The sequence below is a fragment of the Quercus suber genome, unplaced genomic scaffold, assembly GCF_002906115.3.
Source record: "Quercus suber isolate HL8 unplaced genomic scaffold, Cork oak 2.0 scaffold_436, whole genome shotgun sequence".
NCBI classification, from domain to species: Eukaryota; Viridiplantae; Streptophyta; class Magnoliopsida; order Fagales; family Fagaceae; genus Quercus; species Quercus suber.
Genome location: NW_027069887.1, coordinates 564,320 through 636,408, shown reverse-complemented (window position 1 = coordinate 636,408; position 72,089 = coordinate 564,320). Strand labels below are relative to the sequence as shown.

The following is a 72,089-nucleotide window of genomic DNA, read 5'->3' as shown; positions in this document are numbered from 1 at the left end:
AATAACTACAAAAAAGCCCAAATAACAACAAAAATAACCCAAACATAAGAAAGACTAGACCAAACAACAACGAGTGAACAAATTATTAAAAAAAATCCTATTCAAGAAGAAAAATAAAATAATCATTCAAATTTGTAACTCTTTCAACTTACTACATATAAATAATCTCTAATTTCATTTTTTTTTTTTAAAAAGGACACCAGAAAAATATTGTAGTCATAAGTTCTCATTGGCAGTGTTAGCAGTTATGTTCTTTTTGGCTTTGTAGTAGCAATAATTTTTTTTAGCCACTTAATTTGTAGTTTTAGCAAATATTATTTGTTTTTATTTTTCTTTTCTATTATCATTTCAATTCTCTTATTTTATTACTCTTATTTACTATTCTCAATTCCCACTTTATTTCTTATCAATTAAAAAAAAAAAAAATTCCCTTTGTTAGTAGAAAAAAAATGATAACACTTTTTTGTATTTTTGTGTTTTTTTTTTCTCTGTGACATTGATATATTCATGTTATTTCTTTATTAAATTTTGTATAATTTAAGTTTTTTAGTGACTCTCTTAAAGAAGTGTGACATTAAGCTCATGAGACACCATTTCTACACCTCACAAACACTCTTTAAATTACAAATTGCATCCTCTAACTTTGCCTAAAACTCAAATTAGGTCTCTAAGTTCACTTTCATTCAATTTAGTCTTCTAGCTTTCAATTTGTTCAATTCAATCTTTCTATTAGTCGTAGTTTTGTATTGAATAAAATTGAAAGTTAATGGCGCAATTCTAATAGAGACTAACAAAAAGACTGAATTGAACAAAATTAAATTTTAAGCAAAGTTAGAATATACGACGTATAATTTAGCCAAATAAATATTAAGGTGGCGTTTGGTACGGGGGAATCCACATTACTCTTGGCATCCAGATTCCTAGGAAATCACATTCCTAAGAATGTAGCTATTCCTATGTTTGGTTTATTCCTAAGAATCTTAAATAAATTATTTATTTTTCCCATTCTATCCTTAGATTTGAATGTGAACTACCAAGTCATTTAAAAAAAGGGGTTAAAATTGTCAATTTATAAAAAATACAATTTCCTTTAAGCTTGGGAATCTAGATTCCCACTTGTTTTAAAGGGAATCCACATTCCTACTGAGAGGGGTTTAAGGATTCTCCTGGCATCTGATTCCCTAGCATGATTTGCAACCAAACATGGGAATCTTTAAACATTCCCAGGAATCCTATAACATTACCCTGTACCAAACGCCACATAATAGTGGTCTATATGATCTGAGCTCACGTCTTATAACACAAGAATCTTGAGTTTTTCATTATTAATGGACCATAAATGTTATCCTTTTAACATTGGATTTATTGAAGATGATCCAACCACTTAGATGCGCGCGCGCCTCTTGGTAGGTGAATGGTGAGTACTCCTTCATAGAGAGAATTACTGCTATTGATTGTCCTGTCCATTTTAGTTGTTGGAAGATTTCACTTTGATGCATAGTCATAATCTAGTTTTGAAAAATAAGCCTAATTGGTGAATTTGTTAAATTTTATATCTAATAATAAAATATTGAGTGATACAACATGGTTTAGAGTTATACAAATATAACTTGAACCCATATATATTTATTTATGATTTTTAATTGACAAATGTGGAAGAAAATGATGGTTGACAACATTCAGAGCTCTATTAACTTTTTAGCATAAAAGCTTTGCCCACATTTCATGTAATTTTTTGCCCGAAAATTGGGTCTTAATTATGTATCTTGATTTTTTCTGTCATTTTTGGCTTCAAATATTATGTTTTTCTTGATGTGTGATGGTTTACCTTTTTCTCTTGTAGTATGTGGAACTAGAGGGGTATGGCAACTAAATGAGTTTTGTGTAGATGTGATTAAGCCATTAAACATGAAGCTCTTTATTTGCAATTCCATTGGAGGTGACCAACCTTTAGAATCAACTGAGAAAATATTAATCCAGTAGTCTCGTCACCATAGTAACCTGGTCTCTCTCCATATGGCCTTTATATTTATCTAAGAGTGGTTCTCTTGCTCCTAGTGAGTTTTAGTGAAATGCATTATTAATCCATCAAAGTATTTGAATACTGCTATAGAAGAAAACAAGAAGATTACATTACTTTCCACTGTCTTAGCTGATAATATATTTGGAGAAATCAGAAATCAAGTTATCTTTTCAGGTCTCAAACCAGATCCAAGGAAAGCTGTTGAACACTTAGATGCTTATACTACTATTAGATTTCCATTGACCTTAAATTGTTTTCCACCTCAATTATGATGGTTCAAAATTAACTTTTATGTAGCTATAAGACCCCAGCACTCTTTCCTTGTTGGGAATTCAACCGAAATTCTAACCTGTGAGAAACAAAAAAAATTAATTTTCTGGGTTTCTAGTTTTTGGACATGAGGAGTAGGAGATTTTATTTGATTTGATTCATTTGAACTTTGTTGAGATTAGATTAGGAGTTTTAATTTTTATCTAATTTTTCTCATACGGCTTTATCATGCTTTCAGATGTATAATTAGTTTATTTGTGGTTGAGATGAAAGTTCAAATACAAGTTGAAGTTCTAAGAAATTGCATAATATTTTTTACCAATAGCACATTTTGATCTTGTTTTTCTTGAATTTTTATCTGTTTTATGTTTGGGAGGAGAGAGACATAAAAATTGTGCAAAATTACATATTTAACCTTCTTTTAATGGAGGTGGTAACATAGCCTTAACGGAAAATCACGAGTGAGTAAAGTGTCAAAATTGAAACCACGGGTAGGCAAATCAAATTAGAGACAAACCACGGGGGGTAAAGTGTAATTATCCCTATATATATATATATATTTTTATTTTTAAAAGGCCCTAAAAATAGCGAAAGAATCAAAGAGATGTCAATGGAGACAAAATTGACAAAAATATGCCTATTGACAAAAACAAATCCCTAACAATGAGCTAAGATTTGATTTTTAATAAAATGAGGAAAAAAAAAAAAAACTCTGGGGTTAAGAAGAGAAGACTTGCAAAGCTTCACAAACTGACTTGGAATCTCCTCAAAAGCAACAAATTTTTGCTTGAGAATTATGGCTAATTTTAAAGCTAACAATATTGCAGCTTGAACTTCCTCTGCAAGAGATCCAATGGAGCAAGAGTGAAGATTAAGCCAAATTAACTCTCCATATTCGCCCTTGCACACAGCAGTTGGTGTTGGGCTTTGTGGAGCCTAGTTTATGTTGGATCCAGTTGACGACCCGACCCCCCAAATAATGTTGCATGGTTTTTAATGGGAGATTTTTTTAGGCTTAGTCCATGGAGAGAGGCTTGGGATTTTTTGGCCTGTTTTGTAGCCCATTGTATTCCTGTGTACAGGATATAAAAGCCACTTTTATGGTTAGGTTTCGGGACTGTTGTCGTGTTTTTAAGAGAGAGAAAAAAAAAATACTATAACCACACTTTGTATTTTTTCCTAATAATAGTGAAATCCCTGCAACTCCGTGGACGTAGGCAAATTGTCGAATCATGTAAATACTGTCTTGTGCGTGTGATTGTTTACTTTGACATGTGTTTTCTCTTTCTTTCTTTTTTTTCTTTTTTTTTTTTGTTTCTCACAGATTGGAATTTCGGTTGAATTCCAACAACTGGTATCAGACCTAGGGTTAAGTTTGAGTGGAGCAATGGCAGAGGAAGCAAGAAAGACGTATGAAATAGAAAGTTTGATGCACAGACTTCGCGTATTAGAGGATGCAGATTGAAGATTATCTCTATGGGAGGAACTTGCACCTGCCTCTTTTGGGACAAAACCTGAGGCGATGAAGGCTGATGAATGGGCTCTTCTTGACAGACAGGTATTAGGAGTTATCAGGTTAACTCTGTCTAGGTTTATTGCACACAATGTTGTAAAGGAGAAGACCACAACAGATCTGATGAAGGTTTTGTCTGGTATGTATGAAAAGCTGTCAGCAAACAACAAGGTGCATCTGATGAAGAAACTGTTCAATTTCAAGATGGCAGAGAATGCGTCAGTAGCACAAAATTTGAACAAATTTAACACTATCACAAATCAATTGTCGTCTATAGAAATTGATTTTGATGATGAGATTCGTGCTCTGATCGTCTTGGCTTCTTTGCCAAACAGTTAGGAGGCAATGAGTATGGCAATAAGTAATTCTACAGGAAAGGAAAAGCTCAAGTACAATGATATTCGAGGTTTAATTTTGGCTGAGAAGATTCGTAGAAGAGATGCAGGTGAAATCTCAGTATCTGGTTCTGCCCTAAACCTTGAGACAAGAGGCAAAGGTAATAACAGAAATTCGTAGAAGAGATGCAGAAGATTTTGGTAAGGTGTATTTAGCTAATGGTTTAGCCTTGGATGTTGTGGGTATGGGAGATGTCCGGATATTATTGCCCAATGGATCTGTTTGGATACTGGAGAAAGTTCGACATATTCCTGACCTTAGGAGGAATCTGATTTCTGTTGGACAACTTAATAATGAAGGACATGCAATACTATTTGTTGGTGGTACTTAGAAGGTTACAAAGGGAGCTAGGGTATTGGCTTGTGGAAAGAAGACTGATACTCTATATATGACCTCAAATCCAAGAGACACAATTGCAGTTGCTGATGCAAGTACTGATACAAGCCTATGGCACCGCAGACTTGGTCACATGAGTGAGAAATGGATGAAGATACTGCTGTCAAAAGGAAAACTACCAGAATTGAAGTCCATTAATTTTGACATGTGTGAAAGCTGCATCTTAGGAAAGCAGAGAAAGGTGAGCTTCTTGAAAACTGGAAGGACACTGAAGGCTGAAAAATTGGAGTTAGTACACACTAATTTGTGGGGACCTTCTCCGGTTGCATCCCTTGGAGGTTCAAGGTACTACATCACTTTTATTGATGACTCAAGCAGAAAGGTATGGGTTTATTTTCTGAAAAATAAATCTGATGTATTTAAAACTTTTAAGAAGTGGAAGGTCATAGTTGAGATAGAAACAGGTTTGAAAGTAAAATGTTTGAGGTCAAATAATGGAGGAGAGTATATATATGGAGGGTTCAGTGAGTATTGTGCCGCACAGGGAATTAGGATGGAGAAGTCTATTCCTAGGACATCACAGTAGAATGGTGTGGCCGAGCGCAAGAACAGAACTCTCATTGAGCGTGCTAGGAGTATGAGGTTGCATGCTGGACTACTAAAAACTTTTTAGACTGATGCTGTTAGCACTGCAGCTTACCTAATAAACTGAGGACCATCAGCTTTTATGGAGTTCAGACTTCCTAAGGAGGTTTGGAGCAGTAAAGAGGTAAAATTTTCGCATTTAAAAGTTTTTGGTTGTGTTTTTATGTTCATATTGATTCTAATGCTCGTAATAAACTTGATGCAAAGTCTAAAATATGTTTTTTCATTGGTTATGGTGATGAGAAATTTGGCTATAGGTTTTGGGATGAACAAAACAGGAAAATCATCAGAAGTAGAAATGTGATATTTAATGAACAGGTTATGTATAAGACAAGTCAACTGTAGTACCAGATGTTACAGAGATAGATCAAAAGAAATCTGAGTTTGTCAACTTAGATGAATTGACTGAAAGTACTATCCAAAAAAGGGGTGAAGAAGATAAGGAGAATGTAAATTCACAGGTAGATCAGAGTACACCTGTAACTGAAATCCACAGATCTTCCAGGAACATTAGACCTCCACAGTGTTATTCACCCGCTTTAAATTATCTCATGTTGACTGATGGTGGTGAGCCAGAGTGTTATGATAAAGTCTTGCAAGATGAGAATTCAAGCAAGTGGGAGTTAGCCATGAAGGATGAGATAGATTCCTTGTTAGGGAATTAAACATGGGAACTAACTGAATTGCCAGTAGGAAAGAAGGCTTTGCACAACAAGTGGATATACAGAATAAAGAATGAGCATGATGGTAGTGTTAGGATTAGTGCCCTTAAATCCTATTATATGATACTATGTATGATATTAAGTTTGACATTGTGTATGACATTATGTATGACTTAATATTGTGTTCAATGAATTTTGTTTTATTATTATCTGAACTAATGGTAACATGAATATTCGGACATTATCATATAGTCCATGAGATGCATAGTATGTGATTTATGTGAAGAGTTACAGAAGATATAAATCACAAGTTCTTTGTAAACTCAGAATTATAGTTCATAGTCAGTGATGAAATTGGGCATTTCATCTGCGAAGACTATAACATATCAATCATGATGATTTGTCTTGATCATGGAAGTGATGACTTCTGGTTGATGTGTTAATATGTTTTAAGAGTTAAGACATATTGAACTGGACCGCTGTGAGATTTATTATTCTCCTAAAGACTGTTAAAGGAATAAGAAATCTCACGACTTGTATTTGCATGAACTCTTAATCCTGAGAGAATAATGGACATGCTCATGAGGTATAGGTCGCTTTGATATATCAGGAGTGAGATCTAAAGTTATAGTCAAAACCTCAGTATGTTGGGCAGCCACATTTAGTGTTGATGGAACATGTATTCTCAAGATGGAATTCATAGTCTCTTAATGAAGATATAAAATATTCCCTTGAGATAAGTTTAATGAGTTTGTTATTCAGAGAGTTAGGCCTAACCACTTTAGTAAGACTAAAGTATATATTTATGGAATTGGATTTCATAAATATATAATGAATAATATTAAATGATTAAACCGGGTACTCAAGGATTAAGATGTAGTAATTTACAAAGTGGCAGTCTACATTAATGACTTTGTATTACTACGAATATTTTATGAAGGGGTTGCATGTATAATAAAGTCTTGGGATATAATTTATAGATAAGACCTAGAGTGCAACTATATTTATATAGTGGTATTAAATATAGTTAATGGTAATTTTGGACTTGTCAAGAGTTGACAGAAAAGCCCAAGGCCCATTGGAGCTAGTGTCTTATTGGTCCCTTTTGGTCCCACTCCAAGCCACACACTTAAGCCCAATTGGTAAGACCCAAAAGGCTAGCCCAATTAGATAAATTGGTTAGATACAAAGGGAAAAACGTTCAGATTTTTCAGAGGGGGTGAAAAGCAACATTGAAATGGTGTGCATGTGAGTTTTTGTCACTCACTAGTCATCCCTTTTGTTACCAATTGAGAGACCACACATCTTGGGCGTTAGTGGAATTGGAGTGAAGATTAAAAGTATTCCCGAGTACTTCAATCTTTGATTTTGAAATTCACCGCTTCAAGGTACGATCTCTTGTTCTCAAAATTCTGAAATTTACTTAGTACGTGTTATCAATATCGAATGAAGTAGATCCGTTTAAAACTTAATTTCCGCTGCATTCATCTCTAATTTCCATCAGGTAGCAAACGTTACAAGGCCAGATTAGTTGTTAAAGGGTTCCAGTAGAAAGAAGGCATTGACTACATAGAGATATTTTCTCCAGTTGTGAAGATGTCAACAATTAGACTAGTGCTGGGAATGGTGGCTGCAGAAAACTTACATTTTGAGCAGTTAGATGTGAAGACGGCACTCCTTCATGGTGACTTGGAGGAAGACCTTTACATGATTCAGCCAAAAGGATTCATTGTTCGTGGACAAGAGAATCTAGTTTGCAAACTAAGAAAAAGCTTGTATGGCCTAAAACAAGCTCCTAGACAGTTGTACAAGAAATTTGACAGTATTATGCACAAATTTGGGTTCAAGAAATGCGAAGCTAATCACTGTTGCTATGTTAAGTTTTTTGACAATTCTTACATTATATTACTATTGTATGTAGATGATATGCTTATTGCAGGATCTTGCATTGAGGAGATTAATAATCTGAATAAGCAATTGTCAAAACAGTTTGCAATGAAGGTTTTGGGAGTTGCAAAGCAAATCCTTAATATGAGAATCATTAGAGACAAGGCTAATGATACATTGAAGCTTTCACAATCAGAGTATGTGAAGAAAGTTCTCAGCAGGTTCAACATGAATGAAGCTAAACCAGTGAGCACACCCTTAGGTAGTCATTTCAAAATAAGCAAAGAACAGTCACCTAAGACAAAAGAAGAAATGGACCATATGAGCAAGGTGCCCTATGTCTCAGCTATTAGCAGCTTGATGTATGCTATGGTGTGTACAAGGCCAGACATTGCACATGCAGTGGGAGTTGTGAGCAGATTCATGAATAGGCCTGGAAAGCAACATTGGGAGGCAGTCAAGTGGATTTTGAGATATCTGAAGGGTTCATCAGATACATGTCTTTGCTTCACAGGTGCAAGTTTGAAACTGCAAGGTTATGTAGATGTTGATTTTGCTGGCGATATTGATAGTAGAAAGAGTACTATTAGGTTTGTATTTACTCTGGGTGGTACAGCTATATCATGGACTTCAAATCTGTAAAAGATTGTTACTTTGTCTACTACAGAAGCTGAGTATGTTGCAGCAACTGATGCTGGAAATGAGATGATTTGACTACATGGTTTCTTAGATGAATTGGGTAAGAAACATGAGATGGGCATTCAACACAGTGACAGTCAGAGTGCAATTTTTCTTGCTAAAAATTTGGCTTTTCATTCAAAGTCGAAACATATACAGACAAAATACCACTTTATCCGGTACCTTGTTGAAGATAAGCTGGTAATACTTGAGAAGATATGTGGATCTAAGAACCCAGCAGACATGTTGACTAAGGGTGTCACTATTAAAAAGCTGAAGCTGTATGCAGCTTCAGTTGGCCTTCTAGCTTAAGGATAGGAGGATGAGTTATAGGGATGAGGGATTATTTTTTGGAGGATAACAGCTAATGTTGGTGATTGATCTAGTCTCCAAGTGGGAGATTTGTTGAGCTTTGTGGAGCCTAATTTATGTTTGATCTGGTTGACGACCCGACCTGACCCGAATAATGTTGTATGGTTTTTAATGGGAGATTTTTTTGAGGTTTAGTCCATGGAGCGGAGGCTTGGGATTTTTTGGCCCGTTTTGTAGCCCATTATAATCCTGTGCGCAAGATATAAAAGCCGTTTTGTGGTTAGGGTTTCGGGACTATTGTCGTGTTTTTAGAAAGAGAGAAAAAAAAAACATTGTAGCCGCACTTTGTATTTTTCCTTGATAATAGTGAAATCCCTGCAATTCCGTGGATGTAGGCAAATTGTCAAACCACGTAAATACTGTCTTGTGTGAGTGATTGTTTTCTTTTACGTGTGTTTTCTCTTCTTTTTTCTCNAAACCCCCCCCCCCCCCCCCCCCCCCTAACTTTTATTTAAAATTGTACCCCTTTTTCTCAAATGGGTCTCTCTATATCTCTCTAAAATTCAAAAAATTTACTACTTTCATGACTTTTTATATGCATTCATCCATGTGCCGAACTTAATTAATTATTTTAGGATCTATAGTCGACCTAAGAAATTTTTTTGAAATTAAGACTTTATTGTTGTCATAGGCACGTTTGCATTTATGTGGCCTTGAGTCTAACTAACATTGTCTAATCTGTTGAGGGTTCATAAAAAGATTTTGGGACCAGGATTTATTTTATTGTGAGATGGGGACGCGTGTATTTATGTGCATCTGAACCCAGACTACCCAGTAGTAAGTATGTGAATTTGAATATGAGATTTTCGGGCATGAAAGGAAAATGGATGGATTCTAGAAACAATTCATTGTGCCAATTCTATTATGCATGAAAATTGCTGTGCTTGCCTACATAAATACACATCATACATATGCGATTCGAATGTTCTTAAATGTAGTTGTTATCTGTAAGGAGGGTAATCTGGAACTTAATCAGTTTTTTTTTTTTTTGGGGGGTGGGGGGGATTTTCTTATTTTCTTATTTTTAGATGTGGATGAGAATTTGTAGGGATTAATAACAATGTTACCTAATAAGTTTGTGCAATTATACCATCGCATACTTAAACTTTGGTCAAAGGATGATTTTGCTCAGTTTGAAAATTTTGTGTAAACATATGAATTATTTTTTCAAGATTGTTTTCCATTAAATTTTTTTTTTTATAAAAAACAACACTATCTTATGTTAAGCTAAATAAATGAAGTTAAAAGATCATTTTCCAACTCATTTAACGTTGCTACAAAATATAGAAAATGTTATATTTAAAAAAAAAATTTAGAAAATTACTTATTTTTTAGAAAATATTATTGCCGAATCAAATAGAGGGCAACAAAATTTTTCTTTCTTTAGAATTTTAATATATAGATTATTTAAGAAATTTTTTTATGAGACTATATTATCTTCACTCTTCAGTATTCAATACACGCAAATTGTTACTAGATTAACGAATTATTAAAAAAAAAAATATCGTTACTAGATTAAATATGATGAAATTTTGAAGATTGATAGTTTCCCTTTGATCAGAGCTTTTTCTTTTAGTTGTTTAACTTATTTGTTTAATCTTTACAAGTTTGTCTCTCTCCCTTCAACCCACATTTCCTCTCCTTTCACTGCACTTCACTACAACCCACTCCCTCTCCCTCCATTGCTACTGCAAAACCCAAGATTCTCAACCCAAAGATGTGAAACACGATTCCAAATCAACCACCCCCAACAAAACCCTCGTATAACCATCACCCACTCTAATCTTGACTAATATGTGCAATGGTTGACGAAAACCAACTTAGAAAACTTATAACTATATCCTTTAAGAGTCGAGAGAATAGTTGTTCAAGCTTGATTTTAGTAATAGAGGGAGAAAAGCTAAGCAGAGAAGAAGGAAGAAGTAGAGAGAAAGATCAAATGTAAAATATAAAATAAATAAATAACGGGGAGGTGATAAAGATGATCGTCAACGGCTGCGTTGGCAATGGCCCTTAGCAATTGCAAAGAGAGACTGACCATGAGTGACTTGATCATGGTGGGTTGAGACTTGAGAGAGAGAGAGAGAGAGAGAGAGAGCAATATTGGGAACCAAGGGTAAAACGAATAAAATAATCAGTTGTCTAAGCTGTTTTTCTAAATAATTTTGCCTAAGTATTATAATTACATGCATTTTGGCTAGTGTCTTGCTTCTCCAATGTGGTTTTTTTTTTTTTTGGGGGGGGGGGGTGTGGGGAGGGTGGGGGTGTTAATGAATATCTTATAGGACTATTTGTTTTGCTAATTCAATACTAATGCCCTTAATGTGGCGTTTGGTACAAGGTAATGTTATAGGATTCCTGGGAATGTTTAAAGATTCCCATGTTTGGTTGCAAATCATGCTAGGGAATCAGATGCCTCAGGGAGGGGGGGGGGGGGGGGGTGGTTTTGCCTTTGTTTTTGATATGGGTAGGCAAATTCAATGATTTCAATTTGGCCACCACGCATTACAAATTTTACAAATTACAACAAGTTTGGTTTTTTTTTTTTTCGAAATTTTTATAAATTATAAACCAATAGGAAAATCACATCTTCTTGTTGTGTAAGAAGTGGGTGAGCTGGGTGGGGTTTACGATGCCAGCCAAGTGGACCCCTCCAGTTTTGAGCAAATTTGCTAATTCCACGTACCTTTCTTTTTCTTGTTGTCGTTGTTGATCGTCACCTCCTTCTTCTTCCACCTGTCCTTCGGCTTCACCACTTGGCTGCTTCACTTCCTCAGCTTTCTTTGAAACGGCCTCGTTTTGATTAGTTGAAGTTGGATCCCACTGTTGACCAAAGAGGGTGCCTCTAGTGAGAAACTCGTGGGCTAAGTAACCCGCTAATATTTTATTGGACGAAAATACCAGCTCGGCTAAGCCTATCCCACCGGCTCGAGCTGTAGTTGTAGCTGTCTTGGGTATTTTGGTAATTGTCGCACCATTGAAACCCTCTTTTTCTTTTTCTCTCTCTTTGCGCTTGTTGTTGTTGATTGTTGTGGCTGAGGATGTGGTTGTAGTTGTAGCATTGGGCGTCAATACTCGCCGAGGTGGAAGGCGCATCGTTTTGGTGGTATTCATATCTCTGTTTTGGGTGCATGCCACGTCAGCCACACCACCACTTCCACCACCACCAGAAAAAAAAAAAAAAAAAAAGGAAAAACAAAAGGAGGAATTAGTAATTTCACTTTATTGGGTAAAATAAAATTACCCAATTTGTTTTTTTTTTTTTTACCCAAAAAAAAAGTAAAAAAAGTTGGTAACAAATGAATTGTGGCCGGAAACTGGCTTTTTTAGAGAGAGAAAGGGAGAGACAGAGAGACAGAGACTTGACGAGAGAGAAAAGTAGAGAGGGAGAGAGAGAGAGAGAATGAATTGAAGTGAGAGACTGGGGAGTGGTAGGGCGTGTTTGTATTTATAGTACTAGAGTTAAATGTTTAACCCCAGAATCTGTACATTATTACAGGAATACCATGGAGGGACAAAATTACCCTTACTGAACCGCGTCTGTTACAAACCGGAGGAAATATCGTATTTCGGCCGAAAAACTCATACCGGTCCGGAACATAAAAATCACTAGTTAATCCCATTTCGCTGACTTGTTCTTCCTCTTCTTTTTCATTTAAGATTCGGCCGATATAAAGTATCGAGCGTTGCCTCGAAAGTGAAGGTATTAAACCCAGTCAGTGCAGTCACCAACTTCATGGAATCTCCACAGTGCAGAGACCTCAAATTACTCAGATATGGTTTTTTTTCGTTCTTTTTGGAGAGATTTGGACCTTGATTACTCTCAAACTTAGGTGGGTTTTTTTTATTATTAAAAAATAGAAATGTTACTTAAATAACAATTTTTTTTAATAAATTTTAAATGGTAACTTCTTAATCAGTTAAAAAACTAATTTTAATAATATGTTTAAATTAAAAATAATAACAATTTATCATTTAAGATTTATTATAAAAGTGTTGGAAAAATGATACGAATGTAGCAATTTTAGATATGAAAAATGCTAGAACCACAACAAAGTTTATAATTTTTTGCCATAAATGATCACTTGATGAGTAATGAGTGGTGAAGAAAAAGTTGTGAATTCATGTGAGTTCACACTTTAAACATTTACAAGTTGCCATAAAAGTTATATAAATAATTGTGGTCCTAGCAGAAATATACTTGGATTTTGTTTAATTTTTAGTTATTTAGTTTTGTGGATGGAGGGGTAATTGTGACTTTTTTTGGGAGAAGAAGTCATAATTAATTTGAATTTTTTAAGTAAAGTTGTAGTGTGTTTTTGTATTATAACTCCTTTCTTTTTCCCGTTAGGATGTTTCTAAAAAAAAAACTGGAATTTTTGTATCACCAGATTTTATGTACACCGCTATGTATTGGTAACAAAATACTCCGTTATAATGAACAAACTAAAACGATATTAAGGACTTTGCCCAACCGAATAGCTCTTTCTTCTGTTTCTATTTTGTTTACCTTTTCAGTTTCTTTTTATTTTATTTTATGTGCAAACCCATGTTTAATAAGACGATTTTTTTTAATTTACTTTTATTGTTTTGTGTGTCTGACCCACGTGAACATTAATTCAAACTTAACAATAACTCTCTTTCTTTTTCTTTTTTTTCGGTCCTTTCTTTTTTCTTTTCTTTTTTTCCTAAGTCCAACAATTAATGAACTTTTTTTCAAAAAAAAAAAAAAACTATTAATGAACTTCTCTCTTTCTTTTTCTTTTTTTTCGGTCCTTTCTTTTTTCTTTTCTTTTTTTCCTAAGTCCAACAATTAATGAACTTTTTTTCAAAAAAAAAAAAAAACTATTAATGAACTGTATACACCAGCTACTGTCGTGCCATTTTGAAAATGAAAAAAGAGATTATATAATTATCTTCAAATTATATCATTTTAAATAAATGGTATAAACTTTGACTTATAAATATATAAATAGATATAATTATTTATATAAATAATATAATTAGCAGTAATCTCAAAATGGTACACATGTATTAATTAGTACCGAAATATATTATTCCATTGACCAAACTAAAATAGCTTATAGTACTGAATTGACTTTTGACTCCCTGAATTGAGTAATGCTTGGGACACATAATTTTCCATAACTTTGTACAACAACTCACCACGTGGTAAGTTGTGATTGGCAAAAGTGTGTCCCCACATGACCCATTATCACACATTTACAATCACAACTCGCCACGTGACAAGTTATGGTACAACATTATGAAAAATTATGTGGTCCTATCATTACTCCCCTTAATTTGTTACTCTTTTTCTTTCCCATTTTAAGATTTTGGAATGCTAAACAAGTTATCGGTTTTTTAAAAGTCTTTAAATTCCACTATGATTGGATTGCTTCCACACTAATAATGGATGATGAGGTTTAGGTGCAATTTCAATTTGTAACACCCAAGTTTTTTCTAAAGTCTATGATTTGGACGACACCACAAAAAAGGCTAAAATCATCACATCAACTTATTGATCAAGATCTTCTAAAAAAAAAAAACTTGTTGATCAAGAGCCTCATTCGTATTGCTTAATTGGTCATGACACTTGAACTTCTTCTTCTTCTTCTTCTTTTTCTTTTTTCTTTTTTTTTTTTCCTTTTTCATAACTTTGATTTTACAAACTTTTCACATACCTATATTTATTTTTAAATAAAATTAGTGATTCATCCAATTTTACAGTATGTTATAGTGGTCAATTGTGAGTAGTGAATACTTTTTATCCACCACTTTTCTTTTCATCACCACTCACTCACTTCAACAAGTTGTGATATTTGATATGAAATTGGATGAGTCAATAATTTTTTATTTATTTATTTTTCAGTTAGACGAATACGAAGGTTTATGATAAATTTGTTTATCAGTTTGAGATAACATTCTTGATTTCCTTGTCCATCAATTGTCCAATTAAGGTAATGTGTAGATATGGATTATCCTTATTTGGCAAGTAAAACAAGATAAATTTATAATTTGGAATAATTTCCCTTTCTCAATAATGTTGAATTATTAGGTTGGTCTAATTATTGAGCAACGTTCAATTTGATTCTTCTGACAATGAATTGTGTCAATTTTGTTGTTCAACTTTCAAAATCAAGTCATATTTTAATTTTTTGTTTACTCTCCATTAAAATCTTAAAAGGATTATCTGACTTAAAATTAACTTGATTTTAGAAATTGTGAGGCAAATTTGTCACAATAAAAAGTTTTTTTAATTTATTTTTAATTTTTATTTTAAGTAGAGTGGGAGAATGGGAGATGGGGTTCAAACTATATATATGGGACACTGCAAGGGATGCCATTTGTGGTGGGCCTTTCTGCACTTCTTGGCTGGACTGCTTCCTGCCGCGTTATGGCCCAATAGTTCTGGGGTAGGAGAGTCGGGGCTAACCTGATTGAAACTCACCACAAGCTAAGACCCCTTTGCTGAGATATTGGTCACGTGCCCATGGCAAAAGACGCTGTCACAAAAACGTTATAGCAAGAGGGCATAATATAACAAAACAAGAAGAATATATTTGCTGACAGTGATTAAACCACTTTCCTAGTAAAGAAAACACAGTAATATGAGTACGGCAGAAATATGTTAGTGACAATAATAAAAGGAAAAGAAATAATGTTAATACTTGATCAACTTAAAGAAATGAGTCTTAAAAAAAAAAAAAAAAAAAAAAAACTTAAAGAAATGAGTGGTTAGCCTGCCATGCTTGGTTCATTAGAAGATTTAAGTCCAGGAAGGGAACCACTCTTCAATGTAGGTAATCTCACAAGAAAATCTTGCCATGGAAATTATCCACTTTTAGAGAATAGGCCTAAATGGCTTATCCTCAGATCCTTTTAATCTTACTAGAGAGTAGGCTGTTGAGAGGGAGAGAAGGGGGTAGCCTATTGGTGCATACCCCTATCATACTCTTGTTTCCTCACTTCTCTATTTTTCTCCATTTTCTCTCTTATTCCTTCATTCCCTCTTTTCTTCCTTATTTTTCGTTTCTTTTCTTTCTTACTATTTTTCTCACTTGTTTTTTCTTACTCTTTTTGATTGCCTTTTCCTTTTCCTCCCTCTTTTTGTGTCGTTTTCCCCTCACTGTGCATAGCTAAGGCCTTTTTATAATGCCTGTCGTGATAAGTTTTACTGTTTTACCCCTCAACTAGTTTTGGCCTGGTGTGGGTGTCTTTCCTAGACTAACCATTGGTTTGTTAGCTGCCCAGCCATCACCACTATCCTTGCTAGCTGTGCCACATTCTATTTCTAGAAAAAAAGAGTTTTGTTTTGTTTTCTTACTCTCTGTGGCATTCCCATTCGGATAAGGGTTGGGTATTCTCTCTTACTAACTCTTATGGCATGTACCTAGTGATTCCAACTCATCTTTCCCTTTTTTTGGGTGGTATGTTATCCCAGTAAGACATTTCCCCCAAAAGAACTTGAGTGGGAACCCAAGAATAAGCTTCCCCCTTCTCCCCACCGCTAGACCATATCCTCTCTTACCTCTGACTCATGGCCCACCGCTCCTGAATTGGCTGGGTACAAGTTGGTGGCGTCTGAGCCTTATGCGTGCTCCACTTTCATGTGAGTCGATGGTCTATTTGTTGTTCATGCATTTGCCATGACCCAGGGGCTTGTTTGATCTTTGCTACACATTCTGTTACTTATTCTTAACCTCTTGTGACGTGAATGAATCAATGGGTCTTCATTCTTTGCACCTCATTGCATTCTTTGGGCTGGGTCTTGTTTAGGTATGGGCCATTCTTTCTTCAGTTCAGCCCCCATCTTTCTTTACTTTTGGTTTGTGGGTCAACTAGTGTTCCTGCCACGTCATTCCGTTGCTTCTGCCATGTTACCACTTGACTTGTGCTTGCTGGGCCTCTTTTGGGCCTGCCATGCACTTTTCTTTTATTCAATCCACATTGCCCAATGTTTCTGCTAGGTTAATCCTCATACCATCTTGGGCTTCCTTGGCCCATTTTATTTATTTGGGCATCCCCGACCCTTTTTATTCATTTGGGCATCATTGGCCCAATCCATTCTTACATTCTCGTGGGCTTTTGCTACGTCTTTTGAGCTTCCCTAGCCTAATTATCATATCCTTTACTTTCGAGGCTTGTTGGCTTTTGTATCAACCCAATTTACTAATTCCTTTCTTTAGGCTCCTCCAGCCTATTTTTGCTTACTTTCCATTTCTTATAATTCCCATGGGCTTACGACTTCCTTCTTTGGGCTCCCTTGAACTCGTTTGCTTCATTTAGGGCCTTTCTACTATTTTACAGGCCCGTGGACCATTATCCCTACCATTCGGGTTTAACGGTTTTCTTCTCACTTTGCTAATTCTTCTTTCTTACTCTCTTCTATATTGTTGGGCTTCTTTTTGTTATTGGGCTTTCTTGCAAAAGTAGGCATCAACACCATTATTATTGGACTACCACTTCAAACCTAATCAATAGCTTAGGAATGGAATTGACACAATTAATAAATGATGGCCACAACTGACATAATTAATAATTTAAATGACTTAATTAAACTTTGCCCCAACCGTTCAAAGAACAAAATTAATAAGTTTTGTGAATTAATATATGTGCGAAGTGAAATAGATTTTTTAGCACCAAAATATGAAACAAGGGTGTGGGATCTAGGCATGGCCACATTGGCCCCACTTAGGGGCGAACGACTTTATGTTCACCTCAGGTTGTTCACTCCAAGTCACTGATTTGCCACAAATAAAATGAATCAATGTTACCATCACTTCAAATCATAACCAAAGCCACAACTATACCCAACCATCATCTTTAGGTCACACCAGTGACCAAATTGCAATTAAAAAGTGATGATGTTCAAAAAGTTCAAGAGAGAGAAGAGTGGAGTCTTTTAGAGAGAGAATTGGTCAAGTGTGAAAAAGAGGAGAAAACTAAATTTTAACCTAAAATGATTTTATTTATTTATTTAAATACTATCTCATGCATTGCATGCAACAACATTTTCCATCCACTTGACTCATGAAAATATAATTGGAGGATTAATATGGCCATTTATAATTTTACACTCCATTTAGGAGGAGAGAGATGAATAGAATGAAAGGACTTATTTTGGAATATTCCTTCCATTTCCTTATTTAGAAGTTTTAATACAGAGAATTGAATGGATATGATGGAATACTTGTTCTTCTCTATTCTCGTAGAACTTCAAATTTTCGTTATATATTCAATCATTTATTTTAAAATAGGGATCTAATAGTAATATTGTTATAAAAAGATCTCATTCATTTCTCTTTATGTTACTCTCATACAAAGTAACTTACCTTTAATTCTTTTTCATTCCTTTATTTTTTTTAAAACCAAATAAGATTACTTAATTATATTTCATTCATTTATTTTCCATTACTTAAATATATTTTGTTTCGTTCCTTTTTTATTTACTTTCTTTATTTCATTTCATTCCTTTATGAACTTCCAAATGATGGGTTAAATTAGAAGAACAAATATCCCGAATATATTTGACTAAAGTTTAGAAATGTTGTTGGAGTTATTTTTTAGAATTTATTTTGTAATTATGCATTTTTCCCGTAGCTTCTATTATCATTGAAATACAACCAAGATTGAATGGGTGAAAGTGGAACTCACTAGATCAAATTTAATTGCTCTAAATTTCATCTACGAGATGAAGTCTAAGCATTAAATCATATTTTGGTGCATCTGATTTTAGATCAAGGATAGTCATATTGTGCATTTGAAATTTGGCTCTTTTGGAGTCTTAAATAAAGATCACTTTTGAAGACTGATGACGAGGATTAGTTCCAAAAAAGGAGAGGAAAGTTTGTAGGGTATAGGAACCACTTGTCTTCCTCAACTAGAGTAATAATCTGAACAGCTTAAACGGAAAAGAACTGGTAAGCTTTTCAGTTAGGTCTGGGGATCTCAACTATTGAACATGGATTTTTATAGCTTCCAACAATGAACTTGAGCCTAGGTCGAGCTACAACGATTTTATTTATTTTTTAATAATTCAATTATTATAAGTTATAACAAGTGAGTGGAAGAGATTTGAATCTCAATTCTCTTTATAATTTTTTTTTTAAGAATTATTAAATTATAAGACTTTTGACCACGCAATATGAGATTTTAGTAAATTTCTTGTTGCCTAAAATTTCTTGGGCAATGATAATGGCCTCTCAAATGGTCATATTTTGTATCAATATTTAATTTTTTTTTTTCGTAGCTCCAACGACGTATTCCACCGTCAAGAAAAGGGGTCCACATTAAGCATAATTTTATTTGAAGACTTGCAAGAACTCACGCACTTAATTAATGCAGTTAGGTCATGCCCAATTGCCCATCATCTCTGTTGTAATCCATGCCTGAATAAACAATAGCCACAAAAGGAAGCAAAAATAACAAGAAAACTGCAATAATAAAAGTCAACTCCATTGTTTATATTTGTGTACGAGTGTTAATTTTTCATTCAATCTAAAAACTGCTGTAATAGGATTCTTTAATATCCAATTTTTCTATACTTAGTTATTAACTTGTAGGTTTCAATTAGTTCAATTGATAAAATTTCTAATAATTAAATAAGATATTTTAGATTCAATCCCCACCTATACCAAAAATTAATTGATGTCTTAGTCTGATGATAAATAATAAAGAGCTATCATAAAAAATGAACGCTATAAGTTAAAACTTTCTCTCCAAAAAAAAGAAAAAAAAAAAAAAAAACCTCTTTATTACCTTATTAAAAATAATTTAACAATAAGGCAAATTAAAGACATAAAGATAAATTAAAAAAATTAAAATTATCCATCAAATTCTTCCACTAACAATTCCACAAACACTCACATAAAGTTCTATTCTTAACGATTCCCCAAACCAATCTAATTGGAAATGGCTTTGGAAAATTCCCATCATCCCAAAAATCACCACCTTCCTCTGGCTTGCTTGGCATAAATGCCTCCCCACAAAAGAGCTCCTAAAAAAAAAAAAAAAAAAAAAAATTCTTGAATGAAGGCACATGCCCCCTTTGTAAAACCTCCACAGAAACAATTCTCCACATTCTTCTGGATTGACCTATGGTTCATACCATTTGGACAAACATTGGCCCCCTCCTCTTCTTCCCCCATTACCACCTTCCACCCTAACATACCCTGGAGCTTTGTTTTTCCCTTTTCAATGGGGGCTATTTGGAAAACTAGAAACAAGCTTGTCATGAAGAACCTTCCCGTTTAACCTGCGTGAAATTTTGAAAAAGATCTCCTCCCTTTCTATTGACTTCTTCTTCTCTCCTTCCCCAAAGAGAGGTATGCAAGGCTAGTGATGGAGGCCTCATTAGGAATTGTATGGGAACTTGGATCAAAGATTTCTCTAGGAGTATTGGAATCACCCACTCCATGGCAGCTGAGCTTTGGGGCCTTCGTGATGGCCTTGTCTTAGCAAGAAATCTCAGTATCCGGAAGCTTATTATTGAGATTGATGCAAAAGCTGTGGTTACTATTTTGAAATCCCATGATGATGAAGCCATTTATGTCTTATCCATGTAGTGCTTTGATTTTTGATTGCAAGTCTCTCCTCCAGTCTTTTGAGGAAGCTCACATTCACCATACCTACTGTGAAGGGAATCAATGAATCTTTTGGTAAAGGAAGGACATTTTGGTAGTGATAAATTTAATTTGTATTTGCAGCCTCCTTGTATTTTGTACCAGTTATTAGCTGATACTTGGGGTGTAGCTTGCCCTCAACTTTGTATTCCTTAGTTGTTTCTAATTTAAGATCCTGTTCACCAAAAAAAAAAAAAAATGGTTAAGAAAGTAAATGTCAAAGTACATATTTGGTCCTTAATTTTTGTTTCTTTTTTAAAATGTTTCCTATAATTTGAAATATTTAATTTTAATCTCTATACTTTCAAGATTTTTTTTTTTTTAAATCATTATTATAACTAATGGATGAAAATGTTAATGTGACTAACAAAATTCATCTAACCCAAAAAAAAAGTAACTTTGCTGACATGGAGCTTATGTCTCCATTAATTTGAATAAATAAATAAATAAGCCAATTTTTTTTTCTATATATGGCCACATTAGATTTATTATAAAAAATAATACATAAGTAAAAAAAAATTAAAATGTTTCTAAAAAAAAGGAAAAAAAAAAAGTAAAATGATAAAAAAAAAAAAGAAAAAAAATGGTTTAAGTTGCCTGACTTGCTAAGAAAAGGTGACACTCTAATAAAATCTTAAATTACTTTTAAAATTTATAGTTTTGGGCATGTTTTATTTAAATCTTAAATTTAAAAAGTTTCATTGAAAAATTAAAGTTTAAATAAAAAGTAAAAACATTCTAGTTAACATTCTATCACAAACCTGTTAAAACCCCGTTAAACCTCATGTGCCATGCTGGTTTAAAATGAATTTATTTTCAAACTTTGAGGTTTAAATATAATGAAAGTTTAAGGTTTAAATGAAACATACTCAAAATTCTAAGATTTAAATGAAACATTTTGAAAGTTTAAAGTTTAAACAAAACATACCCAAAATTCTAAAATTTAATTCAAACTATTATAAACGATGAGGTTTAAATAAAAGAATTTAAAAACTATAAGGTTTAAATGAAACTTAGCCAAACACATGAGGTTTAAATGAAAATTGCCTAAATATACCTAATAAAAAATGACAAAACTTAGATACAGTACTTAGGTCTTGTTCCTTAGGTTTCCCTCTTAAGATCCTACCATGTGACCACTTAACTAAGAAATATACTTCTATTCTATAAGAAAAAATCTACATAGCAAAATATTATGAAAAGAACCTAAGGAACAACACGTAAATACTATACCTAAGTCTTGCTCATTAAAAATAGCTGGATTGTTACGGTGTGATTTTACAACCTTACGTTTTTTTCTTTCACAAATTCTTTTATGTGAACTATTTTTCTTTTACATTATTTGGGAAAAACATAAAAATAAAATAAAAAGACTAGGGAGGAAAAAATGAAAGGAAAATCCCATTTAATCTAATTTAAGGACAAGATAGTGGCATTAAAGCATAAAGTATTCTCTTTGTAACAAACCATAAAGTATATTCCATGAACATATCCAACACTCCATTTAACAAAATAATCTATTTGAATGTTAAAAATTTTCTAACATTCGCATATTTGGTTGCAAATTACATAGAGGAATCGAATGCTTCTAGTTGTCCTAGATTCCCTCTCAATCCTATCTTTATAGGTATGTAAATTTCTTTTTTTTCTTTTTTTTTAAATGTAGGTTTTCAAATTCTCATTCTGGGAAAAAGTCAACATTGTTTTTTGAAAACTTACTATTTTACCCATTCTTCTTTACCCTTTAACCAATAGAAATAAAAACTAACAAAATTATCTTTTATCTTTTCACTGTACACAGCAATCTAAGAATTAGTCTTTATGTATGTGTGTATGTATATATCAAATTTGGAATTGAATGAGATATTAAAAAAAAATATATATATTTTTATTAACAAGACATGATGGTGTAATTTCCATGAAGAACAAGAATTTAATCATTATTTTTATATTATACATGTCATTCAAAAATGTTAAACTATAGTTATAGTGAATTTGCCATGATTTATAGTTTTTTTTTTATCTCATTATTTATTTGGAGGAAGATTAATTAAAAAAAAAAAAAAAACCTCAATACTTTGTTTAAAAATCGAAAGATATTTTAGAAAAAATAAACAATTTCTATAAAATTCCTAAGAATAAACCAACCATAAGAATTTTACATTCCTTAAAATCTTATTAGATCCCTAATCAAACTAAACATAGAGTAGTTACATTCCTAAGCAAAATTGTCACGCATCACCTTATGGATGTTGGGGGTGACATTGATTCCCCAAAACGAAATGCCCTATGTTACAAGGAGATATTTTATGGATTGTTACAACAAGATTATTTTGTCTGTCAATTAGGTTAAATGGGATTTTCCTCTCATTTTCTCCCCTAGTTTTTACTAAAAAAAATGTTCATGCAAAAGAAATTATGAAAAAAAAAATGCTTAAAAATGATAGGTGGCAGAACTTTAATAGAATTGTGATAGAAGGTTTAAATGAAAGTTTTAAACTTTAAAGCTTAAACAAAATCTTTTATATCTATATCTATATAAAAAGGGAGAACTGAGCTGGTTTTTTGTTTGACAAAACGACATTCAAAATGGTAAAACGGCAGAAGTGGGTGCTGACTTGGGTGTGCAAACGAAATATTTTGGGTACGAAGTGTGTGTTTGGGACTAGTTTATAAGCTAGCTTATATGTACAAATCTTTTAAGGAAAAAAAAAAAAAAAAAAAGCTTACTTTTTCTAATTTAAAGCACAAATATATTTTTGCACACTCTCAGCAAAAAGTGAAATAAGTTTTTAAACAAAGTTGTATCCTTAAAAAAATTTAATTTGGTGAACCAAAGAGCGTGAGACAGTTTGATCTTTTGAATCCTATTTTTGTTTTTTTTGTTTGCTTTAGTTGTCTTTTTGTTTTTTTTTTTTTGTTTTGATAGGAAATTGTAAACTTCATTAAATTTTTTTAAAAAAAAATCATATCATGGACAAGAGTTTGCACAAGAAAACAATAATTCTTTTCCATCTAAAAAGAAAAATACATCAATACCAAAAACATATTTTGCTAAAAATGAGCAGACATGCTGCCTTGTTTGCGTAGGAAAACTAAGCAATTGACTTGTCTGAAACTCTGAATACATATTTTCTTTCAAACTTTGTTTGAATGGGCAAATGCTTTAGGCATTGTTACTTTTTTGTCTCTGCCTGACATGCTTGATTTTTGTACTTCTATTGTTGTTTAGTAGTTTCTTTTTCTTTGTTGCCTCTTAGCACACTACCTATGTGCCTTGTTTTTACATTTTTGTCCATATTTCTATTTTCAATAAAGTTTATTACTTATCAAAAAATGATTTTGCTTTTAGCAATTGCTTAATAAAATAGTTCTATTGAAACAATGTCTAATATTTACTTTCCTTTTCTCAATGTCTCCAAATAACTCTAGTATCTTCTATTAATTAAAGTCAGCTGTGATAGAATTGTAATATTTTTTATTATAAATATTTTTTTTATAATTTTATTCACGTTTAAGGCTTCAAAATTAGTATTTAAAAATTTTAAGGTTTATACGAAGCATGTAATAAAAAAAAATCAAAAAGTCTAAAAAGTAAATACCCTCTTCTAAAAAAATAAATAAATAAGTAAATTACTTTAAATATTACTAATAGTTTCTTTAGAAGGGTAAATAGGTCATTATACACGCTAACCGTTTATGACCCGACCCAAACCCCCGTCCACCCGTTCCTTTGCTATCCATTCACTGCCCCAAAAGCTTACTCACTGTTAACTGTTAAACATTGCACCCAATTTCCCTTCGCCATTTCTAACTGTCTCAACTGTTAAACCCTTTTCCCTGTAATCACAGGTATTTATAATTTGGGTTCCTTTACTTTCTCTTCTTCTTTCTCAGCTACCAAACAGAATTTCGTTTTATTTTGTATATTTCAAGTTTTCTTTGTGTGTGTGTGTTAAAGCGGTTTGGGAAAGCACTGCAGAAACCAGAAAGATAGATAAATGATAAATCACACTTCTTATGCATTTAGCGTGTGTGTGTGTGTGTGTGTGTTTTTTTAGTTAATTTTTTTTTATAATTTTTATGATTATTGTTTTCTGCTTTTTATTGTCACTTTGTTTAAGTGTGTTTTAGCAGTTCTAGTTGAAATTAATAAGGTTGCAATGTTTGATACTTTGATTATGTTTTTTGTGTTATTCAATTTGACACAAATTGTCAAGACATTATGGGATGGCTTTCCTATTCTAGATGATAACTTTATACTTGCAATAGGTAGGCTTAAAATTGCTCATGAGCTAAATTATAGGGATCAATAGTGTATTTTGGCTTTAATGTTTCTTGGTATGTATCAACTACCGTTTTTGGTGTTCATTGGGTTAACTTGGTACCACCTCAAAACCCTACACTTGGTCTTCCCCAGAATTGCTGTGATGTTGCAAACATCATATGAGAAAGAAAGCAATCAATAATAATATGTAGAAAAGCAAACTCAATTTAAGTAATGAACTAAAAGTAATGGTGAATATAGTGCTGCCCTTTTGAAATCATGAGGTGATGTTCATTTTTGTAGTGTGAATTTGGAAAATCAATGGTGAGAAAAGGAAATTGTGGTTTCAGATAAATCCACTGATTGGTTCTTTATCACTGTTTTACATATGGAATATGAGTTATCGTTACAATGGCTTGGACCAACCTGTGTTAGTGTTGGTTCTTACATCCTTTTATTGCCATTTTCGTTTAATAATTGCAGATTTAATTGGTTCTTGTTTGTTTTTTGTGTATGTGCATTCTCATGTGATGTTATAGAAGTGTAACTTCTTTGGATATTAAGACTGCTATTTGCTACCCAGCATATTCCTGGCCTTACTACTTTCACTTCCGGTGAAGTTTAATGCTGGTAGTGCCATAAATTCGATAATGTTTGGGTTTGTTCTTAATTTATATCATCTAGTAACCTTGTATACATGCCAAATTCTCCTTAATTTAGAAATGGCTGACGGAATAATTGTCACATTGAGTTTATAAATCTATTGGAAGGTGCCAGAAATGAGTTGCTATTTTGTTGATGAATTTGGAGATTAAAATATATGAACATGCTCGGGAAAAAAAAATATAAAAGAAACAGCTTGAAGATTATTCTAGTTAGTATTTGTCTGATTATTTAAATTTTTAATAGGCAACGGCTGAAGTGGGTAAGTGTCAAGCTGAGGTGGATAAATTGAATGGGTTTTATTTCTTTAGACTGATTTTATTGGGCAACCTTGGTTTCCAGCAGTCGAATAGTAAACCCTAAAAGACAAATGTCAAAGTGGATAAGTTCTACAGGTTTTTCTTACTTCTAAACATAGACCCTTCCATCTTTTTCCATTCATTGCTACAAAGGTATAAGTCTATTGCCGAACCTAACTTTGCTTTTGATTGCCAATACTGAATTCTGACCTATATCCTAGTGGGAGTGAAGAAAATGATGTTCCTTCAAATTTCTAGCATGGCAAAATCCTTCTTGCCTTTCTCTATGGAAAATCTTGATCCTATTTTACACCCTTTTATGTCATTTTCTTTTCAAAATCCTACATCTAAGCCTACCTGTAGTGTTAGTTCCCATTCATGTTTGATCTTGTCCTCCCTGTACAGAGCAGCCGTGATTTAAAATCTCTTCATTGCTCTGCTGTTTCAAGGAATCCCTCTTAAACCCCTCTAATATACTCATGATCCCAATTGGTACACAATTCGAGTAATTATAACAAAATTTGGACCGTTCAATTTAATTATACTTCAATTTGGTGACTCAGATTTACGCAAAAAGTTTTCTTTTAAAAGTCTTGTTCCGTGAGATATATGGAGGTCCCACGGCTCTCAAATTGCATAAACCAGCTTTGTTGCAGTCGCCAAGCCCAAGCTAGCAGCTTTGGCATGCTCCAAATCTTTATTATTAATGTGTCTTTATTTAAACTAGTTGATGTACTGTAATGCATAAATATACTATAAATTTATTTTAAAATATTTTGTAAAAAATTATCCATGTACATTACTTATTGTGTGCTACTGTGGTTTAGTTTTTGAGGAATTAATTTTAATTATATTAAATATAATTAAAAATATTTTTTCAATAAATAAGAATATAGACATTAATTATTTATTTAAGTTCATATTATGAATTATTGAGATTATACCATATTGAAGTTTTTTGTGTTAATTATTTATTTAAATTCATATTGAATTATTGGCATTGGACTTGCCCTTAGGCTTGTATCCAGCAGGATAGCCATGCAATTTAAAGCATTTCTCCACTGTATGCCCAAGCATATTATAATGAGTGCAAAAAGGCCTCTCTTTCTTGTTGTTGCCCTTATTCCAATTGGAATTACCAGAATTTCCCTTAGAATTGGCATACGTTGCCACTGTGTCCAATTGTGAAGAGAAAGAACCTCTATGACCAATGCTCTTGTGTGACTCCTCTTAAAGAACAAGAGAATAAACCTTGCTAATTGAGGGAAAGGGCTTTGTCATGAAAATTTGACTTCGAAGAGTGTCAAAATTCTCATTCAATCCCATCAGAAACCTCATGACATAGGCTTTATCATGACTTGCACTCAAAATCTTCATAGCTCCACAAGAGCATTCTAGCAGAGGCTCAAAGTTGAGTAATTGATCCCACAAACGCTTAAACTTAATGACGTAATCAGTCACTGACATCTGATTTTGAGAGATATGAGAAATCTCCCTTTGCAAATTGTAAATCTTGGGACCATTACCTTGAAAAAACAGATTCTTCAATTCAATCCACATTTCCCTCGTAGTTTCACAATACATGATGCTGCTAGAAACATCTATATGCATGGAATTGATCACCCATGAGAGAACCATAGTGTTGTAGTTCTGCCAATCCTCATACAGTGGTGAATCAAGATCTGGCATAGGTATTTTTCCATTCACAAATCCAATTTTCTTCTTGGCAGTGAGAGCCAACACCATAACTCTAGCCCAAGAATGGTAATTCTTCAACCTTAGCAGTGGTTGAGTGACCAAAATGCTTCCTGGATTCTCATTGAAGCTAAGAAAATAAGGATTGGAAGGAATTGGATTGTTGCTGGAATCAGAAATGGTTTGTGCAGATTGATCATTCGAAGAATCAAAGGGATTTGTTGCTTCAGTGGTCGCCTTTGATGAAGCTTTGAAGCTTCGAAGCTTTAGAGCTCTGATACCATGTAAATTTCTAGAACACTCTCTAATTTAAAACTTAGATTTTATTGAATGGAAGAGAAAAATACAAGCAACTGAGTTTTGATACATAACATTACACTTATATATACAAGCTCTAAGAAGGAAAAACAGAATAACAACCTCCTTGATTTAATGGGAATTTGGAGGGAAAAACAATTGTACCTCCCTGATTTAATGGGGATTTGGAGGGAAAAATAGTTGTAACTAACTTCTATGTACACGTGTAGCTTGGTGATCCTAATCACTTAACTAACTACTCTAGCCATCTGATATCATCACCAGGGATGTATGAACTATTCATGAAATGGCACAGCTTCAATCAAATCCATTAAGTCTTTGCTAGCCCAAGCTTCCTATGAGGCTTGACCTGTGCATCCACCTTCTGCATTAAGCTTAGGTCTGCTCTGCTGTACAAGTGTTTTAGCTTGAAGCTTGCTCTAATGAGCAAACCTTCTTCTTTATTCTCAACAGTAACTTAGTCTACTTAGACAAAAAAAACCAAAAAGAAAAAGACACAAATTACTAAATTAACAATTTACTTTGATCCAACTTAAACAAAAAAATAAAAAATAAAAAATAAAAATTCATTAACCACTAAGAAGCTCTATGCGCATATCAAGAGTGACATAACAACCCCATACTACAATTAAATTTTATATATCCGCTTTAGCAATAAGCTAAGAAAAGGAAGAAATATCATGGGAGCGAATTTCAAGAAAAGCAATGACTTAGGAAAAAAAAGTTCATGTTGGAGTTTTGGCTTTTAATGACAACTATGGTTGATTGAAGATAAATATATAAATAAGGCAAATGTGTGGAGACAAATAGCCAGATTATCCAATTCATTGAAGATGACTTGTGTAGTTTTGCTTTAATTAGTTAGTTCTTATTTAGAAAGTTGAACAGTTTACCTACCCATCCAAATGATTCATATTAATTTAAAGCACTCAAAATAATAAAGGCCCTATTTAAAATAAAATGCTCAAGTAAAGCTAAATGGAATGCTAAGATAAGAGCATTTTAAATCTCTTTCAAAAGAAGAAGCCAAGTGAAATAACCTTTGGTCACTAAAGATTGTTGTGTATTTTGTAGTTTCCTCCAATATTTTAATAATTTTCTTTATAAAAAATGTAATTCTTAATATTCTATTTATAGGTAAAATAGCATAACAATAAAAGTAGTATAGTGATTTGGTCATATAAAAGTTGTTTACAAATTTGAAAATTGCATGATATAGTGATTGATAGAAATTGTATGCTATTATGCCTATGCCTACCAAAGAACGCAAATACCGTTTTGATAAAATAAAAATGCAAATATCCTTCAATTTTTTAACTCCTGATTGTGTGTTATTAATTTTTTTTTCTTTTTTTTGGGACTTTGTTTCAAAAGTTGCAATAGTAACTAAATTTGAGCAAGAATATTATATTTCAAATAAATTTTTTCTCATATAAATCTTTAAAAAATTAATGACATCAAAATTTCATTATACTTTTTTTACTGAAAAAATTCATTATACTTAAATAATTAATATAACAAAATAAATGTATCTATCCTATTATTAGTAATCTTTTTTAAAATACATAGAATATATATATATATATATTACATGTCACTAAAAATATTTAAGAAATCTAAATGGTTAAAACTAATTTTAGTGAATTCACAAATATTTAATTTTTGATGGTTTTTTTATCAATTGTTGTTAAAACAACTAAACATGAGGACTAATGTTAAATTCTAAATCATTATTATTGTTGTTGTTGTTTTTTAAAATAATTTCTTACATAAAACTTATAAAAATAATCATATAAATTCCTCTAATATAAATAATCAATACACAAATATAGATAATTAATATATGCATTTACTCCATTGGCTAATTCAATAAACTAATATTTTGATTTAAATGCAGACTTAATTAAGGTGTAAGTCTAAATAAATAAAATCTCAAGAAATGTATCACATGACCGAACCTAGCTAATNATTGGTTGGTTTATTAGGGTTGTGGTCATTTTGACAATCCTAATATAAAAAAATTCATCTAACCATTTAAGCTCATTCTTCAATATAAACGATTACAATTTGCACAATTAAACTTTAATTAATCAAAATTTTGTCTCAAATACCGAACTAAATCAAGATAACAAATTTAAATAACTCCCAAATTTTAAATTAATAAAACTAGTAAATTTGAAATACATATATGTTTTAAACTATTAATAACATGAATCAGATCAGAACAGGTTTACTAAGTTAGTGTGGGTTGAATACGCACCATTACTATCAATAATTAATCTCGAAGGTTCCAATTCCCCAAGAATCATCAATCTTGTAGACGATCTTGAAGAACCACCATATCGTGGTCACCCTCATCACTTTAAACCCACATCCCCCCCCCCCCCCCCCCCCCCCCAACACACACACAAACTCAAAAGGAAAACCAAACAAACCTAAACCCAACCACACAGCACCACAACCATGACACCACCATTAGAAATCCAACAAAATCCACGTCAGAAACCCCCATCACAACCACAAAACTCATATAATTAAGAAAACTCACATCAATTTCCATTTGACGTCGAAAGCCCCAACACCATCGCTCTTTGATCTCAGACCACCGCTGATAGCTGTAACCTAGCGGATTTGCTTTGATATGCTCCGACCTTATGGGTTGCTATGAGATGGAGAGGATAAAAGACTAGAAGTGAGAGAGAAAAAGAGAGAATTGAGTGAAAAAGAATTAAAATATGATTTTTTTTTTTTTTTTATCACTGATGAGAAGTAGTACCATGCTACTTGTGGCGTGGTACTATTCATTGTTAAGATTTTTGGACTAGTTTGATGAGATTGATGTGTGTATTTTTTTGTGGGTCTTTAGCTATATATTTGTTAAAATATTAAAATAGCTACACTAATGCAAATGCTGCTAATAAAAATGTCATTAAGAGTGATTTATGTGAAAATGATGTGACTCCAATTAACATTTTTTTATTTTTTTACAAATTATAAAATTAAAAAAAAAAAGTAATAATAGTCATATACTTGGTTTTATACACTCATCATACACACACTCCTATATGGACTAATATAGTATTTTAAAAACACAATTTCAAAAAAGAGTGTATACGGAATGTACAATATAGAGTGCATAATAAGATTTTTTGTTATAAAACTTGTTGATGATCTAATTCTATTCTGTTGGGGAATTTACAAAATTAAGAAGTAACAATGAGAGAACAAATGAACACATCAAGTATATAGAATTTAGTGATTGACTTGGAGGCACAATTGAATGTTATCCTTAGACAATATTTGTCCTCATACACAAGTTGCTAAAGGGTTTCTACAAACTTGTCCTCCAGGATACAACCAAGTTTATTGAGTTCTACAAATAGCAATTTTAAAGAACACCCACAAGATTTCTTATGTTTCTTTGTAACTTACTATTTTCAAGTGAACACAAACCTCTACTTATACCCATAGAGTCATAACCCTTCAAAAGGTACGTATGGAGAGTTAAAATTTTCATTAAAACCGTTCACAAGGCTTGAAATGTTCTCAAACTTTCAGAATAGTCACTTTATAATTCTGCAGAAAATTTTGTTCTACGATTTTCGATTGATCGAGAGTTACTTTCGATTGATCGAATGCTCTTTTTCGATCAATCGACCAGGAATCGAATACCGATCGAATCTTGTAGAAATTCCAGCATTATTTCCTTCAACATTTCGATCGATCGAACAAAAGTCTCGACCGATCGAAATTCCTGGAACTTGAATTTTCACAAAGAAAATTCTAGAATTTGAATTTTCACTTTATTCATTTTACAAATGAATACTCTCCAACCTTATATCATTATTACAACTTATCCATGTATATACTTATATATACAACATATTCTGTAGAGGCATGAACTAGGAAATTGAAGCAATGATGGGTTGTTTGAGAAAATACTGTTCCTAGTTTGGTCAATTGGTTAATGAGAATAAGTATGGATTCTTTGTCTCAAAATTGGCTCATCCCAACTCTATCTCCGAGATTAAAAGTAGAATGGGGCTTAGGAGAATGCATGCCAATTGATGCTAAATACCTTGGCAACCCTATGTTCCTATCTCTAGAAGAAAATGGATGACTTTCTCATGGAAAAACTGGAAAAAATTGCCAAATGCCATTTTCAGGCAAAATAGCAACTCTTTGCTCAATTTTCCAAACTAATTAGGGAAATGCCCCTCTTTTGTAACTCGATTTGTGATAAATTGAGTTTAAAAAAAAAAAAGAAATCTGGAGCCTTATAGCTATGTTTTTAAGGACCTATACTAACATTTTAAGGACCTATAGTGGCGTTTTGTAACTCGACCTCCATGAAATTGAGTTATAGGCATTTTTTTTTTTTTTTTTTTTTTTTTTACTTCGCCAACCTACTGTAAAACGACCACTTAGAACAATCACCTGGTGCGCCGGCCAGTACCCTAAACCTCCCCACAGACGGCGCCAATTGTAGGGACTCAGTTTGGATTTGACCCTGAATATGGATGGGTTTTCAGCCCAACAAGCCCAAACAATAAATTTATAGAGAGTGGGTTAAAGGTTTAGGCACTGGCCGTCGTTCATCAAGCATCAACTCTTTTTTATAAAAGAAAATACTTAGAGTTTACTTACGACTGGGGGAATGCTCTTCGGCCCGTGGCCGAGGAGCCTCTTTTCTTCTCTCTCTTTCCCCCCCCCCTTTCTTTACTTTACTTGCTTTTCTTATATAGTCTTCATCTTCCTATCTCCTTCTTCCATCTGTTGATCATCCATTTGCCTCCCTTCTGGCCATCCGTCCCATCAGAAGCCTTATCGGTACTCAAGTGGTTCACTCTGATCAACGTTGCCCTGCTAAGGGGTTATATCCCCATTAATACGGCCAGAAGGGTTAGGTGAATGCATTAAGTGTGAATGTGACAGCTTGCTCTGGACTTGTCCCTTCCCAAAAATTATCCTTAGTATGCCGAGGACGGAGAGGTCCTCGGCGTGGGTCAAAAAAAGAAGCTTCCCCCAACTTAGCCTTGGCTGGTCAGTCTTCCTCGGCGCTGGCCTTGGGCCTACTACGCGATGGGCTGTGGCTGTCAGGCCCACGGGCCCCACACAACATATTCTATAAAGGCATGAACTAGGAAATTGAAGCAATGATGGGATGTTTGAGAAAATACTGTTCCTAGTCTGGTCAATTGGTTAATAAGAATAAGTATGGATTCTTTGTCTCAAAATTAGCTCATCCCAACTCTATCTCCGAGATTAAAAGTAGAATGGGGCTTAGGAGAATGCATGCCAATTGATGCTAAATACCTTGGCAACCCTATGTTCCTATCTCTAGAAGAAAATGGATGACTTTCTCATGGAAAAACTAGACAAAATTGCCAAATGCCCTTTTTGGGCAAAATAGCAACTCTTTGCTTTATTTTCCAAACTAATTAGGGAAATGCTCTTTTTTTGGAACTCGATTTGTAATAAATTGAGTTTTAAAAAAAAAAAATTTGGAGCCTTATAGCAGTGTTTTTAAGGACCTATAGTGACGTTTTGTAACTCGACCTCCATGAAATCGAGTTATAGGCAATTTTTTTTTTACCTATAACTCGATTTCATAGAGGTCGAGTTACAAAACGCCACTATAGGTCATGAAAACATCACTATAGGCTCTTTAAAAACGCCGCTATATGGCCTAACTCAATTTATCACAAATCGAGTTTCAAAAGAGGAGCATTTCCCTAATTAGTTTGGAAAAATGAGCAAAGAGTTGTTATTTTTTCCCGAAAAGGGCATTTGGCAATTTTTTCCTAGAAAAACTAGAAGCTAAATTAACTGGATGGAAAGCAAAAAGCTTCTCTTGGGCTAGCAGATCCGCAATTATAAAACCAGTTGCAATGGTGATGCCTACATATACGGCGTCCACTTTTTATGATCCCACAACAATTATGTGTTAATAAGGCGATTTTGGTGGTGCCCAATGAAGAAGGAAGGTAGATAGATTCAGGGCTTGGAAAGCTTGGGAATTCCTCTATATCAACCAAAGCTGAATGGGGGTTTGGTTTCCGGCGGTTCAATTTTGCTATGTAAACCAAGCGTGGGGGGGAATAGCTTCAAACTAGTGATCCTTATGCATGGATTTATTAAAAGGAAAGTATGGGAGAACAAGTGGCTGGCTTAAGGGAGATAAAGCCAAGAAAGCATAAGAGGTTTAAAGGGATATTGTAAAAACAGACATGAGATTTTTAGATTTTTAGTATTTTAAATGAGAAATAGAGTGAAAACAGATCAAACTCAGTATTAATTTTCTTCTCTGATAGTATATTAAATATGGATTCTTTCAAAAGCTCTATATTAAAGAGAGGGATTTAAAAATATATAAGAAAGAAGTAAAAAAAGAGTATTTTCACTCTCAAAAGGGTGCCATTTCCCCAACACACCCCTAAAAACCATGTACAAGCTGTGTCCAACCATGTTTGAAGCCTTGATATTTTGATTTTGAAAAATGGCTTTTAGGGTTTTCACCACTAGTTGCGTATTCACCATCGGTCATGCATACATACTTACCACCTTCTTCTTCTTCTTTTTTTCTAATTTTTAAATTTAGTTCTCTTGAGTCATGGTTATTCTAGTTTCACCAAGAATGATTTTTCCATTCCAAAAAATAGGTTACCATTATTTCATTAGGGTCAAGGACATAACTGGTATAGCTTGTTACAGAATAGAATTAATGTCTACAATGTGTGATTAGAAATATGTAAACAATAGTAGAATCAACTTCTATAATAATATATGAATATCCCAAATAGCAAGCAAGTTGTAGGCCCTCTGACAATCCATAACTCTGCCATGCAACTGGATGTGTAAACAATTTTCATAGAATAGTAAACTAACCAGTTGCTTAAATGGTCTCTACGATCTCTAGAGATACCTCTTATCCTTGATGCCAGTATTAACATTAGGGTTTTGTATTAGCTAGTACAACCCAACAAGGATGGAATCCATGAGATCCATCATAGGGTTTTAACTGGACATAAATTATTACAATATGCATAACAAAAGAATTCAAAAGCACGCTGAATAGAAGAGTTTACAATTTGTATGGCTATACGCATGACATTTTGTTGGAAAATAAACTTATTTTGAGCCAAGCAAATATTCCAGATGGTAAAAATGAATATCAGTGGGATGCATGGGATGCCCTGATAAAGGGATTTGGAATGCATATTAAGGTGACATCAATCAAAAATGGAATGAGACTATGAAAATTAATGGGCCGGGATTGGATGGTTGCAATTGATGATGGAAATTTCTTAATAAATGAAGTGGTGATTCTATTAAGGTGCAACGGGTGCAGACTTACGAATGAGAAGGTGAATAGAAAATGATAGATTTGGTTGGTATACTATCGTACGTACTTCACTAACATTTTTTCTTTTTTAAAAGGATTTATTTATTAACTAAGGAGTTCTATTACAGGTATTATTCATTGGGCACTCACGAGGAGTGTCCAGTTACAAATTATCACAGACATATTTTACATAAACAAAATTTGGACATTCATTATATTCTCTGACACTGCATTAGTGCTCCCGTTCTCTCTTTGCTAATTCATCTACCGCACCATTTGCTTCACGAAAGACATGACGTGGAAGGACAATGCATTCTTAACCAAACTACATCCTATAATCCAAAATCAAAACAAAAAATTCTGGTTCCCTAACATTATTTTGCACCCGTATTAGTAAGGTATCTGCACATTGATTTGCCCCACAATAGACATTATCCACCTTGCAAACAATGTTCTCGTAATAAGAAAGATAGGGTTCCATCAACAAAGTTGTACTAATGTCTCTATGCTGCAAATTTACGACAATCTTAGGATCCATCTCAATATGCAAATTTGCAGCAGCACACTCCATAGTAAGGGCAAGTTCATACAAAGCCTATAATTAAGCAATAACACTTGATTAAACCAAGAAAAAAGATTAACAGATATTCTAAGCAAGAGCATCATTTTATTAACTTTTTGACATTTTTTTTTATTATTATAATTTTCATAAAAATAGTATTAAAACTTTCTTAAAATTGTTTATTAACGATTGTCTTATAAAGATAGCTGCTAACATAACTGTTAAGTTCTATATATTTAGGAATAAATATTTAAGTTCTAATTTAATATATGTTGGCAAACCGAGTACAATAACATGTCTAGTACCAGATATTTATGTCTTAGGATATTGTTAGACATTGCTTAAGTTGATATAAGTCAAGATTCAAGAACATTCAAGCTACATAAAGAAGAATTGTGAATTTGTCTGGCTCAACCGATCGAGAGAAGACCTTCGACCTATCAAACTGCAATTTCTGTAGAATTTAAATCAAGCCCAAAAGCCTACGAAATGTTTAGGGTTTGAGTCTAACACTGCTAGGTATAAAAGAAAATTCCTAATACACATTTTTCAAGTCTTGTGAGTTACTCCAATGAGATCTATGAAATTTTGTAACCTTCTAACTCAACAAGCATCTACCAAAAAGAAAATCCAAACACAAGTACCCGTGGAGATAAGTTGTTGCAATAAGATCAACTACTACTGATGAGTTGCTTATGGTCACGTGAGCGTTTGTGTGCAACAAATTCATAATAGAAGAGTTTGTGGATTCAGAGTTGCTTATGGTTATGTGAGTAAATACTATAAAATGTAGCATTAGATTTAGGGTTAAATCTATTGTAAACACTTCTGTGGGGGGAGAAAAACCCAGCCCAACTTATTGGGCCCGAGGCCCTGAATGAGGAACACTCTTCATCCGAGGAGATAAGGCCTTCAGTCGGAAGCCCACGCCAATGGGGGACGCTCTGGGGATGAGCACGTATACCATCCGAGGAGATACTCATATGTCCGAGTAGTCATGCGTCCTCGGATCCGAAGAGGTTTGATCAAACACGAGTATGGGAGGTTCAAGTGATCTATTTGACAAGTGTCAAGGGGGAGAAGGACCTCGGACACACATAGAGATAACGACAACAGAGAAATATCAAGGAGGCATACTTCAACCACCGCATTTAATGCACTGCACCTACCTTCCTGGCCGCATTTATGTGGATAGGACCCCTGAACAGTGCTTTCTCAGCTACCGCCACTCGCATAAGGCTAAAAGTGGGGTGATGGGACATGTACTCAAGTGGGTGCCTGGATGGCGAACAAATGGACGGAGGAGATGTAAGAAGGCAATGCTATATAGGGAAGGGTACCTCTGATAGAGGGGAAAGGAAAGACAGGAGAGAGAAAGGGTACCTTACATGGTTGTAGCTCCAGCAATTGTAACCCTTGATTATCAATGAACAACTTCTCTTCGGACAGAGTACTCATTAGTCCGAGAGCACATTAATTCAACTTCTCTCATTGGTGTTGCTGTTTAATACTGTAATTTTCATTATTTGCCTAGCCCTTTCGCCCACTCTCTACAAAATTTATTGTTTTGGGCTCAGAGGGTTCCAAATCCATACCTCCTTGGGCTTGGGCCGCAAAAACTGACCCTACAACTTCTATTCTATTTAGTGAATTTATTCATTGTGGATTGTTTACGTCAAATCCTCCTTAAGTTTTTTACCTTGATACTAGATAATTTCATTTGTTTTCTTGGGTTATCATATCACTTGTGTTCTTTACTTTTTCGCTTTTAGTGATATGATTAATTGTTAACTGTTTAACCTAGATCTGATTAATTGAACGAAGTAACAACTTGACTTTAATTAGGTTAAACAATTTGGTTTCCATGGGTCTAAATAATTAACAATAACCCTTAAACTAATTAATCTCGAGAAACCCCTCCACCAATTATAGAAATGTTGCTCACGAGTCCTTCTCCTAATAATATTACTACAAACACACCTAATTTCACAATAAATTGAAGTAATAAAATAGTAGAACCATCTAAAAAAATAGTGAGCAAAAAATATCAATTAGTAACACTAACCTTTAATTCTGGTCCCCCATCGGTGAAAGCTTGTCAATAGAGAGACAAATATGCTTGGCCCTTGGGAAGAGCAATTGTTTAGCAATGGACAGCATGGTTCTTTGAGATGGACTTCACGTGTATACGTAACACTTTATGGAATAAATATTATTAATTTATTATCCGGGGGATGAATCTCACGTGATAGGTTTGTCTGATCTGATCTGACATGGATCATTATGTGGGCCCCACCGACATATAAATACACCAATAACATACCGCCAATGCATAAGAAATATCAATAAACTAATGAGATGAAGAGATTTATAAGAATTTGTTTATTTATTTTTGTTGAATAGTGGAGTTAAAAGTAAAAAATTAAAAAAAAAAAAGGCTAGTTTATTAAATTCTTTTTGAAAAATTATAGGATCACAAAATTTTTTATATAATTTTTTGCCAAATTGTGATGAGATTGAGTGTGATGGGTGAGGAAAAAATAATAGTTCATGTGTAAATGATGGTTAACCACTCAAAGTTTATTACATCAGATTTGTGATAAAAATGTTGTAGAATAATTTATAATCCTATAAATACTTATTATTTTTTTAATAGATACACAAACAGACCTGTTAATAAATGCCTTTAATGTTTTTTATTTTTTGTGAATTAATATTATTAAAAATTTATATTCTATTTTTTGTGTTTCACTTTATAACAAGTTTCAATTTTTTTGTATAAATTAATTATTTTTAACAATTCGATTATTAGTAGAGATAAATGTTTATTTTTTATATTTTGAGGTTAAGCTCTATCAACTTTGTTTTTTCTTTTTTTGAGAAATAAACACACACAAGGGAGAGGAGAGGGAGAGAGGTTCTAGTATAAAGGCATACTATAACTCCACTCAAAAATCATGGTAATTTTTAAGGGAGAGTGAATAAGTTATACTACACAATACACACAACATACTCTCTTAAGCAATGTGGGATAATTATCCTTTTTTTTTTTTTGAGAAACAAACACACACGTACAAGAAAGAGAGAAAGAGGTTCTAACACAAAGGCACATCACAACTTCACTCAAAAGTTATAGTAACTTTTAAAGGATAGTATGACAAGTTATACTATATACAACACACTTCCTTAAATAATATAGGATAATTATCTTTTTTTTTAATTTATTTATTACGAAACAAATATACTAGCAAAAGAAAGGAAAAGGGTAAGCTCTATCAACTTGGTCAGCAAAACAAATTTAGTAGGTAAAATCTGACTAATTTATTTCCATTTAGAACTTTGGGTTACTCTTTTATAAAGCCAACTAATGAGCCACGCGAAAAAACAATACGCATTTGTCTATTTTACACCATGCCACACCACCTTTCAATCACTACTGCTAACGTGCGCCTCCCCCCTCCATTATTCTTATTTTTAAGCTCTATCATCTTCGTAGCTATTAATCTCCACTACAAATGCTATAAAGGTTCTCTCTTTCTCTCTGTCTTTCTTCATAATGCTAGTATCATTTTCCTGTGATGATTTGTGCTCAAGTTTTCTGCTTCTACTTCTGTTGCAATTGATTTCTTAAATACTTCTAATCTTAATTTTTTTTCATTTGGACATGTTGTTTTGATGTTAATTAGATAGCCTGTATTGGAGAAACTATGAGTTGAGTCCCATGATTTGGTTTAACATGTGTAGAAGTCTGAAATAGTTTTTAAGAGGAGTGTTAGTTATTTGTTGGTATCACATGATCAAAGATTTTATTTTGATTGAATTTGAAGCTTAAGAATTGTGCTTGGGAACAATATGAATGTTTTTTCACGTGCTGTTTCATTAAAATAATGATGGGTTTTACTTAAATTATCTGGAATTTTTTGTTTCGTGTTATGTGAATAAATGGGTGTTGGTCATGTTTATGTGGTTTCGTTTTGATTGGACTATGCAGTTCTGGGACTGAGCTTTGACTTTGAGAGGGTTTGAGATGGAAATGGATTTAGCTATTATTGTAAAACCAATCTGGGTCATAGGAAGTGCAGTTACGGTGGGACATCTGGGTTGAAGTCTCGGAAAGGGAAAGTACAAATCTTAATGAGAGCTGGTGCAAATTAATAATCTGAACTTGCTTGTTAATCTCCCCTTAATGCCAATGAGGAATCTTCTATCTTTTTAGATTAATTATTATTTGTACTTGGATGTTGATCTTTTTTACAATGCTTTTTTTTTTTTTTTGGATAAGTTTAAAATGCTTTTTATATTTACTATTTAGCACTTAAAAAGTGTATCACAAAGAGGCACTCTTTGTTGGGCAAGGTTTGGAGTTTGAACCAAAACAAACGTATAAAAAATAAGAAATTATATTAATTTGTTGGTCATTTACTTATCGCTTAAATGGGTAAATTTGCTCATGATGCAGTTGATTATACTTTTGTCGGGTGATTGATCAACAATCATGCCAGAGTTTGCTAGGCCACAGTCCTTGTTACTCCAACTCGCTTTAACTTCCTTTGTCTTTTTGAGCTTTGTGAATACTGGGAATGCAGGGATCACTAGCACTTTCATTCGTTCAGAATGGCCATCTGTTGACATTCCTCTAGATAATGAAGCATTTGTAGTTCCAAAGGGTTATAATGCACCACAACAGGTAAGCATTCATACTTTTTAATTATTGCAATAGAAAGCTCTGTTAATTCCTGGAAATAGGAAAGATCGAAACTTGCATTTTGCATTTTTTTTTGTGAATCCACGTGGCCATTTAATGACATATGGAAGAACCATATGCTTCTGCTAGAAAATGAAAAATAATAAAAAGAGAGAACTGTGTATTTGATTCTTCATGTTTTTCATCTCATTCTCTAATTCATGAGTTACACTACACCCATGGATATAGAATGTTCTCCCACTGGGCAAGGACTTCTGTTGCAATTGAGTATATGGCACTATCAGGATTCCTTTCCCAGAGCAAATCAGAGGTGCCATTAATCAAGTGGGTTCAAATCCCTCCCCCCCCCCCCTTCCCTCCCATTGTTGTAACTTTTTACTATCAAAAAAAAAAAAATTCAAGTGGGAAACAATTTATGAACTAACAAAATTGTAGCATTTTGAACATAAAGGCTTGTATTCTACTGATTGATGATTAATCCTATGATATTTCAGTTCTCTTAGAGATTGGCCTTGGTGCAAGGAGAATCCCTTCCACCGAAAAGGACATGTCACGGGTTTGAGGTTGGGAATCAGCCTCTTAAAAAAAAAAAAAAAAAAAAAAAAAAAAAAAAAGAGGGCTAAGGCTACCTACCAATCGCCTCTTCCAAACCCTGCAAAAATTCAGACTTTTGTGCACTTTGTACAACCATTTATTACCAAACTAAAATGAAGAAATTTGTTTAAAGATAGGACTGACTTCTATCGATGAAAAAATGAGGAAAAGTTGCTTGAGATGGTTTGATCATGTGGATGCACCAGTGAAAAACAGTAGTTTGATTCAAAAGTTGTGGAACAAAGAGAGGTTGAGGTAAACCTAAAATAACACTTATCGAAGTAGCAAACAAAGACATGTTAATTAATGAGGTAACAAAGAGTATGATTTTGGACGGGATTGAATAGCGAAGAAGAATATATGTGGTCAACTTCAATTAGTGTGTTGAGTATTAATAGCTGAACCCAGTAGGTCTTAAACTAATGACCCCACCAGCCATCACATTATTATAGGAGGAAATGCCATTTGAAGTCGACTCAATGGCAAAGAATGCCTTTTATTTTAAGATGGTTGAAGTACTTGTAATGAGATGGCTTACAATTTTTCTATGATTATATTGTGTTCCCTTTTGTTCAAAAAAACTTCATAATCCACTGTATCCTATTTTATTTTTTTTAAATGGTTCATAATGTCCGTGTCTACTTCTATTATTCAATTTTAGGTGCGTATCACCCAAGGTGACTATGATGGAAAGGCTGTAATCATCTCATGGGTGACAACTGATGAACCAGGGCCCAGTAAAGTACAATATGGTACATCACAAAATAGATATGATTTAACTGCCGAGGGGTCGACAACAAACTACACCTTTTACAAATATAGGTCAGGCTACATCCATCATTGTCTCATTGATGGACTCCAGGTAAATACTATTATTGTGGAAATAGTATTATCGCCAATGGCGTAATTTCTCTTTAGGATGAATTACATCAGTTTCTGCAGGTCCCAGATAAAAAATAACTATATGGTTGCATTACTGCATGATCACATATTACACAAATGTACATTTGTGTTATGTAATATACTGGACTTCTTGATAGTAATGAAAATTGTATAGTTCTGGGTCCAATCATGCCTAACTTAAAGGAATTAATAATTGGCGTGTAATGCCTGAAACACACTGTGCTGGGTATCCCAAAGAATTCCACCACTTGTGTGCTTTCTAGCTGCGTATTTAGACTTTTCTCACCTTTTGTTTTGTTACCTATTTCCTTTACTGGTTTAATGGTTTCTTGTTTTCAGTATGACACCAAGTACTATTACAAGATAGGGCAGGGTGATTCTTCTCGTGAATTTTGGTTTCAAACACCTCCAAAGATTCATCCAGATGCTTCTTACAAATTTGGGATCATTGGTGAGTTGTTTTCTTTCTATACAGGGTATCTTAGCAGAATTTTGGTTTCATGAAAATCCTTCATAATGATGAATTCCTTGGTCTTTGTTGCACATGATCAACCATTTATCCTCAATTGTTGCCACCTCTAGCTTCTATAAATTCATTTTCTTTCATTCTGCTTTTGCTGGATACAGTTGTTTCTGAGAGTTGTCACTGGCATGTTTATCAAGCATTCTTAATTCTATGATTTTATTAATGCACTTTTATTTTTTATGTTGCAGGCGATTTGGGACAGACATACAATTCTCTTTCTACTCTTGAGCATTACATGCAGAGTGGAGGGCAGACTGTCTTATTTGTTGGAGATCTTTCTTATGCTGATAGATATGAGTACAATGATGTTGGTTTACGGTGGGACACATGGGGTCAATTTGTTGAAAGAAGCACAGCATATCAGCCATGGATTTGGTCTGCTGGAAATCACGAAATAGAGTACATGCCTTTTATGGTAAAGTGAAACACATACAGTCATTGTTGAGTTACTTTGATACCCTGATCCTCTTTCAATAATGCATACTGTTAGTCCATTGCATAAAATCATCTACAGAATGAAATAGTGAATAACCTCAGGAACATTAACAAACCATTGTGTTGCATTGGATAGTGCCCTGTCTCCTCTTTTTCAAAGCCTAGAATAGTCTTCAGGAAGTATATGTTTCTTATACTCTTTGTTTCCACATATTTAGATTGCTGTTTTATTATAATCTTTTAGTTTTTCATCTTGAACAACTTTTTTTTGTTGACTCATTGAATTAAAGTCAGGCAAAAGCATAGTCTGGCTAAATTGCAAGGCAGACGGGTATCATCCTGATGTGTGTTCCTACCTATGGGAATGTTTTAGCCAATTATCAGACTCAACAAATAGACTTCCATTGATCAGTTATATTGAATTCATTTCCATTTGATGAGCCCTTATAGCCAATGGTCTTTAAAGCAAATGGAATTTACTCTCATTTTAGCAGCAGCCCCTTGACATGGCTAGATCTCAGTTCATGGCAGGTCACTGCTCGTTCTTTATGAGCACATTTGCCCAAGTGAGCTCTGTAATAATAATTTTAATAAATATGTATATCTAGATTACCAGGCACATATAGAGACTTGTAGTGATGTCCATAGCTTGACAATTGCTTGGCATATCCGGTTCAAATGGTACCTCCCCTCCTTGTAAGAGAAAGGTAGAGGTTGAAGTTGTGAGTTCAAGATCGACTAGGTGCATGTAACATACCTATGTATATATATATAGTTGTGATCATATGTATGGTTTTGAAATTGCTCCAACATTTTAACCTATGATTCTTTTTTCTTTTTAAATTCATTTTGTTTCTACTATATAATCGAGTTATACATGGTCATTTATGTGGAAAATTTTCATATTCTTAGCAGCATAACCTACAAATTCTTTTTGTATGATATTTGAACTTTTCTTTTCTTTATTAAATACTTATGCTTAGGGAGAAGTTCTTCCTTTCAAATCCTATCTCCATCGATATACTACACCTTATTTGGCCTCTAAAAGCAGCAATCCTCTTTGGTATGCCATCAGACGTGCATCTGCTCATATAATCGTGCTATCCAGCTATTCACCATTTGGTAATCTTTCATTTCCTTGTCTATTGTTAATTTTATAAATTGATACTAGTCAATTACTTCTGTAATAATAAACCCAATCAAGGAAAATCTTCTCTAGACTATTAACGACTTCATGAGATTTTTTTTTTGTCTTTAATATGAAGTAATTTGAGTGTAGAACATGAATTTACTTGTCCCTCTGCTTTCGTCTCAATTTAATATTCTACATTCTTAATGTTATAGTTCCAATAATACTGATATCATATAAACCCAACCAGTGTGATTAAAGACCTTGCTTTAAAAGAAAATGGAAAAAGAAAAATTTAGGCACTGGTAAGATAAGTGAGAGTCATGATATAGTGGATTATAACTTTATATGAAGTTATAACAAACTTGTTGCCTAGAATTCAAGTATAAATGCCACGCTGTATTTTCAGGCCAGTTACCCTAGAATTACTAGGGAAATCTTTAAGCAACATTGTAGTTTCCCAGCCAGATCTAGTTACCATTTCACTTGTGCTTCTTTCAAGAGGGAAGAATTTTGCTCCATTTCCACTTGAGTACCATACCTATTCTTATTTTATGGCCGGAATAAGCATTTCCTTAAAAGTGTGTTGTGTAGTATAGTCTGTTCCACCCTCCCTTAAAAGTTACCATTGAACGGATTGGGTTCAAGTCAACCCATAAAGCCGAATACTCATGGCTCGACACGACACGAACCCGACCCCAAACACGAATTGCCACCCCTATATGCAGATGCTGACACCATTAATGCAGGAGAAAAAGATAACCAGCTCAAAGTCTTCTTAGCATTAAGTTTTACACTCTTTCCTGCTTGAATCATCTGGTTTTTTACATGACAGAGCATTAAAGGACCACTCTGTAATGCAGAAAAAGAGAGATAGACCTGCTATTGGTTTAGATTTTTAATCCCACTTGAAAACAAAATTATGTGTAATCTGGTTGTCTTGCAACGCAGTACCAATGTATTATATTGCCCTAATTGTAAATATTTGGTCTCCATTTATAGTGAAAGCTTCACATACTGGTTATCAGGCATTGCTTGTACTAAATGTATTATGCTGGAATGCTAGATTTCACACAGAATATAGATTATTACTGAAATGGAATGTTAAATAACTGAAGCAATTATAAGTTCTATCGACTCTAGTTGTTGCATTAAAATGATCTGGACCCGTGATGAAAAATATCTTCACAAAAGAGAGATGGATTCTCAGATGGATTCTGCAGCATGACGTCCAAAATAGCTGAACAAAGAATGCCTTCTGGGACCCATACAGTTGTCTGTGATTACTTCAAACTTTTGGTTATCATTTAAAGAGTATATGTTATCTCTTTTTTGTCTTTAAAAGGCAGAGACTACCTTTCTTGTGTCTGTATACTGTATACTTTACATCAAGATTGATGGATATTTTTTACACAGTGAAGTACACACCTCAATGGGTGTGGCTTTATCAAGAATTTAAAAAGGTTGACAGGGAGGAGACCCCTTGGCTCATTGTTCTCATGCACGTCCCCATCTACAATAGCAATGAAGCGCACTACATGGAGGGTGAAAGTATGCGAGCAGAATTTGAGAGTTGGTTTGTCCATTACAAAGTCGATGTAGTCTTCGCTGGCCATGTCCATGCTTATGAAAGATCTGTATGGTTCTCACCTCTATATTATCATGTTGTGTTGCACTATATGAAGTGATGTGGTTTATTTAATTTTATGGTTTTCAGATTTCAGTTGTTTTTTGGGGTCCGTCCATCTCTTTAAATGCATATTATTATCATTGCTGTATCTAGATTTCATTGAGTCTATGATACTTTAAACATCTAAGACTTTTGGTGCTAGTATATAAGAACTTGTAATATTGGTGCATTCATTTACATATTAAGGCTTTAGACTCCGGGTTGAGATCATAATGCATTGCCCAAAATTTTACGTTGAATTTTGACTTAAATATGCAGTAGTTAATTTTAATTTCTGTTTCAAAGGAATTGCAGTATTGGAAGGTTATTGACGCAGGATATTTCTTTTTTATTCAGTATCGAATCTCAAATATACACTACAATGTAACAAGTGGTGAGCGGTACCCTGTACCAGACAAATCAGCGCCTGTCTACATTACAGTTGGAGATGGAGGAAATCAGGAAGGTCTTGCTGGAAGGTGAGTTGAGCTGCATGATTTAGTATACTTATTTTCCTTAATTAATTTCTTAAAATATTCACGATGAATAAAAGAGTCAAGTTCCACTTCTATGAGAAATTTCAAATCTTTTCCTGTTGTGCATAACAATTGTTGGTCATGCAGGTTTATAGATCCACAACCAAATTATTCTGCATTCCGGGAAGCCAGTTACGGACATTCTACATTGGAGATTAAAAATAGGACACATGCATTCTACCATTGGAACCGTAATGATGATGGGAAAAAAGTGGCAACTGACTCATTCATATTACACAATCAATACTGGTGAGTAAAGCATTCCTTGCTTTCATCTGCTGGTGAAAATCATCACTTCCACTTTGGGACCACCAAGACTTAAACCAAGTACCTCACAGATAACCAATTCTGATACCATGTTAAAAAACATCACTTCCATAGGCTTTAGCTATTAGGAAGTGAGCCGAAGATGCATGTTGAGTTCACGCACCCGGAAAGTATAGGAGTCAACAAGAACTTCCTATGCACCCATATTGAATAGTTTTAATCAACTATGTAGCAAGAAATGCCAGCTTCCCAATACATGACCTGTCTGCCTTGTTGAACCACAAAGGTCCAATAATTTAGTTGTCCATTGCTTCTCTTCAGTTGGTGAGAGCCATGAATGGTTCTGAGATCAAACATTCATGCTCTGCTTTAAATGAGACATAGTTGAAAAAAGCACAACCCAAAAAGTTGTCATACTTGATTTGGTGAACCAGAGTTATGGGCTATGACGACATCATAACTATTTAATGGTAAAAATAGTCAAGATGAAGAGTATTAATTGCCCTCAGCTTTGTTTGTTTTGTATCATATTATTACATGAAGAGATGTAGCTAGCTTTTAGTTCCCATTAGGCACAGCATAGTGATGCATATACTAAACAAGTGTGGGGGTATCTCACTTTTTGTTGGTCTCGGCAATAATAGCCTGCACTAATGTGCTACAACTTTGCCTACTGTTAAACTCAACTTTTTTTTTCCCCGTCTTTTTTGTTTTTGTTTTTTTAAAACATGCTTGATTTCTGGTAATACAGGGGAAGCAATATGAGAAGGAGAAAACTGAAGAAGCATTACCTAAGGAGTGTTGTTGACCCAATTACCAATTATTAATAAGAGTCCAACCACCTCAAATAAGATGCCTTTATATAGTTTCAGAGGGAAATGAATTTGCTGAGAAAGATTTATTTGACTGAGGATGTATTATTTGCTTTCTGTAGAAAGATAATCTGGCATTTCTTAGCTAATGATTGCATCCCTCCTGAAAGGGAAAACCGTGCATCTTCATTGTGGAACTTCCAATTCTAATTGTTGAATAAGATACCATTATTCCATATGATCAATGTTTCTGATAGAACGAAATTATGCAGGTTATATATATATATATAGACAAATTTACATGTATCCAGGTGAAAACGTGCAATTTATACATGCATTATTTAAATAGAACCAGCAAGCCTATTTATAGAACTGTTATATGATAGGGTTTGCATCATACGGTTCTCATCTGGAAATATGTAACCCTTTCTTTTCTAGGTGACAAGAATAAATTAAGTGGTGAAAAGGGCTCATTGGGGCCTAATTTCTATTTGCTACGCAGTTTACTTTCCACCTGGAAATCTAGCATTCTTGCACCCCAAAGTAATGTATAATTTGAGGAAAGCAGGACCAGGGCTACAAAGATCAATTATCTTTACTAGTATTTTAAATAAATAAATAATATATATATATATATATATATAAAGCATGATAGAAATATTAAAGAGGAATATGAAATATTATAGTGAACTAAGAAAATACGTAAACTTAAAAGTAAAGTGCAAATATCTTTACTGAACTGAAAGATTTTATTGAAGAAATTGAAAGTAATTACAAATGTAGTTAGACTAGTTACACTTGAAATACTTGTAATGAAATCACTTGAAATGAAAACTTATAACTAAATTACATTTTCTTGGATGAGATGGATTTCAGAAATGTATGTTGGAAAAGATACAAGTTTATAGAAGAAAGCTCTGGGTTTTTCATGTCTAAAAATTTGCTCTGCAATTGGATCTGACTGTCTTAAAGGCTTCACCTTCTATTTATAATGTTGGAGATTTTCTCGGATATGGTGAGAATGGGGACTCTTCTTTTTGAATAATGGATGTCTTTTGTCTAATACTGGGGTGTCCTTGATAATGGAATGTAATGAGATTTATTTTTGCCCTCATAGGATGGAGTGATGTCTTGTCTTCTTTTTCTTGGTGGAATGGGTGAACCGGTGGAATATTGCATAGTTGCATGATACACTACATTGGATGATGAAATGTGCATGGTGGGATATACTATTTTGCAGGATGCATAATTTCTAGAATGATGTACTATTATTGTCGTGTTGTGTCAGCAAACACTGTTCAGGGTTACTGTTGTTGATGATGTTCCCAGATATTCCCAAGTTTTACAGAGGAACTGGTGAGTTTTGACTGGGGTTGCTCCCTCTAATGCTCTACAAGATCTGCAAAGGAATTTTGGGAATCTTGGAAGAGAGAACTGGCGTAGGGATTCGTCGTTTGACTGGAAGTGGATGCTTCAAATGATGTGGGTGAAGCACGTTCTAGTTGCCCCATTTGGGAAGCCTGGGCAAATAATTGTCTTGCCATCTCTGAGTTAAGTAGGTGTCTTTCCTTCAACTGATAGAGGGGTGGAAGGTGACTGTGTGAGTGGCCTTGTGACTGAGATTCTTTGGCGTGGAAATTCTTTATAGACTTGATCAATAAATCCGTGTTGTTGAGATTATCCCACCATTTCACAAAGATCTGTCTGGTAACTAATATTGGATCCCATATTGCCATTAAGAAATCCATGGAACTTTATATTTACTGGAGAAGAGTAATATGAGTGGGAACTCAGGGCTGTAAATGATCCAAGCCAATTATGAACAATTCAAGCTCGGTTCAATAAAAAGCTTGTTCATGTTTGTTTGTTTATAAATAAGACAAGTTTGAGCCTTAGTTTTAGGCTCGTTTAATAAACAATCAGAGCCAAAGCAAAAAAATTTGTTCACGAACAAGCTCATGAACTATTAGGCTTGATACACAACAATTCAAGTATAAACTCATTTAAAAGTTTATATGTGTTAGCTAAATATACTCGTTACACATATCTTTATAATGACATGGCCAACATGAAATCACTACCTATATTACCTTAATTTTTTCCTTCCCTTTAAACTGATCAAGAACCACTTTTTTTATAATAAAAAATTAAAAAATTTAAATAAAAAAAAAACGATCAAGAACCACTTTAGACTATAGTTATATTTAAAAATAAATAAATAATTAAGTAGGCCACATATGATACTTCCTTATCAATCATCTAAAGTAAAGTTATGAAACATGTTAGTATTTTTTCATACATAATAGTTACAAACAGGTATTTTTCTAGTCCCTCACCATCTAACGTGAATGTAAAAGTTGTATTTTGAACAATTGTTGAAGCTGTAGACATTGAATGATGAATGAATGAATTTAATTATGTAAATTATTAATTTGAATAATAGCTAATCATAAGTAAAACTAGATGCATGATATAATGAGTATACTATTTTCTTTTTCTTTTTTCTTAATTTTAGAGATTTAAGCATTTAATAATGTAATTTTTTTAGATCTCAAGCTCAAAAACTTAACTTGAGCTCGAGTTTGAACTTGCTATTAAGCTTGAGTTTGACTTGACTAATTAATCAAGCCAAGCTCAAGATTTTTTGGCTTTCTCACGAGCTCAAGCTCAAATACTATTTTTAGGCTTGTCACAAGCTTAAGCCAAACTCGAGCTTTTGATTTTTCCTGACAAGCCAAGCTTGAACATGCACTACTCGACAAAACTCGACTCGTTTACAGCTCTAGGAAACTGTGACTGGTGCTCGATTACCTTATAAACTGTTGAGAAATACCTAATGGCTTTAGAAGATTTTAAGGAAAAATCTCTAAAATATATCTATATATATATATATATAAAAATACAAAATTCAGCACAAAATTCAAATATCAACACAAAATGGATTACAACGGTAGATCAAGTTATCAAACAATGCATCCAAAATAGTATTTCAGCTAAATAGGTCATTCCTATTGAACTAGAAACATAACGATACCACTGGGAAATTATTCATAAAATCAGATGGCTAAGCCAGTCACCTCGAGGCCTGTCATGATATTGTAAAGGGATTTCAAAGAAAAAAAGATGTACACCATTTTTTGTAGCTTTTAAACCTATCCACAACATCCAACTGAGGTTCAGCCTTTAACAGGATGAAAATTTCAGGTGCCAAATACCAACGTCAATGAACGCATCAGCAAATATCAGATGTGAGTGAAACAAAAGGTACCGCTATGTAACAATCTCATGCAACAATTTTAGCTCTTTTCTTTCAACCCACACGGTGTATTTTCTTCAAAACTTCACTACTTACATTCAGCCTTAAGTTATGAAACAATTATGTACAATGCTCTACTTTTTACTTGAAAATACATGGTGCAAGGTTTATTAATTAATTAATTTGTGTCAGTGTCAGCAATGTTCTTGTATAAATTTCGCAGGCTGCAATGTTCTTGACTTAAGGAGTTACTGTCAGCAGCAGAACAAAAAACACTCAAGTGTCACGGTAAATTGGCTGTGGCATCCACTTGAGGTGCAAATTCAATTTTCCTGATTTTGCTTCATCTAGCTGGAAGCATTCTTTGTATTCCCCTTCCAAAATAACCCTTGTTAGGGTCAAGATGCATCTCCCCATATAATCCTGCATGATTTAAAAATAAGTGTTAGTACACTTATTATAAACGCATCCAGATTAAAACATTGTAAGCTGCAAATTTTAACACTAGCTATGTTTGAACGCATTCACGTTTTCACAACTTCAAAACCAGAAATCAATGGGAAGTTCTAATTTTAAACAACTTCATACATAATAGTTACAAACAGGTATTTTTCTAGTCCCTCACCATCTAACGTGAATGTAAAAGTTGTATTTTGAACAATTGTTGAAGCTGTAGACATTGAATGATGAATGAATGAATTTAATTATGTAAATTATTAATTTGAATAATAGCTAATCATAAGTAAAACTAGATGCATGATATAATGAGTATACTATTTTCTTTTTCTTTTTTCTTAATTTTAGAGATTTAAGCATTTAATAATGTAATTTTTTTAGATCTCAAGCTCAAAAACTTAACTTGAGGTCGAGTTTGAACTTGCTATTAAACTTGAGTTTGACTTGACTAATTAATCAAGCCAAGCTCAAGATTTTTTGGCTTTCTCACGAGCTCAAGCTCAAATACTATTTTTAGGCTTGTCACAAGCTTAAGCCAAACTCGAGCTTTTGATTTTTCCTGACAAGCCAAGCTTGAACATGCACTACTCGACAAAACTCGACTCGTTTACAGCTCTAGGAAACTGTGACTGGTGCTCGATTACCTTATAAACTGTTGAGAAATACCTAATGGCTTTAGAAGATTTTAAGGAAAAATCTCTAAAATATATCTATATATATATATATATATAAATACAAAATTCAGCACAAAATTCAAATATCAACACAAAATGGATTACAACGGTAGATCAAGTTATCAAACAATGCATCCAAAATAGTATTTCAGCTAAATAGGTCATTCCTATTGAACTAGAAACATAACGATACCACTGGGAAATTATTCATAAAATCAGATGGCTAAGCCAGTCACCTCGAGGCCTGTCATGATATTGTAAAGGGATTTCAAAGAAAAAAAGATGTACACCATTTTTTGTAGCTTTTAAACCTATCCACAACATCCAACTGAGGTTCAGCCTTTAACAGGATGAAAATTTCAGGTGCCAAATACCAACGTCAATGAACGCATCAGCAAATATCAGATGTGAGTGAAACAAAAGGTACCGCTATGTAACAATCTCATGCAACAATTTTAGCTCTTTTCTTTCAACCCACACGGTGTATTTTCTTCAAAACTTCACTACTTACATTCAGCCTTAAGTTATGAAACAATTATGTACAATGCTCTACTTTTTACTTGAAAATACATGGTGCAAGGTTTATTAATTAATTAATTTGTGTCAGTGTCAGCAATGTTCTTGTATAAATTTCGCAGGCTGCAATGTTCTTGACTTAAGGAGTTACTGTCAGCAGCAGAACAAAAAACACTCAAGTGTCACGGTAAATTGGCTGTGGCATCCACTTGAGGTGCAAATTCAATTTTCCTGATTTTGCTTCATCTAGCTGGAAGCATTCTTTGTATTCCCCTTCCAAAATAACCCTTGTTAGGGTCAAGATGCATCTCCCCATATAATCCTGCATGATTTAAAAATAAGTGTTAGTACACTTATTATAAACGCATCCAGATTAAAACATTGTAAGCTGCAAATTTTAACACTAGCTATGTTTGAACGCATTCACGTTTTCACAACTTCAAAACCAGAAATCAATGGGAAGTTCTAATTTTAAACAACCGTTTTAATGGTTTATATAGCCTAGAAATATATCCAAGCAATCCAATTATATAAATACACAAAGACATGCATACATGGAAACTTTTTTCTTTTCTTTTCTTTTTTTTTTTGGTAGGATACTGAAACATACACATGCATATGTGCAGTTGTCAAATGATTTCTATTCTTCCTAATATTCAAATAGGTACCATTAAACTACAGTACTTGACACAAAACTCATCAATCAGCATAATTAGGTCTACTGATCCAGTTTAGATGCTGCCAACGTTTAAGAAAGATCAAATCACATGATCCTAAATAAACAAGTATAGACAGTTACTTCAATACATTGTTTAAATCCAAATCTCACTCTGATGGAATGTTCAACATCAGAAAGATAGCCCCTTCAAAAGCTGCCAACATGTTTAGGTAGAATTTCCAATCCACAGGCCCCATACAAGGGCCAGAGTCAAAAAGCATGCTTTGCACTTACAGTAATCAGAAGAACATCCATATGAAACATACAAAAATTATTGAAGAAATAAATTGCAAAACATTTTATACCTTTCCAAATGTGTCGTGGTCCCAGACTTCAAGGATTAACATATCATGTAATCCATCCTCAACAACAAAGTCGAAAGTTTGATTCCAAACAGGATTTAAGCACTCATTCACAACCTGCGTGACAAAATAAAAATAAATCATTTAAGGATCAAGTGAATTTATAAACTGTCTAATTAGAGATGACTGCACTCCACCCACAAGAATCTAAGAGTAACTACTGGACATGCAAGGGGCAAGGTGTCTCCCCAACCCCCACACACAATAGACAACAAATGAAGGGAGAAAGAAGAAAGAAGGCATGAAATGCCATGCAGTTTGATCTACAAACAGGGCTTCCTAAGGATTTCCAATCTGTGAGAAAAATTTAAGCAACCAAGACGTTACCCTAGTTTTGTTTCTAATATCTGATTTCTTCATGGTGAGTACAACATAGGGATCAGCCTTCCCCATGAGATCCACAGCAGGCAAGTCTTCAGCAGATATCACAGTAACAGAAAGTACTCCTCTAATAATAACCTCCCTTTTCTTCTGTATGGCAGCTTTCTCATTTTCATGAAATTCTATTCCATTCACCCCACTTTTGAAAACCTTCTCCAAGGAGGTCATTGAAAAATCCTGGGTAAAAGGGTTGGTAAATCCATTCTCCATGCCAGAAGGACAGTACAAAAGCTCCAATTGCACCTAAAGTACAAAGAAGAAATAAAGTTAATATGCTTAATATCCATATTGCAGAAGAAAAAAGAATGCCAAGTTAACAATGGGAAAACTTACAAAATAGTGCTAGTTTCAATCTAGTTTGAGATCTACTGTTCTAAATTCATATCCCATAAAAATCATTCTCAAAAAATTATTTAAGCATTATGAGCTCTGTATATTCTTAATTAATAATGCTCCAGCAAAAGTGCCCAACTCACTCAACTACAGACCAAAAGTTGTCCACATGATAGTCAAATGTATGGGGTTGTGAAGGTCAGTTTCTATGATTTCTAACTGGGGCTCTCTTTAAGGGAGAGAGACAGAGAGAGTATACAAATATCCTCTTCAGATAAGAAACCTGTTCTTTAAAACTTCACCGGTGTGGCTTGTTGGTCAATCTATAATTCGCTTCTTTTCTTTCAAAATAAATTTTTTCCAGAAATTATACCTCTCAATTGAATATAGATTTAAGTTTAAATAAATACTTCTTTGCAACACTAATTGATAAGAAACCTTATATCTTAAGCTTTAAATAAATGATTCACCAAAACATTTTGAAGGCAAAAAACTTTAAATTATTATCGGCAGATAGTTCACTACCAGATAAAAGAGGTAGAGAAAGGGTTGGGGAGAAAATGGCTGTTTTGACAATGTAGCTATTAATATGGATAAGACAATATTGGGCCTTATAAATCTCATCAGTGCCAACTCATATAAACCAGTAGCCCTGGTAGCATTGGGGTAACACTGTCATCCAAGTTGTGGATCCAATTCCACAAGCACCATTAAAAAAGCTCTTGAAACTATAAAGCAGCTCCAAATATTTTCTAGATATTAAGTCAGTCATTGTCAATTCATAGAGTACCCCAGTTCTTAATAGAGGCAAAGAAATCAACATAAGATTCAATCAAAAGACATGACTTTCCAATTGTATAAGAGCATAATATAAAAAGGACTTGAGCGATAGAAGAGATCCCAACAAGTTCATTTTAGAATTCACACCCTCAAGGCAATTCCACAACTCCGCCTGTATCTATGCTTAGTGTCATATATTTTGTTCACAGTCGGTCCCAAGCCCGATAAAGGAGTGTTAGTCACTCTCTTATGAATGGATCCACTTTCAAGGCAACCAAGCAGGTGTCCTTTCAGCTGTGTTACAACATTGACAAGTCATGGGTTCTTCAAGCAGGTACAGCTAGAACTAGAATAAGTAAAGTTAAGATTGTAGAGGTTAGGTATTATAGCACGTTTCAGTTTGGTACAGGTTGCAATCTCTCAAAAATAAGTAAAGTTAAGATTTTCCAACTGAAAAAAAAAAGGGTAGAATTACCCACAATCAATCACAATAATAAATAATCCAAAGGAAGGACTTTGTGCTTTCACCTGCCCCCTATTTTTATTATCTCTCTGGACTTCCAAATCTTTAACAAGCTTCAACCACACATCCTTAACTTTACCAGGCTGAAGATCACGCAGCAGCACTTGAGCACACCCTATGAGTTCAGATCCCTGTAACCCCTCATCATCGTAAACTTTTACCACCAAATGTTGAGTGGATGCATCTTCAACAACAAATTCGAAGTGTTCATTCCAGATTGGATTTAGATCATTGTTCTGAAGAAACAATGTAGGATTTCTGTCAAACCCAAGTGAAAAACAAAAACAAAAACAAAAACAAAAACAAATAAAAAAAAAAAAAAAAACCCAGAAATAAGGAAAAAGCAGAACTTACAATTGTTTTGCTGGTTTTCATTCTGTCAGGTAAAGGCCGTACATATAACACAGCGAAGGGATCTGACTTTCCAATGATATCTTTATTTGTTAGCTCCTTTGCTTGCACAAGCTTCACCTCTAATATCCCGACAGGCTTTAATTCCAGGTCACTAAACGACAATAAACACCAATAATTAAACCAAATGAAATCACAATACAAATCAATTAGCAAAGAACACTACATCTCTCTCTCGCTCTCTCTCAACACCTTCATTTAGTCACTCAGGGCACATATGAAATGCCGCTGATTAATTATGATAATGATCATCAATGAGCAAAGACCACCACCAGCATCCCATGTGTGTGCGCGCACGTGTGTGTAAAGATTAAGCCATTGGGAGGCACCAGCAATCAGCATGCCTTTTCATGCATTTGGTATGCACAATGATGCCAATGGTAACAACAAGAATGATAGCATTTTTTTTGGATCGAGTTACAAAAATAATAGCAATTTTCTAAAGTTTAGTTCATATCGTTCTCTATATGCAGTTTTACCTATAATCCCCAGGCAAAATAGGTATAACTTTCCGTGCAGGCCACATAATAGAATCTTCTATAGCATCTCGTATTGTACCCTGTATAGACATTTATACCTCAGAGTTATACAGGGGATTTATAATAATGCAAATCGTGACAACATTTAAAATAGGATACACCTCCTCATAGTGCAGAAAGACTAAAACTGAGCGTGTTGCATTAATTTTGCAAAAAGAATGTACCATGCCGACCATGATTTCTTTTTCTTTTTATAATTCAACTGTTACAACAAGTGGGGGAGGGGGGATTTGAACCTTGGTTCTCATTATAAAGGAGGCCAAGCAATGCCATTGACACAGGCAAACATTAATTGGCACCAGTAAACATTTAAATGCATACATATACTAAACAAATAAAATATGATATTCATTTCATCAACTAATTCCTCCAATGGAACAAACAAAGTTCAAATATTCGTAAATTTGACACTTCAATATAAACCCAATAAACAAGAGCTGATCTTTTGCTCACCAGTCATCAGACATACAAAACTCAGCCCAGACTTTTAAAACATAACGCTAGGAGAGCCCACCTAAATATCTTTCTGATTTTTCTGTAAACAACTGAATAAATCCCAAACCACATTAAGCTTGAGTACATATAGTCAAGTAGAGTATGAAATATGCTATCATTTTTATGAATCACCAATTTGAGACCATACACGTTTTCTTATTGCATGACTCTACTTGCAAGGATGTATTGAACAAAGCCTAATATCCACATGTCAAACCACAAGAATTGGTGGAGACTGAGGTTGTGGGTTCAAAACTCATAAGGTGTGTGTTTTATGTGTAACATCAAGAAGAACAAAACTGTCCCAAAACTTTAGGGCTAGCTATGGATCCTCAACAAATCAATCAACGTCTACAACTTGTACTCTTATCCACCATTTTGTCCTATACAAAACCATACTTTTTGTTATCTCATTAACTAAAATGTCATTTTTATCACTTCTGCTAATGTTATTTTAGGTCTTCCTCTGCCCATTTGCATTCTCTCAACCTGAATCAAATCACTCTTCTCATTGGTGCGCTAATTACCCTTCTTTGCACATGGCCAAACCATCTTAAGCAACTCCTACATCTTTTAATCAAAATTAGCCACCCTCATTTTTTTTTTTTTTTAAATTCTTCACTTCATATCCTATATTTCCATTTATTCATCTTAACATTCTCATTTTAACTATTCTTATTCTATGAACAATGTGCTTCTTAATAACCCAAAATTCAGTACCATATAACATTGTTGGTCAGTTGGTCTTACAAAATTCTTGTAAAACTTTTCCTTTAACTTAATATGTATTCTACAATCACAAAGTTACTACAAAATACTCTCAATGCGCCTTTCCAATTCATCCACCCCACCCTTATCCTATAATTTACATCTCTTCAGTCTCTCCATCCTTATGAATTATTGATCCAAGATATCAAAAGCACAAACTCGTTGGTATCTTTTGAAAATCAAGTTTTAAAACCCTTCATCTTTATTTCTCTTTATACTAAACTAAAACTCCATATATTCTGTTTCAGACCTACTTAATCTAAAGCATCCCTTTAGATTTCTATCTTGGCTTTAACTTGAAGTCTAGTTTCATCCACTAAAACTATCCACGTAGCAAAAGCATACACGAAGTGACTTAATCTTGAATTAATCTAGTGAGTTCATCCATAACCAGTGCAAAGAGATATAGACTTAAAAATTGATCCTTAATGCAAACCTGTTGTAATAAAAAACTCACTTATGATGCCTCCACTTGTTCTTATATTAGTTACAACTCTATCACACATATCATTACTAAACTCCTTTCTTTTCTAAAACCCATCACATAACCTAAGGTATTCTATCATATGTTATTCTAAATCAACAAAAACCTTGCATAGATCTTTACAGACTTCTCTATATTTCCCCATTAGATATCTAAGTAAGAAAATTGCTTCCATGGTAGACCTTTTTGGCATAAAACCAAATTGATTATCCAATGTTGTTGTTTCGTATCTAAACCTATATCCAATCACCTTCTCTCAAAGTTTCATAGTGCGACTCGGCATGTCATGTACAAATTAACATTATCAAAATTTCAAAAACCTCATTTTGAGATCAAGGCACCTCAATTTTTAAGTCACCGTAACAGCATTTTTTTTTCTTTAAAAAAAATGCTTACAAATTTTGGTGTCTAACTGGACCAACCAGACTTAAATATGACAGGCCTAAAAGTAAGGTTCAAAACTCATACCACTCAGATAAGATCTTAGTGTCCAATAACAAAAATACAATAAAGAAAAATTGAAAGAGCAGTGACGTGATGGAATTTGCTCAAACCTCTATTGCACCATAGAGCCCAGGAATTGTTGATATGTCGCCCCCAATAAGTTTAAGTGTAAAATCCATATTTTTCTGCACAAGAAAAATTAAATGTTTACAAATCATGTGTTGCTTGTGGGTGTATGTGCATACACTTCTGTGAGGTTGGGGGAGAAGAGAAAGATGAATATTTCCTTGACCCTGTAATAGCTAATTAAAACACTGCCAAAGACTATCCCCCAAATCCCTCTCCCTCCAAAAAAAGAGAAAAAAAAAATCCAAATGAAAAACTGTTGAGCTGAATATACAACCCACAGACAGGATACCTGCCCACTTCCATCATTAAAGATCTACATGTGTGTGTGTGTGTGTGTCTAGACTAGAGGCATGCACGTGCTTACACTAGTGTACATCTGCATTTCCATAAAACTCTCTTTTGATGTGATAGATGTGTGCATATAACTTACCTATTTCCAATATCAAGGATGGCTTTAAAAGTAGATACAGTACCTTTTGTTTTAGAGAACAACAAACAGCTCCAAAGCATGGAAACTCATCAACCAGCGGCTTAAAAATCAGCCTGAAAACCCCAGTAAATCCAATATCTTTGACCTAAGCAGAGGAAAAAATATTAAAAATCAAATTAAAGCATTCAAAGAGGACGCTACATATAAACATTATTGGTGTACTCCAATAAGTAAACCAATTTCAAAACATTACAAAGAGCCTTTAGTGACAAGAATCCCACTTAATCTCTTTGCAGATTCACACATGAAAGAGGGGGAAAATCATTTTTAAGGTTACCCATTGGGTTGAATGGGAATTTTCAGAGAAAGTCATGCTTCCCAGAAAAGATAAAGTTTCTAATGAACTTTGCAAGAACAAATGTGGTGGAAGCTGCATGAAATAGAGCCACAATATTTTGCACTTTCTCACCATGTGCAAATTGGAGATATCTCAATCTACATTAAAAACAATGGTTGTAAAATACATGCTCAAGCTCATCCCCAACAGCTCTCTCCCCCCACCCCCCCTTTCCAAAAAAAAATTAAAAATAAAACACAGACATGTAAAGAGATTACTTGTTGCTTACATGAGTAACCAAATGAAAAGATGCAGATTTCAATGCAACAAGAAATTAGCAAAACATTTGACAGAAAAAATAAATTTACAGGATAAAGTAGATATTTAAATCATTCTGCATCTGAATATTCTGGTTTAAGTTATATCAGTTCAATTGAGTTATCTTCCAAACAATAAGAATATATAAAAAGAACCCAAAAACATATTTAGGCAAATAATTAAATCGTGGGACAGGAACCTTGAAAAGCTTTGCATGGTCACCATTCACATGATAAAGATGTGATTGGCCAGGTAAGAACGAGTTTGACAAAATTCTCAGACAATGGGCTAAAATATAGGTATAACAGTCCTACAGTTGGATAGGAAAGGCAGACTTCTGATAGTAGTGATATGGAGATCAAATCCCAGAATGATCTCTAAGCTTAACAATCAATAACATTAGGATTCAGGAATACAATCATAGACAATATGAGACATTCATTGGACCACTCAAAATCAACCAGTCAGTTACAAGTGAGAAAAGCAAGTAGGCAGTAACGTTTACATTACCTGCACTGGAAGTGCTAAACCAACTCTAGTTTTAATATCAAGTATTATACTAGGATTCCCATCCCAGTTCATTTCCAACTCCATGGTGATACCATTTTCTCCATTTTCAATAATAGAAACTCCTAAAGAATAACATCAATCAGTAAGAACCTCAAGATAAATATTTAACTTTCAATCACAGTATTACCTAAGCAAAATTAAAGACGATAGGCATAAATTTTTTTTTTTTTTAACCTCAAATGGGCTTACAGTATTACCTAAGCAAAATTAAAGACGATAGGCATAAATTTTTTTTTTTTTTTAACCTCAAATGGGCTGTCAATCATTTTAATTGATCCCACCCCCCAAAAAGAAAAAGTTGAAAAAAGCAAAACAGAAAGTAAAGATGTGGCGAATTTGCACATATTAAACTCAGGACCAAGTTTGGCTATAAATTTGGTTGTAGCCTTACGTGGACAACCAACAATAAGAAGACGACATGTGTTCCTATCATGTGCATTGAGACTCACTTAAGATGATTGTATATTTTGTATACAATCACATAAGTGTGCACATAAAAGGAGCACATGTCATCTTCCTATTATTAGTTCGTTTAGTTGTAGCCTTATGCTGCAACCAAATTTGTAACCAACGGCTAGAACTCCCACTAAAAAAATTAAAATGACTACATATTTTGAAAATCTAATAGTTAGATTGCATGTTCTTTATGTTGTTAACATATATGTCAAATTTCATGCCAATGAGATGTTATTTACCATTCGATTATTTTTTATGCATAATTTAAGACTACAAAAACTTGAAATTTAAGCATTTGATTGATGACATAGCTATTAATCTTTGATTTTCTAGAAATTTTGCAAGCATGATGATATAAAAAGAAAATATAATCCAACAGTGAATTTGTAAAAATTCACATCCAATAAGAAGATATTGATAAGAATTGTAGCCAAATTTTGCCCTTAATAATCACACAACCAATTTAGATGATGACTTAATGATCGCATGACAAAAAAACACACACATAAATAGCCAGATAAACCGCCATGCAATTAGTTGAAAGGAAAACACTATTAGTAACTCACACTGACCAAAAGAAACGAACCCAGATAACAAAATCACCTGTAAACTGAGGTGCAACAGCACCAAGAGTGAACTTGGAAAATTTGAGGGAAGACAATATAGCGGGTCTGTATTGTTCCAGCACCGGCTCCACCGATGCCTTAATCAGCTCAGACGCTGCCTACAACACCAATTAACTCACTCTTATCACCTTTCACCAACTCAAAATGAAGAAAATCAAGCAAAAAAATACCTCATTAACATAGGGCCAGATCTTTGTAAGATGAACATTAAGCCAATTCAACTGTAACAACAAACAAGAACAACTATATCAGTCTCCTTTATTATATAATCTATACAATCATTATTAGAGAGAGAGAGTGTGTGAAAATAGAAGACTCAACTTCTGGCGCTGAGAGAAGACGAGCCAGGAAGGGTAGTACTCAGGAGTGAAAATCTTTCTAGAATCTTCGACTGTCATCTTAGAAAAAGCAGCTACGATAGTAGCAAGCTCCGACCGCCGCTTAGACCGGGCATTCTCGGACTTCACAAGTCCCACGATTATCGCCAGCCCCACTGCTATTCCTAGTATCAGTCCCATAAAGAAACCCATCTTCTTCTTCTTCTTCTTCTTCTTTTTGAATTTTGGGTTTGAAGTGAAGAAGTAAGTAGTAGAGTAGTTCGATGAGTCTGGGGATGAGATGAGATACAGAGATTAATGCCGATTTTGAATTTCTCAACGTTGTTGTTTATCTCTCTAGATTTGTTGGGCGGAAAAAACGCTGTGAAGTGTGAACCTTTTCTCTTCTTCTTTTTTTCTTTTTTTTTTTTTGAGTAAATTAATTTTTTCTTTTTGGGTCCACTTTTTTGCTGCTTTTTAATTGTGTCCAGGCCTCCGAAACTACAGGACAAAAAAAGGTGTTTGCCGACAAAATATATATAAAAAATTAAATCAATAAAAGGAGTTTTCATTTAATTTTTAAAAAAAAGTAAAAATAAAACAAAACAAAATTTGGGCATATGGCGAAATTTTTGGATGTCGACTTGTAAAAAGATTGAAATTTTAGGTGGCCAATTCCCCAGGGAATTTTAACAAGTCAGGTCAGGTCATTGTATTGGAGTGGATTTGAATCATTGATTTTGAATTTGAGTTTTGAAGAAAGATAGACTTTATCGGTTACCAGGTAAGGTTCCAACTTCCATCACTACCACCACCTAACTTGAGCCCCACTTTAGGCTCAATGTCGGCCACATCGACCAATTTCTTGATTTGCTACCGTGGAGAATGGTATGGTAGTTCGTACTGTTTTATATGATATTTGTTAAGATCAAGAGTTTGAGTAGTTTGAGTTGTAGCACTACAACAAATATGTTGTATTCATAACAATAGATCCGTCAAATCTCTAATAATACATGTGGTATTATCATAATGTAATATGTGGTTGATGAGTTTATGCTAAAGATTAGAGACTTTAATTTTTTTTATTTAGCAAAAAAGAAAAATACTCAAACTAAATTTTAGTTTGAGATCTGCTATAAATGGTTTTTTTTTTTTTTTTTTTTGGGTGAGGTGGGAGTTAGGACCGTTAGGTTTAAAGGTTGACTATTTGATTTGATTGATTTTTTTTTTTTGAGACAAAGGTAAGCGAAATATTATTAAGAAAAACCAAAACTAAAAAAAAAACCACAAGTTCAAGGCAAATCCGAATGGAAAACATCTTCCACATCCTCAGGCAGAGATTCTACCCATACATCAGTATCTGCAGATAAAACTACTTTTTTAGCTAAACAGTGAGCTAACCTATTCCCTCACGCTAAACATGCTGAAACAAACAGCTCCTCAACGTTCATCCAATTCGCTTAGATTCATCAATAATGTGACCAAACAAAGTACAGCATCGACCAAAGCCCTTCAAGGCAGCAATAACCCGACTACAATCACCTTCAATAATCACTCGAAACACACACAACTCTGCAGCAAACATCACTGCCCTCCGAGCCGCCAAAGCTTCAGCCATTTCAACAGACTGAACCGAGCCAATATTCTGCCGCAAAGCTCCAATAATCTGCCCAGCACAGTCACGAACAACTACACCAACACCTGCTGACCCAGTTTCTGCAAAGAAAGTTGCGTCGAAGTTCACTTTGTAATGGTCCTGAGGGGGAGGAAACCAATGCACCAGGGACCGACGCACTGGCGCACTCTGCATTTGAGGATTAACTTCCCAAAACTCATCAACCAAGCCCCGAGCCCGATCACCCAGTTCATGTAGCGGCCACACTGACTGACGCTCTCTCAACCTGTTACGGAACTGCCACAAACAACGCCACAGTAGCAAAAAGCGCAACATGATAGCAAGAACCATGATTAAACAAAAACTCCAACAGCTCCAAAAACGTCCTGCACTTTGCCTGAACCAAAAACAAAAAACCCAGATCCGTCATCCAAACCGAACGAACTTGATCACAAAGCCACAACGCATGCATCACTGATTCTGAATGATCACCACAGCCATCACAAACATTACCAACAGGGATATGTCGAGCCACCAAGTTCTGTTTTGTGGGCAAAGAGTCCTTTGCAGCACGCCACAAGAAATGTCTAATTTTATAAGGAACCCGGACCTTCCAGATTTTCTTCCACATGGAACCATCACCAGTAGGAGCAGAAGAACTTGGTAGCGACTGGTTCTCATTATCAACAAGCATTCTATATGCACTCCTTACACTATAATGACCCTCATCAGTCAATGGCCAGATCAAAATATCCTCCTCCCCATCTGCACAGACCTGGATTTTGCGCACCATATCCGCTTCCCATGGTAAAAAACAGCTTGCCAAACGCCCTGGGTCCCAAGTCCGTGTACCAGGTAGGAACAGATCACACACCCTACTAACCTCATTATTGGCGTTGGGTGAAATAATTTTACTATGGTTGAGATCAGGCAGCCACCTATGATGCCAAACATCTATCATTTGTCCACTACCTACCCTCCATATCGCACCTTTCTCAATGACACCACGTGCATTCAAACTACTCCGCCATGCATAAGAACACTTAGGGTGAATTAGGGCATCAAGAATATTACCATTTGGAAAATACTTAACACTGAAGACTTTAAAGAGAAGTGTATCTCGGTGATGAAGAAAACGCCAAACCTGTTTAGCCAATAAAGCCTGATTGAACTTCTGAAGATCCCGAAACCCCATGCCACCAATTGATTTAGAAGAACATAAAGAGCTCCATTTAACCCAATGAATTTTTCTCACATGCCCACTACCCGACCAGAATTTTCGTATCATGGCTTCAATATCTTTGCAAAGACCCACCGGAAGCTTGAAGACGCTCATGGAATAAACCGGGATAGATTGGACCACTGCCTTAATCATGACTTCCCTCCCTGCTTGAGACAACAACTTTTCTTTCCACCCCTGCATTCGGCCCCAAATCCTCTCTTTGATCTGAGTAAAACATGCATTCCTATCCCGACCAACAAAGGAGGGCAACCCCAAATATTTCTCATAATGTCTGATGACCGGAACACTAAAGGCCACTTTTAGAGCTTCCTGAGAAGCTTCATCTGTATTCCTGCTGAAAAAGAGAGTAGTCTTCTCCTTATTGATCATTTGACCAGAAGCTGTCTCATAAATGGCAAGCAATTCTTGAATTTTATTACACTCCTCAAGAGTAGATCTACAAAAAATTAAACAATCATCTGCAAAAAACAGGTGTGCTAGTTTAGGCCCATTTCTACAAAGAGAGAAACCATTAATCACTCCTTCATCTGCAGCATTTCGTAAGAGAGCATTTAACCCTTCAGCACAAAAGAGGAACAAATAAGGGGAGAGAGGATCCCCTTGTCGTAAGCCACGGGAGGGAACAATCACAGCCTTTGGTTCACCATTCACAAGAATAGAGTATGACACAGTAGTAATACACTCCATAATCAAAGCCACCCATGTATCCGAAAAACCCATCTTTAGGAGAATTTTTTCAAGAAAAACCCACTCCACCCTATCATAAGCCTTGCTCATATCCAATTTCATAGCCATAAAACCTTTCTTGCCTGAACAACTATTCTTCATATGATGCAAAGACTCAAAAGCAATTAAAATATTATCAGTAATCAAACGATCAGCAATAAAAGCACTCTAGGTCTCAGAAATAATAGAATTAAGCAGAGGCTTGAGACGGTTTGCTATCGCCTTACTAATAATCTTATAAATCACATTACAAAGGCCTATAGGATGAAAATCGGAAACCCTTTCGGGGTTTTGGACCCATAGTAGAAATGATTTGATTGATTTTGACATCATACAGGGTAGGCATGCGAATTAGTCTAAAGGTAATTAACACTAGAAATTATTTAAAAAAAATGCGAATTAGTGCCAGTTTTAGCTGTTTAAACCCCCCCCCCCTTTTTTTTAATTAAGATTCACAAAATGTTCTACAGTTGTCAATGTGACAAGCTGACAGGTTGTTAATTTATCAATAATTAAAAAGCTATATATCATTAAGGAAAATACTAACGAGTGCCCTTAGGGTACTGATTAATAATTCATTTAAAGAAAGTTTTTATGGGAAATGAAAAAAATAATTAATATTTTGACTGCTTTTTTCATTTTTCATAAAAGTGATATCAAAGTCTTCCTAAAATGAATTATTAATGAGTGCCCTAATGGCCCTAATGGCACTCATTAGCATGACCTTATATATTTAAACACACCGACCCTTGAATTCAAAAAATCACCATGACGAAGTTCCACTTGTACCTCCTGAAATCTCATCTCCAAGCCCAAATTGGGAGCCCAATATGTAAGCTGGATCAAACAGGAATAGAAGACAATTAAAAGAATTTACATATTATCAATCCGCTAATGGTTTAAATTCCTTTGCCTTCCTCTTATTCTATTTATATTTAACTCTAGGATCGAATCTCCATATTTGTGCTTAGTAACAAAAAAATAATTTACATATTAAATAGTTTTTTTGAGGGGATTGTGGGGCCTGAAAGTCTGGTAGCCTCGGCCCATTTTACATCCAACCCAAGGCCCATGTCGAGGAGGGAGAATCTCCTGAGGACGTTGTTTAAAGGCCTGAGCTGTAAGGACCCCCACCGAGGTTGACCCTGTCCTCGGTGGACCGAGGCCAACACCAAGTGGAGGAACAAGCCCAGGACAGGTTGTCACCTCCACAATAAATGCGCTCACCTAACCCTCTAACCGCACTAATGGAGATGTGACTCCTGGACAGGGCAACCTTGGCCACTGCAAATCACATGAGTACTGATAATACAGCTGATGGGACGGACGATCAGGAGGGAAGCGCATGGATGATCAACAGGTGGAAGAAAGAGATGGTAAGAAGAGGACTATATAAGGGGAACCAACAAAACAGTTAAAGAAGGGGGGAGAAAAAAAGAGGAAAGGATGGGACCTCTGTCAAGATCCTCGGATCGGTGTCGAGGAGAGACCTTGAGGAGTAACTTTGGCACGCCGGCCTTCAACGGGTGTGAATCCTGTTTTAGGCATTGTCCGTTTGTTAGGGCCTAGTTCTTGAACCCACTCTCTAAAAATATATTGTTTGGGCTTATTGGGTCATTTTCCTTTTGATTTACGAGGGCCTTTCCAAATTGATTCCTTGCAATTGGCGCCGTCTGTGGGAAGAACTAGGGCGTTAGCAGGCGCAACGGCTAGCAATTTCCATCGTTGGGGGCTTGTGCAAGGTTGGGTAGTTTTTCGTCACCACCGACGACACTGACCCCGACTTAAAATAATAAAAAAATAATAAATAAAAAAAGAACGAAGTAACAACCAACAATAACACTTTTGCACAAGATATGATCGTTGCAAGAAAGTAAAAGATTCAAAGAATAGGAGAAGGAAACAAACATCACAACGTTTTATTAATCGAAAAGTAAATACAAGATACAAATAGAGGCTCAGACAGGCTTGTTTTAAAGCTGATTCTACAAACAGAGACCCGGACGGGCCTGTTTTAAAACTAACTTTAGGGAAGGGGGCTGAGGCAAGCTTGTTTTAAGGCTGCCAACAACCCCCGGGCCAGTGCGGATGGTGCCGACGAGAAAAGAGAAGCAGATGCATGGGCGCCTGACGACCCCTCCCCATGATGTTCCCTTGATTCTTTCCCAGCCCCACAGTGGTTGGCTGTTGCAGACGGCAACACCCGGGCACCGGACATGACGTAATCTTGCGAGCCTCCACCGACGAATAGGCCAGGCGCGAGTCACTGCCCGTCTGAAGGGCAGGCATGGGTGCGCCCCAGAGAAGAGCATTATGTACTTCAGGGACCTCCCTCCTGACTGCCATGCACGACACCATCAGGATAACGCCAAAACTCTGCCGTGTAGGAAGTCTGACGCGGTCTACAGCCACAACGACTCTCGGCCGAGGAAGGAGGACCTTTGGCCTGTGTGCCCTCACTCCTATCCAAGGCCGCCCTATTTCTCTAAACTCTTATCACAATCCTGGCAGGGTTATTGAAGGGGCTCAGAGAGCTGAAGGGACGTGTTTCCTGTTTTGTTAGAGGGTTCATGGAGTGTGGAAGGACGTTTCTCCCCAGAGATCCTTATATAGAAGGTGGAGGTTGGTGGGAATTGATCCACACAGAATTCAAAAAAAGGGTTATCAACGGCATTAATCCTGACCAAATTCCAAGGAGGCCATAGACCGCTGGATCTGCATCAATCCACGAGGATATTAATGAGAGCGCGTCTCGCGCATCGAAACGTCAGGGGTGAAACGCGAACAGTCAGGGGACGCCTCGTAATCGAGGAGGGCGGAAACTTAAACTGAAGGCAGGGTTACTGCCACGCGTGAGGTTAAAAGTCTGAACCACCCCTGCCTAGGGCACCGCGGGGTCAAGGATCCGGCCCTAGGATGGCCCACTTTCGGTGAAGCAGGGCCGAGGCCGTCATCATGCCAAAAGTAAGATTCCAAGCGCTGAGGACAAACCCCTTCATCCTATACAGAAGTGTTAGATTGAATCAAGGCCTTGCATGGTCCTCGGACTCAAGCCTATGGAAAAACTAACCACTCAAATATACCTGGGTTTAGACTGAACCAAGGTATTGTACGGTCCAAGGACTCAAACCTATGGGAAAACTAGCTACTTACAGAAGAACAGAAATGTTAGACTGAACCAAGGCCTTGCATGGTCCTCGGACTCAAGCCTATGGGAAAACTAACCACTCAAATATACCTGGGTACTAGACTAAACCAAGGTCTTGCATGGTCCAAGGACTCAAACCTATGGGAAAACTAGTTACTTACAGAAGAACAGAAGTGTTAGACTAAACTAAGGCCTTGCATGGTCCTCAGACTCAAGCCTATGGGAAAACTAACCACTCAAATATACCTGGGTACTAGACTGAACTAAGGTATTGCATGGTCCAAGGACTCAAACCTATGAGGAAACTAGCTACTTACAGAAAAATAGAAGTGTTAGACTGAACCAAGGTCTTGCATGGTCCTCAGACTCAAGCCTATGGGAAAACTAACCACTCAAATATACCTGGATACTAGACTGAACCAAGGTATTGCATGGTCCAAGGACTCAAACCTATGGAGAAACTAGCTACTTACAGAAGAACAGAAGTATTAGACTGAACCAAGGCCTTGCATGGTCCTCGAACTCAAGCCTATGGGAAAACTAACCACTCAAATATACCTGGGTACTAAACTGAACCAAGGTATTGCATAGTCCAAGGACTTAAACCTATGGGGAAACTAGCTACTTACAGAAGAACAGAAGTGTTAGACTAAACCAAGGCCTTGCATGGTCCTCGGACTCAAGCCTATGGGAAAACTAACCACTCAAATATACCTGGGTACTAGACTAAACCAAGGTATTGCATGGTCCAATGACTCAAACTTATGGGGAAACTAATTACTTACAGAAGAACAGAAGTGTTAGACTGAACCAAGGTCTTGCATGGTCCTCGGACTCAAGCCTATGGGAAAACTAACCATTCAAATATACCTGGGTACTAGACTGAACCAAGGTATTGCATGGTCCAAGGACTCAAACCTATGGGGAAACTAGCTACTTACAGAAGAACAGAAGTGTTAGACTGAACTAAGGCCTAGCATGGTCCTCAGACTCAAGTCTATAGGAAAACTAACCACTCAAATATACCTGGGTACTAGACTGAACCAAGGTATTGCATGGTCCAAGGACTCAAACCTATAGGGAAACTAGCTACTTACAGAAGAACAGAAGTGTTAGACTGAACCAAGGCCTTGCATGGTCCTCGAACTTAAGCCTATGGAAAAACTAACCACTTAAATATACATGGGTACTAGACTAAACCAAGGTATTGCATGGTCCAAGGACTCAAACCTATGGGCAAACTAGCTACTTACAAAAGAACAGAAGTGTTAGACTGAACCAAGGCCTTGCATGGTCCTCGGATTCAAGCCTGTGGGAAAACTAACCACTCAAATATACCTGGGTACTAGATTGAACCAAGGTATTGCATGGTCTAAGGACTCAAACCTATGGGGAAACTAGTTACTTACAGAAGAACAAAAGTGTTAGACTGAACTAAGGCCTTGCATGGTCCTCGGACTCAAGCCTATGGGAAAACTAACCACTCAAATATACCTGGGTACTAGACTAAACTAAGGTATTGCATGGTCCAAGGACTCAAACTTATAGGGAAACTAGCTACTTACAGAAGAACAGAAGTGTTAAACTGAACCAAGGCCTTGCATGGTCCTCAAACTCAAGCCTATGGGAAAACTAACCACTCAAATATACTTGAGTACTAGACTGAACCAAGGTATTGCATGGTCCAAGGACTCAAACCTATGGTGAAACTAGCTACTTACAGAAGAACAGAAGTGTTAGATTGAACCAAGGCCTTGCATGGTCCTCGGACTCAAGCCTATGGGAAAACTAACCACTCAAATATACCTGGGTACTAGACTGAACCAAGGTCTTGCATGGTCCAAGGACTCAAACCTAGGGGAAAGCTAACTACTTGCAGAAGAACAAAAGCGTCAGATAGAACCGAGTTGTGGTATGGTCCTCGGATTCAAACTTGAGGGAAAGCTAATTGTCTCACGAGACTAAGTCCAGAACAGAACCAAGGTATTAAGCGAAACATTAAAGTATAACAAGTAAAAGGAAGTATCAATCAAAGAACTAAAAGCGAACTACTGAATATGTATTGCAAATAGAAAGTATGCAATTCCGTTACAATGTCGCCAAGGCAAAAAGCAAAATGAAATGAAAAAGAAAACAAATAGGAGTGTCCATGCCATCAAAACGGGGTAGTTTAACGAGATGGCTTACTCCCCCAACTCGGTGGACAGCTTGTCTTGAGGACCCTGTTGGACGACTTTGACTCACACTTCGGGACCCTGCCTCCGAGAGGCTACTTCAGAGGACCCTTCCATGGCAGGAGGGATCTGAGGGACAACGAGTGTGGCTTGGGGGTCAACAGGAGGCTTCACCACACCCTGTGGCACTTCTTGACCGTCAGTTCCTGCCCCCTCTAACGCTCTATGGAGCTCAGCCTACTCGACAGGTTTGTCAGTTGAAGATGTGTCCTCAGCAGTTTTAGTCTGACTTTCACCTGCCATTGGCAAAGCGGACTCCGCCTCAGAAGTAACGGGGATAACCTTGCGAATTGTAGGGGGGTAATACACTCTCTCTGCTCTCCTAAGGTCAGACGAGGCATCAACCCCTGCTTGGTTGAGGGCTTCATTCCAGGTCTGGGAACAGAAGCGCCTGCACACTTCAGGAACTTGAGCCTTAAGGGTAGCTTCAGTTTTAGCTACCCCCTTAGCAAAGGCCTCTTCCTCCGCTTGTTCTACGGAATGCTCGGTGTCTATTCTCGCAAACACGGCTACTTCTTTGGCCCTCACAACCTCGCCCCTACGTACTCGGCAATACCTTTCGCCCCAACCGCCTTGGCCAACTTTTGCTTCAGGTCGGCGATGTCCTCTTGAGCAGCCCGCAGTTGGCCCTCGACGTCCTGCAAACGTTTCGTCTGGTCCTTAGCCTGTTTTATAGCGGCGGCTAGGTCAGAGGCCGCGCTATCTCTAGCCTTTGTCATCTCCTCCAAATTTTCAATCGCCTTCTTGAGATCTGCCTCAGATCTTTTAAGGGTACTCACAGCCTTTAGGAACTTGTTGCGCTCCTGCCCCAGAGCGTTACTCTAGATGTCGGCCTCCTCGTCCAGCCTAAAAACCGCCTGGATAGTCCGCCAACCAAAACAAATACGCCATTAAGGGGAACGGAGGTGCTAGGCAATAAAATTTAAACAAAATAAACAAGTACCAGAGGTCCTACCATGCCCAGGTATCTCTTAAGGTTGTAGGCAACCTCTTGCCCCCTCACGCTCCCAAGCTCAGCCATCTCGACAGGGAGGAGAAGGGATCTCTCCAGGGCATCGGCTACGCGAGCCCCCTCGCCTCCTCGAAAATCCCGGAGGGTAGCGTCATCCATCAAAGGTTGTCCATGGAGCATGGCAGCGGGCAGCCAGGCCTGGGGCTTGGACTGCTAAACGATTTCTTTTTCTTTACGCTGACCACCAAGCCTCAATGGTTTAGAAGGTCGGCAGGCTTCACCTTCCTCTGGAGAAGAATGGGATATGCCCCATCCACTGGGTCTTTGCCCTTGGAAGGCCTTTTTCTTTTTGGATCGGAGGATTCAAGTCGAGAGTCCGAGATTGGCGGAATGAAGGACGACCTGGTCTGCGTAGGCGAAGGCTTGGCCAGAGGTAGAGGAGGTTTGGGCTGTGACTCCCTCGGCACACCTTTCCCAAACTTGCCCTCAAGCAGGTCAAGAAGGCTGGTTTGGGGCTGTCTCTTGGAACCCATCTCCGTCTAAGTATCAACTCTTGGGGGCTGAAGATCGGCTTCAGACAAATGGGGGTCCCCCAAATCACCAGAGGGATCCTCAGACTGATCGGCTCGGTCAAATGCACCAAATTCGTCCTCAGACGAGCTTAGTTCGACCACTTCTCCTCCCTTCTCCGAACTCCCTTCCTCGGCCTCTGCTGAT

The 72,089-nt window shown here is 35.3% G+C and overlaps 4 protein-coding genes and 1 long non-coding RNA gene across 6 annotated transcripts; 2 read left to right on the top strand and 3 right to left on the bottom strand.

Annotated features, from left to right (window-relative positions):
* Window positions 1-11,365: 11,365 nt before the first annotated feature.
* Window positions 11,366-11,878, bottom strand: LOC112020653 (uncharacterized). Its single transcript, XM_024053206.2, has one exon. The coding sequence runs from the start codon at window positions 11,876-11,878 to the stop codon at window positions 11,366-11,368; it is 513 nt and encodes a 170-aa protein (XP_023908974.2).
* Window positions 11,879-38,941: 27,063 nt separating this feature from the next.
* Window positions 38,942-47,369, top strand: LOC112017462 (bifunctional purple acid phosphatase 26). Of its 2 annotated transcripts, none has more exons than XM_065761984.1 (10): window positions 38,942-39,081; window positions 40,142-40,242; window positions 41,516-41,716; window positions 42,097-42,208; window positions 42,472-42,698; window positions 43,702-43,840; window positions 45,264-45,484; window positions 45,874-45,995; window positions 46,140-46,301; window positions 47,071-47,369. In XM_065761984.1, exons 1-10 carry the CDS (start codon window positions 38,967-38,969, stop codon window positions 47,144-47,146), a joined length of 1,476 nt encoding a protein of 491 aa, XP_065618056.1. In that variant the 5' UTR covers window positions 38,942-38,966; the 3' UTR covers window positions 47,147-47,369. The 2 variants fall into 2 exon arrangements, with proteins under 2 accessions (XP_065618056.1, XP_023905681.1); XM_024049913.2 differs by having other exon boundaries at window positions 38,967-39,081; window positions 40,015-40,242.
* A 582-nt stretch (window positions 47,370-47,951) lies between these two features.
* LOC136062653 (uncharacterized) lies at window positions 47,952-48,811 on the top strand. The gene is made up of 2 exons (XR_010624380.1): window positions 47,952-48,146; window positions 48,249-48,811. It is a non-coding gene; the product is annotated as an uncharacterized LOC136062653 (long non-coding RNA).
* Window positions 48,812-51,962: 3,151 nt separating this feature from the next.
* Window positions 51,963-61,893, bottom strand: LOC112017489 (synaptotagmin-5). Its single transcript, XM_065761965.1, has 12 exons — window positions 61,460-61,893; window positions 61,308-61,360; window positions 61,115-61,235; window positions 59,996-60,117; window positions 58,874-58,975; window positions 58,382-58,456; window positions 56,021-56,100; window positions 55,485-55,635; window positions 55,136-55,366; window positions 53,441-53,737; window positions 53,057-53,170; window positions 51,963-52,355 (listed from the first exon to the last, which is right to left on the bottom strand). Exons 1-12 carry the CDS (start codon window positions 61,665-61,667, stop codon window positions 52,209-52,211), a joined length of 1,701 nt encoding a protein of 566 aa, XP_065618037.1. The 5' UTR covers window positions 61,668-61,893; the 3' UTR covers window positions 51,963-52,208.
* A 1,008-nt stretch (window positions 61,894-62,901) lies between these two features.
* LOC136062649 (uncharacterized) lies at window positions 62,902-67,384 on the bottom strand. Its single transcript, XM_065761973.1, has 4 exons — window positions 67,214-67,384; window positions 65,786-65,875; window positions 63,515-65,206; window positions 62,902-63,366 (listed from the first exon to the last, which is right to left on the bottom strand). The coding sequence occupies exons 1-4, from the start codon at window positions 67,382-67,384 to the stop codon at window positions 62,902-62,904; spliced, it is 2,418 nt and encodes an 805-aa protein (XP_065618045.1).
* Between the last annotated feature and the right edge of the window lie 4,705 nt (window positions 67,385-72,089).

Excerpts from the sequence above, each read along its gene's own strand:
- LOC136062649 (XM_065761973.1), bottom strand. The coding sequence starts at position 67,384 with ATGGCAGTCAGGAGGGAGGTCCCTGAAGTACATAATGCTCTTCTCTGG. Across the intron at positions 65,876-67,213 it reads GTCTGCAACAGCCAACCACT|CTTACATATTGGGCTCCCAA; the intron begins GTGGGGCTGGGA and ends TGTTTGATCCAG. Across the intron at positions 65,207-65,785 it reads GTGATTTTTTGAATTCAAGG|AGTGCTTTTATTGCTGATCG; the intron begins GTCGGTGTGTTT and ends TCTGAGACCTAG.
- LOC112017489 (XM_065761965.1), bottom strand. The coding sequence starts at position 61,667 with ATGGGTTTCTTTATGGGACTGATACTAGGAATAGCAGTGGGGCTGGCG. Across the intron at positions 61,361-61,459 it reads CGTCTTCTCTCAGCGCCAGA|AGTTGAATTGGCTTAATGTT; the intron begins AGTTGAGTCTTC and ends GTTTGTTGTTAC. Across the intron at positions 55,367-55,484 it reads TGAAAACCAGCAAAACAATT|AACAATGATCTAAATCCAAT; the intron begins GTAAGTTCTGCT and ends TTGTTTCTTCAG.
- LOC112020653 (XM_024053206.2), bottom strand. The coding sequence starts at position 11,878 with ATGCGCCTTCCACCTCGGCGAGTATTGACGCCCAATGCTACAACTACA.
- LOC112017462 (XM_065761984.1), top strand. The coding sequence starts at position 38,967 with ATGCCACACCACCTTTCAATCACTACTGCTAACGTGCGCCTCCCCCCT. Across the intron at positions 45,485-45,873 it reads TCCATGCTTATGAAAGATCT|TATCGAATCTCAAATATACA; the intron begins GTATGGTTCTCA and ends TTTTTTATTCAG. Across the intron at positions 45,996-46,139 it reads CAGGAAGGTCTTGCTGGAAG|GTTTATAGATCCACAACCAA; the intron begins GTGAGTTGAGCT and ends TTGGTCATGCAG.